We start from the raw sequence: 61366 nt of genomic DNA, 5'->3' as shown, positions 1-61366 counted from the left end.
GAGAGTGGCTCCCACCGCAGGCTTCCTGTCTCCTTCCTCTGCTCTGCTCCCTTTTTAATGGGTTCCCGCCCAGGGTCTCCTCAGTTTCTGAGAGGGGATGTGCACGGGCAGGTGTGTGTGTGTGTTAAACACCTGAATTATCAACTGATCCTGGCACCACGACAACTGGGCCGCTGAGCAACCAGGCTCCATGGCAACCAGGCCTCTGAGCAACCCGGAGCCATGGCGACTGGGCCTTTTAGCAACCTGGCACCACGGCGACCTGGCCAAGGAGGAACCGGGTCTTCGAGACCCCAGGGAAGCAAGGGGCGGGGCTGGGCAGCTCGTTATCATTACTGTTTTATGGAAAATGAGGAGCTGAAAATTCTCTGGGCGCAGATGAAGACGGCACGAGTCTCTTCTATTTGGGAGCCTTATTCGGGTCTGGCTGGGGGCTTGGCCAACATGGGGGGCAGAGGGTCCTGGCTCTGGTGGGGAGGGAAGTTTGGCTGGAGTGGGGGCAGGGCAAGAGGTCTGGCTGGGTGGGGGGGTTGGTCAGAATTGGGGGGAGGGAACTGGCTGGGGGGGCTTGGCTGTAGGGTGGGGAGGGGCCTGGCTGGAGGGTGGCTGGAGTGGGGGAATGGGGGCTTGGCAGCAGTGTGGTGGGGGCCAGGGACCCAGATGGGGGGGCTTGCCCAGAGGGAGGCGGACCAGGTGACCAGCTTGGGGGAGGTTGGCTGGAGGTGGGTGCCTAAGAGGGCAAGATCTATGGGGCGGGGAGTGGGAGAAGTTGAGTCGGGGTCACTGTTGTGAGGCAGATTCACAATTAGCCCCTCCACACCCAGACGTGGCTGGAATCGGGGGCGGTCATTTAGGGGACACCGTAGCCAGAGTCCGAGTCCGGGGAGGGCGAGTCATCAGGGCGACTGCTTTGCAAAAGGCCACGTGCCCTGGGGTAAGTCTGGAGAAACCGAGTCACAGGAGGAGAAAGCAGGCTGGGTTTCCCCCCTGGCTCTGAAGCATTTTTGCAGCAGGTCAGTGGTAGTGTTAACTCTCCACCAAGGAATCCCCGGCGTGTTCCTTACAGAAAGGGACAATTGGGCGGGAAAATTCATTTTTCTTATTTTAATGTTATGCTTTGAATGTTGTGCGATAGCAAACAGTGTTAGCGAAATCCTCTGAACCAATTTGAGTCATGAACTCGTCTCTTCGTTCAGTGTGATGATGGGGAAAGAGTTGTCGAGATTTCGCTGGTCTCAGTTTTGTATTTTATTAGTAACAAGGCTTTTTGAATCTATCTACTTAACCTGTGCGGTGGGTTAATTAATTAACTGACTAGCAAACAGATTTCACCAGAGGATGTGGAAGCATCTGTCTGGATTCCAGCTGGAGATTTCTACAAGCCAAAGGAGGGAAGATCTTGTTACCTTGCTTTGGACTCAGCCAAGTCCATAGATTTTTGGTGAGCAAAGATGGGGACTCAGGTGAACGCCACCTAAACTTTTGGGAACCCTGAGTTTCTTCTCACTGTTTCTGTGAGGACTGACTTGTCTAGATTCAATTTGTTTTCTTTATTTACATTCATGTAGAACAGTGATGATAATGTAGGTGAATTATACAGTGGCCATGTTATGTTGTAGAAATTAAGTTATTACTATGTTTCTTTCTCATTACAAGACTTTATAAAGTTGGTACTTAAGAATTAAGTTCCTTCCCTTTGTTCTTTGTCTGGATTTGAATGCGGGGAGGCCGCCCCTGTGTGATCCTTGCTGAAAACCCTCAGTGACTGAATTCTAGGTCCCCAGGTGCTTTTCCATGGGAGGCGATTTTAGGGACTAGGAGAAGGGCAGCGTAAACTCCAACCCAGTCGTAACCTATGGCCTGCAGACCCCTGGGGGTCCGCAGACTTTGTCTAAGGTTTCCACAGGGGTCTGCACTTCCATTTGGAATTTTTTAGGGGTCTGCAAATGAAAAAAAGGTTGAAACCCCACCGATCTATCCCACCCAAAGGTCACAAAATCTAGTGACAGGTTTCAGAGTAGCAGCCGTGTTAGTCTGTATCAGCAAAAAGAATGAGGAGTACTTGTGGCACCTCAAAAACTAACAAATTTATTTGAGCATAACCCACGAAAGTTTATATAAATTTGTTAGTCTCTAATGTGCCACAAGTACTCCTCGTTCTTTTAAAATCTAGGGAGTGATTTGTGCAGAGAGCAGCAGAGGGCGCCAGAGACCTTCCTCTTCCAGCACCACCAGGGGGCGCGCTGTGGGCCTCATTTTAGTGGAAATCCAGGCTTTTACGGTTCTCCAATTTTCACCAGAATCAACAGGGTCCTGCCCCTCCATGCCCAGAACGTTCCCTGGGATTTGGGAATGGATGGGAGGCAGTTTTCAAAAGTTATCATGTTGCAGACAGAGAGAGAAAGGCCATCCGGTTGGTCAGAGCTTCCCTTGGCCAGCTCCCTGGCTCTAACCACTAGACCCCCCTCCCTTCCCCTCCTAAAGCCGGGGATAGAACCCTGGAATCCTGGTTTCAGGCCCCCCCAGATAACAGGGCGGGCTGCCCCATTAAGACCAGACAGCTCTGTTCACTAACCAGACACAGCTGAGAAGGGGACAGGCACTCCCCATAAAATACCACCAGAAAGCAGGGTCTCATTGTTACAGCCTGCTGGTTTCTCTCAGGCTGTGGGGTGGGAGTTTGACTGGGCCCAGAGACTTTGCTGGTGGGCAATGCCCCTGGCCTAAGGCTGCTATTGTTCCAAATGCTTCTTCTCTGAGCCCTCATTAAAAGTGACATGCTTATTCTATTAGTTGGGGGGGAGCTGGTTTCTTCCTTGCTTGGATTGACAGCTCCTACCAAACTGTGATTCCCAAACCCCACCAGTACTTAGCGATAACTCGCTGGCTCTGCATCAGAGACCAGCAACATCCCAAAGAATCTGCATTTTTAAGTAGTTTGTAGATCTCGTTTGACCTCTGCAAACAGCAGAGAAGCAGGATGAATTTCTGAAGGACGTAAGACAGCTCATGACTCAATATTCAGGCTATTGGGATCAGTAGGAAAGATTGTGTCTTTCATTTGTTAACCTTTTCCCTTTGTGAAGCCTATAATCTCGTCGTTAGTACAATCAGCAATTCATCAGAAAATGAGTAGCAAAAAATCCACCCCACTTTCTGTTATTGGCGCAGTAGGGGTTGTCTTGCCTTTGTCAAAGTTTGGTAACACTTTACAGAAATCTCTCCATCTCCATGCATGCCTGCCTATCTATCCATCCGCTCCCATATATATCCATCTATCCATCCCCACACATATGCATACAATTTGTCTATTCTGGAATAACCCCATAGGCGGATGCTTTCTGGAATAAGAGTGCCCTATTCGAGTTTGAAAAATGGATGAGTTAAACAGAAACAAAGACTTATGCCAGACTAAGTATCCCCAGACAGAGTTATTTTACTTTAAATTCACACCCTATGTTGGTCTGGAATAATTTTCATGGAGCAAAGAGACAGCCTAATCTATTCTCAGGTACCCAGCTATTCCCAGTTCCTTCTATTTCTGGGGACCTGGGGACTAGAACCCACATCTACAGAGCTTGAGGGAGGCTGATAGTCCCACACTGCCATCAGGAGCCCCTATGATAGTATAGCTAAGGAGCATGTGCAGAGTAGGCACTGCAGGAAGTACTGCCCACAAGACCCAGATTGACAGGACCCTGCAACCCTCTGATTGGCCAAGTGCCCCTACTTAACCCCAGGAGTAAGCCCAGGAAGTTGTTTGAGCAACCACATGGCTCATGGCCTGCTGGACTTCACCTCATCTGCCGACCTTTGGTCTCTAACTCCAGCCTGACTTGACCCTAATTCTTCCCCCTGGATTCTAACCTGGTAGCCGGCCTCACCCTGACTCTTGTTTATGGGACCTGGCCTTGCAATTCCTCCTGCTCTGCCCTGGTGACTCCTGTCCATGGTGGGGAGACCTCAGCCCAGCTGTGAACACTAGGCCAGACCGACTACGCCCTGGTCACTTACACCATCCTTATATGTTCTCATGTTTCTATGCTCAGCTGTGTCTGTCACACTCTCTTTGTATCTTTATATATCTAACTTTCTCTCTCTCTTAATTTGTCCCTCTCTCCGTACGTATCTAATCTCTCACTCTCTTTTCATATCTGTCTATCACAGTGTCTCCACACCAATCTATCTGATCACTGTTGTTCTCTTCTTGTCTATCTATATCAGGCTTTCATTCTCTCTCATTTATTGCACCCTCCATATTATTAATTTATTCTTCTTGGTGTCTTCATACCTACATCTCACATTCTCTTCATATCGATCTATATCCTCATCTCTGTAGGATCAATCCATCCTTTTCACTTACTCTCTTTCAGATTTCACTATTCCGCCTAGTATAGGTGTGTTTTGTTTCTTTTAAGTAAAGGTTTTTATTCTTTTAATTGTACTTGCAAAGTAGCTGGAACAGCACGAAAGAGCAAATGGAACATGCGTGTGGAGCCGTGGATTGCATGGAAACTAGGTATGTACCACAATCACCATATGTCGCTTGGTCAATACATAGTTACTATGCTCAGAATGGAAGAGTGTGTGTTGGATTTTGATGTACGACTGGCCATTGCTTCTATGGCAATGAATTTTGTCATGTACAGGCATCCGATGACTAGCCCTTGGGAATAATGTGTATATGTTTTTGTAATATGCATTTGGAGCTGTTACAGCACATCCTGAAATCAATAGATGTCTTGGCATTTGCTTCACTAGGTCAGGTTTTCCAAACCTTCTATCACTTTTATTGCTCTCCTCTGGACTCTGTCCAATTTATCCACATCTTTCTTTAAGTGCAGTGCCCAGAACCGGACACAGGACTCCAGCTGAGACCTCATCAGTGCCAAGCAGGGCAATTACCTCCCGTGTCTTACATTGGACACTCCTGTTAATACACCCCAGAATATTAGCCTTTTTTTTGCACATACATCACATTGTTGGCTCGTATTCAATGTGTGATCCACTATAACGCCCAGATCCTTTTCTGAAATACTTCCCCCTAGCCAGGCATTCCCCGTTTTGTATTTGTGCTGGATTCTGTTTATGCCATTTCTAAATTTTGAGCCACTAGTGGTCTCATTCCCATGGCTCTCTCAGCTACCGTAAGAGCTAGAAACTTACTTTGTACTTTAAAGGGAAGTTGAAATTCTCAGCTAGCCGATAAATGGCAGACGGCCTTGAGGAAAACTCCTTATATTGTGGTCGCAAGAGTTGGCAACATTGAAATTTGTCTGGTTGGAGACAGAGGACTCAGTGTTTGGTGGACGTAGTTTTCTAAAGCTAAGTGTTTTTTAAGGACGTTGCCTAATTTTCTGATAGATCATCATTTGGCAAATGAAGATTGGGATTGTAACAAGAACTATGATCACCTTATTCCTGGCTACCCAGGCCAACCATCCCGGCACTTTGACCACATACTGAACGAGCCCCGTGTTGTCGGGATACACGTTGATTTCATTCTCCCCTCTTCCAGAGAGAAAGACCATCCTCATTCCCATGGTGCTGATCACCAGCCGGGCGTTGTTCTGCAGGCACACCGGCTCCTTGGGGAATCTCTCCAGGGTGAGTTCAAAGCATCGTCTCAGCACCTCAGTCATCTTCTCTCCGGCCTCCAGTCGGTTCTGCACCTTCAGCAGGTTCTCGACACTCAGCCGTTCCGGGTGGGAGTGCAGCCGGGATAGATACACGTCCATTCTTGGCTCTTTCACGTCATACCGGGGTTCCCCGTTGAGGTAATATATGTAGATCTCATGTTTCCCATCTCCGGATTTAAATTCCAACACCCTTCCTCTGCACTGGATCAGCATCTGGGCATTGTCCTGTATGCTTGGAGGTTCTCTCATGAATTCCTGCAGGGCGAGGTCCATGCAGGTTCTCAGATTATCAGTCATTTTCCCCTGGGCTTCTAGTCTACCCTGCACTCTTAGGAGGTCGACGACACTTAAGGGGTCTGGTTCTCCAGCTTCATAATTCACAGTCCCATGAGGAAAGAAAAATACTGCGAGCCCTATCGCTGCAGGCAGCAGTAACAGCACCAGTTTCTGATGTGTTTGGCTTAATAGCAATCTCCAGACCCTCTTGACCACATCCTTCAAACCCCTGGTGAAGGACAAGAATATCGGCCAAATCCGAGTTCGGATGCAGAGCACCAGGATGTACCATGTTCCCTGCAGGAAGTGGAAGATCAGCCTCACACAGCTCCTCAGCCCCACGTTCATTCTGGTTCCTCACCGGAGGTCCCGGTTCCTGGACCTCGCAGCCCAGCTCACGCTCGGGTGCAATTCCTTAGCTCGGGACCTGAAGACAACGCAAGGGACAACGGTCTCAGTTTGAGGGCAGTGGGGTTGGTGAATGTCGCAAAACTTGGACCCGGTGAGTGAAGCATGATTTGTAATCGTGGGTACCTGCTAGAAGGTGGGGCTCTTCCATATAGGGAATCCCCACCACATATTGGCACAGTGTGTGGGGGAAGCCCAGGGCTGGGACAACAGGGGCCCGTGGGTCAGGAGTGAGGAGCACTGGCAGAGCTGTGTGTGGGGGGAGCCCAGGGCTGGGCTAGCAGGGGCTGCAGGTCGGGAGTGAGGGGCACTAGTAGAGCTGGGGGGAGCCCAGGGCTGGGCTAGCAGGGGCTGTGGGTCGGGTTTGAGAGGCACAGGCACAGCTGTGTGTGGGACTATCCAAGATTTGAGTCCCTGCCTGACTGGCTAAGCATGAGATAATCCTTCCGCGCTTCCTCTGCACTCGACTGAAGCCATCTCGTTAGCTTGGGACACCCGCCAACTTCACCCCAGGGGTTCTCATGGCCACCATGCGTGCCTAGCTGCTGATGTTCCCGGTGCCCAAATCCCCCTCACCACAGCCCGTCTGAGCCTCCCACCTGTAATTCCAGCTCCTGGAGCCGCCTGCTGGGTGTGCGTGAGGAATGGTTCGTCTCCTCTGTCTCAGCTGGACGCAGGGTCCCAACGAAGGGGCCGTGTCCCTCCATCCCCAAGTGCTCTTCCCTCCTGGGACTGGTGTTTCCAGCTGGAACATAAGGGAACAAGGTTCTGAGAAGGGCCCTGAATTTAGACACCTCCTTCTCTGATCCCCCTGAGTTACTAAACAGGCCTTTCTCTTGGACTTTGACTCCTAAGGGCCTTCAAAGAGCTACCCCGGGGCCTGCGCCCAATGTAGGGTTGCCAGTTTTGGTTGGACGTATTCCTGGAGGTTTCATCCTGTGATATCTTTCATTAAAAATTAATCTTCAATTTCTAGAGACTCTAGGACAATGCAGAGGGTTGGCAACACTACAGGCAGCCAGACCGGGCCAAGGGCCCAACGGGCGGCCGGAACAGGCCCGGGGTCTTAATTTAACTCTTCCTACAGCTGGTACAGCCCTTCAACCAGACTGTTACCACCTGCACATCTCCTCAAACTAAGTGTAAGGTTCACAGAGAAGCAAAGACATTTGCCTGCTCCTGGTCCCTGCTCCTGGTCCCTCCCTCCAGCTGAGGCCTGTTTGTGGCGACAATGCAGGAAGAGGGGCAGAAACGCATTGAACTTTCAGAGCTGTCTTGAGAGGTGATGCTGAACGTGGCTCTGCCCCGAGGCCCCCTGAGCAGTGGGACAGGATGGCAAAATGACTCCTCTCGCCCATAGACTTTGTATTCCCGGCTCCCCTGGGGCTCAGAGTGCAAGGGGTAATTCAGGCCACAGAACAAGCTTGCCTGCTCCCGAGGGGACCCGGGGAGGAAGGGACACAGGGACCATGGCAGAGCTGAGATGGGACGGCTGGGGCAGATACAATGAGGAAAGGAAGAGGAATGTGACCTACCTGCCAGGTTTGGGGAAGCGTCTGGGGGGGAATTGTCCCAGCTTCTGTCCCCTGCCTCACAACAACCGACACTTTCACTTTCTCTCTAAATGTCAAGCTCTCAGACCCTTATTTTTAGCTCTGAATAACACAGGCACTGACTTCAGTTACCGTAATGGGAGCTGGGGGTTCCCTGAGCCAAATGGGCTGGGTGCCCGGCTCAAAGCTACCTGTGGGAGGGAGATGAGACGTGAGAGGGAGTGTGTGTTGGGTCTTCAACACACATACAGTACACACACACACACACACACACACACACAGCCAAGTACTCAAAAACCACACAGACCAACTTGCCTGCATGCAGCAGACACAGATCAACACATGCCGCTCACTCACAAAACCAACACAAATCAACATCCCCATGCACCTACACAAAATTTCCACACAGACACAACAAAAACATATACAAAATGCACACAGATGACACATCTACACAACCACATATACAACAGACACAGATCAATACATGTACGCAGATCAACTATGCAACATACACATACATACACACTGCAGAGATGTACTCAGAACTCACGTGGTTCAACACACACTCACACAAACCCACCTCTCAGCTTTCATTTAAAACACTTCATCTCTGGCCTTCGTGGTGATGAAGAAAAATTCAAATTTGTATCACTGAGGCTGTGACATCTGTCTGAATCTGCAGGCAGCCTTCAGTAACACCTCTGAAGGCTGTGAGCTACCCTGATTCACTTCAGGAGGATGTTAACTCTGAAACCTAATGGTGACTATTTATATGGTTTGATGGTTAACTATTTTGTTGTTGGTCCAAGCAGTCAAGGAGAAAGGGGGATTAGCCTATTATAAAAACTGCACAAGCTTTTGTGAGAGACTTCAGGGTGGAGCTTGGGTGGTGGGCGGAGTTTAAATTGTGGACAGAGTTCTGTTATCGTTGGGGACAATTACAGGTGATATCCAGTGGCCAGGTGGCTTTGATGAAGCAAAATACTATTTATTCAGGACAAGAGCATTGCAGAGAAAACTGATCTTAACACCAGGAACAGCTTCTTCGTGTGCCTAGCTTACCAGGGCTCCTGAGTGATCTAAAATCACTCAGGACATAGACTCATAGAAGATTAGGATTGGAAGAGACCTCAGGTCCTCCCATAAGACCTAGTTCTGGTAGTCACGGTCTCACGCCTATCAGTTCTCTGGTGAGATCTTTCTCTCCCTGTCATTTTTAGATATGTTTTCACATCTTCTGTCCGCTTAAACTTTTTGAACCAGGTCACACCAGCCTGGATTGTTTTCCCCAAAGGAATGAAACTTCAAAACCCTTCTCTGCATTGCTTTGGCATTCAGAACCCTTTGGCATTACAGGAAGCCTAGAGCCATGAAGACAGCCAGTAACAAACCCAACAAGATACACTAAACATTTTATAAAGCTGACACGACAGTCTTTGAATGCGTCCTGATTCCATAGCGTCTGTCCCAGCTCCGTAAATAGCTTTTGAATATTCGATAGCCCTGCAATGATACAGCAACTGGAAAACCATTCAACCAGAATTCCTAAGTTTGACACATTTCATTATTTCTTCATTTATCAGCTCTCCACTTGTGTAGCTGTGTCTTCACACCTGTCTATGGATGTATTGTGACGTTGCACTCCACATGCTTTATGAAAATAAGCTTATGAATATAGATATGACATAACTGGAATATGCTTTAGGCAAAAGGTCTCATGTGAGGTATCATTCGAAAAGTTGGAATCTACTGAATGTGATTTTCCCATTTTGTATGTATGTATCATTCCTGTATTAGAAGTTAGGAATCTGAAGGATAAATCTGAGGGCCATTAATGGTGCTTTAGGAACTTGATGGCTTCCTTTTACCAGAACAATTGGCTGCAAATAGTTTTGTTTACCTGCAAACCTTCCTGTGTACGTGTGGGTCAGCCCATAAAGAATGGAGACTGGGGTCTTACAGAGACATGTGACCATGTCACCTGATACTAGACTCCATCTTGAAGCTGGTATTTTTCCACAGGGAGGTGGGGAATCTAGGGTTACCATACATCCGGATTTCCCCGGACACGTCCGGCTTTTTGGTCTTTAAATAGCCATCTGGGGGGAATTTGTAAACATCTAAAAATGTCTGGGATTTTCCCCCGGACGGCTATTTAAAGACCAAAAAGCGGCTGACAGCGGGGCCGGGCCGGACTGAGCCGCTTGGATTGGGGCCTCTCCGGCAGCCAAAGCCCCTCCCTGGCTCCCCTCTCCCCTGCAGCCTCAGATCGCCGCGCCGGCAGCGCTGGGGGGGGGGGCTGCGTGCTCCGTGAGGGGGTGGGGCTGGCAGTGGCAGCCAAAACCCATCCCCTGCAGCTTCAGATCGCCTTGCCGGCAGCGCCGGGTGGAGCTGGGCGCTCAGCCAGACATGCTGCTCTAAGCTGAAGGTACATGGGGAAGTCAACTGCAACCTTGGAAAGATGGGGAAATCACTCCCTTTCCCCCTCCCCTTGGAGCAAGAGGGGAGTGCATGCATGTGTGGGAATTGTGATTCTCTGACTCACACTTCCTCCCTGGGATGTTCCTGGGATGGTGCAGCCTTTTAATGCAAAGACCCTTATTCACAGCTGTGCCTAAGGGCACAATCTATCTCTAATGAACAAGTGCTGTGCTAAATGCAAAACACCAACCTAGACTTTGCGTTACAAACGAATGAACTCTAGCATGAAGGAGCTGAAGGAGCCCTGTGATTGGCGCATATAAGAGCACAGATCATGCAGTTTTGCCACTAATCACAATTTAATTGCCAGTCTTGCTATGTTTGGTGTTTTTCTCAAAGTCCCAGCTTCTGAAGTTATGGGATTATGTGACAATCTCAGCCTTTTTTTTTTAAAGGCAAGTTTTTAGCTTTCATAGTTGTGGGGGGAGTTGGAGAAGGGGCATGGGATCCCGGGGGGCAGTCAGGGGACAGGGAGCGGAGGGGGGTTGGATGGGTCAGGGCAGGGACAGGGGGGTTAGATGGGTCGGGGGTTCTGGGGGGGGCTGTCGGCGGGCAGGGGTGTGGAGAGGGATTGGGACAGTCAAGGGACAGGGAGTGGGGGGTTAGATGGGTCGGGGGTTCTGTGGGGGGCAGTCAGGGGGCGGGAAGTGGGAGGGAGTGGCTAGGGGGCGGGGCTACCCCCCATGGAGTGTCCTCTTTTTTGAAAGTTCAAATATGGTAACCCTAGGGAATCAAACAAAGGTTTCTCGCCTTAGGGAAATTCTATATAAGGCAGGGGAAGCAAACAATGAGGGTCTTCAACTGGCTTAAGAGACGGCCTCCCCACCCCAAAGAGATACCCGAAAGCACCTGGAAACAAAAGGACTGTAACTACAGGGGTGGGTGAGAACAGGCTGGACCCAGGTCAGAAAAGGCAACTGACCTGAGAAAGACTTTACCTGACATAACAGCTAGGGTGAGGAATGATCATTTATAACCAGTTTCTTAGTGTATTAAGCTTAGCCTTGTGAGTTTGTTTTATTTTGCTTAGTAACTTACTTTGTTCTGTCTGTTATCTCTTATGACCACTTAAATCCTACCTTTTATACTTAATAAAATCACTTTTATTTATTAATAAACCGAGTGTAAGTAACTGTTATTTAGGGGCAAACAGTTTGTGCATCTCTCTCTTTCTTTGATAAAGAGGATGAACAATATGAACTTGTACTGTATACAATTTTATACGGCGTAAGGTGGATTTTTTTCTGGGGTTTAGACCCCACTGGGGCTGGTATCTGAGTGCTGCAGACAGGTATTTTGCTGAGCTGTTTTCAGTTTAGATCTGCAGCTTCGGGTGGGTGGCCCGGGCCCTGGGTCTGTGTCGCAGCAGGCTGGCGTGTCTGGCTCAACAAGACAGGGTACCGGGGGCCTAGGCTGGCAGGGAAAACGGGCTCAGGGGTCATTTCAGCACATCAGGTGACAGAACCCGTCACATGTATATATCACATTTTCTGGAAGAGCTAAATTATACTGGAATAGCCATGCCAGAGCAGCGATGGGCATTCGTTTCTCCCATATAGACCAGCCCTAAGTCAAGGGAACTGCGGTTTTGGCGTCTGGGTAGCCAGGAAGGTGTTGTAGAAGCTGTTTTGTTGCTGGCTGGGTGACTCTAATTGTTAGAATAATCCCCTAGTTTGTGGGATCCTCTCCCCATTCTTTGCCGTTTGCCCTGCTTGCGCACTCTCAGCGTGGCCCCCCGGGACCCCAGTCACAGGGTCACATTTCCAAGTTAAGGCTCAGAAGCCAGAATGTGGGTTAACAAAACCCAACATCGATTTTACTGGGGGGGAAATGGTGATTTTTAAACCGCTCGTATGTGTCTGACAAGAGACACTCTGTATAAACCCCCATGGAAAATTGTCCCAGCTGGGGTGTGTCTGAATTCCTTCGGTCCACTGCCCGCTGGAGGAGCTGGAAGAAGCAGGGGCGTTTCACTGCAGGCTATCCCCCAGTAAGTAGCACTGATGTTTCTCACTTTTTTTCTCTCTCCTGGCTTTTGGTCCGATTCCCTGCAAAGCCCCAGGGCTGGTGCAGCGGTTAAACCCACGAAGGGCCCTTCCAATGATCTCGCCTGTGCAGCACAGGGCTAGAAACTCTCCCCCGGGATCCCGGCCTGCAGCCCGCACTTTAAGATGATCCTTTAGGCAGGCTGGACCTGTAAACACACTGTTTTGTCTCTGGGAGCAGAGAGGGGGCCCCTCCTCCCCCATTTCCTGTAGCTGATGCTGCCAATTTCAAAGCAGGGCGTTCCTCCCAGGCAGGAAACATCTTTTCTGCTCTGCCAACGTAGTCCTGAGCCCAAAGTCCTCCGCCTCTAGAAGACACCCCATCCTGTAGGACGCCATTTTCACAGCCCCAGCCGGAACAACCCCTTTGCCAGGCTATCGTGGGCAATGTGATGACCGTGGGGGGTACTAGGGTTGCCACCTGGCCAGTTTTTGTGCTGCCTTGCCAGTTCAAAGATTTAACGTGCCAGGATTTTGTTTGTTTCACATTAGAGCGCTCTGCAGTTCTCGTCCCTGGAGTCCAGACTGTGGTGCCGGGCTAGCAGTAAGGTAAGAAAAGCGACAACATAACATAAGTTTCAGAGGCGGCAGCGTGTTGGTCTGTACCAGCAAAAACAACAAGGAGTCTTGTGGCACCTTAAAGACTAACACATGTATTAGAGCATAAGCTTTCGTGGGCTAAAATCCACTTCTTCGGAAGCAGAAGTGCAAGTTGGAGTTTGGCAGGTGACTGAATATATACTTGCAGAGATGGGAGTGAAGCATTACTGTGCAGAGGACCAGTGCTAACGAGGTCAATACAATCAGGGGGGATGTGGATGAGAAGTTGTGAATACGAAAAGAGGGAGAAAATCTTTTGTAATGAGCCAGCCACTCCCAGTCTCTAGTCAGGCCGAGTGTGATACAGTAAAACTTGCAAATGGATTCCGCTCAGCAGTTTCACGCAGACGTCTGGTTTTGAAGTTTTTTTTAAGTCTGGCAACTTTCAAGTTTGTCACTGAGCGTCCAGGGAGATTAAACTGCTCTCGCGATTTGTCTTATGTGTGTGTCCACGATGGGTCTCTCAAACAGGCTAGTAGTCACCCGCTATAGTGGCGCTGGGACCCGTTTTGCTGCTAGGGCAGAGAGTGTGTGTGTGTGTGTGTGTGTGTGTGTGTGTGTGTGTGTGTGTGTGCCCCTGAAGAAATGAAAGGAAAACGATCAGAGAGGGGAAGTGATGCTTGGCAGCAAGACAGCAGTGTTGTTCTGGGTTATCAATTTTTTTTTTATCTGCTTTATCCATTTTCTTCATTATCCATATCGGCATTTCTTTTCAGAGCTCCTCTGCTTCTAGCTTCATCTCCAGTGTTTCAACCAGAATGCCCCTTCTTTTAAAGATCTAGCTCCCAGTTCAATTTTATATCTAGGTACCCCCTTGTAAAATGGCCCCCCCCACAAATGAAAGGGTTCTGTCATGGATGGTCCCGCTGGTCACTCCGGGAATTAGCTCAGTCCAGTGGAGCGCCCTCTTCTGGTGGTGTCTCGTCCGTTGTCTTGCCCTTGGTTGGTGTCTGAGCCCACGTCACTCTCCAGGTCGCGGTGTCCTCTTCCAGCCCACAGCCCTCCGGCAGTGCCCCTTAGTCCATCCACCCCCCCTTCCAGGGGAGATGATCAGCAGTCTTTCTGCGCCCCAGCCATCATGTCCAACCGCACCCCCGAAGTCTAATCCCTCCTGTCAGGGATCTGGCGTAGTCTGTGATGGCTGGTCACCATGGCCGATGGCTGGGTGTACTGCAAGGGGAGAAGGGGGGGACCCAGGCCCACCCTCTACTCTGGTTCCTAGCCCAGAGACCCTCTGGCGGCAGCCTCGCTGTCCTCCTTCTCTTCCCTCATCTGTCCACTTCCCTGGGCCACTTCCTCTATTGCCCCTTGCACCCACTAGGCCCTTCCCTTCCCTTCCCCTCTCAAAGGTCTGGGACAGACTCCCTGCTCCTCTCTTAGGCAGCCTTTATATAGGGCCTAGCCTTGCCCTCATTGGCTGGCTCTAATCTTGGCCCTGATTGGCCCCCAGTAAGCCCTTTTCTCATTGGCTGCTGGTCTGGGCAGGCGCACTGGCCTTCTGTAGTCCCAAACTCTCCTGGAGTGGGGCAACTGCCCCACTACAGTCCTACACAAAGGTCTGATGTTACTGGGAGGCCATGTTTGTTCCAATCTTTACAGAAGTTTTACAAAGAAACATCATCAAGTGCTAGTAACGAGGTACACTTTAATACTTACCATACATTGTGCTAAACGAATTCTTCACTTCGCGAGGGGTTTTAGTGGAGAATCCTACTCATCGTCTCCAACAGAAATTGCAACTAACAAACAGAAAGGGGCAAATGCTGCTCTCCTCAGCACTGCTGGAAATCTGGAGTAACTGCCTGGGTTTCACCCATTATTCTGAACTTGGATTTGTGTGAATGAGAACAGAATATGGCCCCTCTTCTTTCATTTTTAGTGTTGATCTTGGGGCTCCAAGATTTTCAATAATATATTTGAAATTCTACTCAATTTAGAATGTCCATCAATCATTTGTGCATTGGGAATGTAAAAATACAGAAACCGCTGCTAGAAAAAACGCTTCAGTTGCCGGGTACCATGAAACAGTCTTTCCGTTAAGGTCTAATGAAATATGGTTCATGTGCGTCATCCAAATCGTTGCCAGACCACAAGGTTTGCAGCAAGTCCCTGCAGGGTAGTGGTGGGGGTTCGCTATTTTTCAAATCTACTTGTGTCTGTAGCGTAGCCCCTGGTATCACAGTGAGAGTTGCCCCCCACACACACACACACAAATTAAAAGGTCCTTCCCCCGCCCTCTCCCAGCAGGACTGTGTAAATCGGCCGTAGTTCCATGGGTCAATGGGGCCAGATCCCAGCTGGGGTCAATGGGCCGTAGCTCTGACAGCGGAGCGGTGCCGAGTTACAGCTGTTGGGGATCTGGCTGTATCGGTTCGAGTAGATCTTTGTCCCTCCCCATCAAGCCCCGGCTGAGATGATCTCGTTCATTTTCCAGATCACAGGAGGAGCAGGCGCCGGGCAAAACAGGAATTTCCCAGGCACGCGGCTCGTGCATTTCACCTCGCCTTAGATCATCACCAGAGAACCAGCATTAGGGGCACCGGGTGAAGCACAGCCAGCAGCTCGGCGTCATTGCGGCTGGACAATGCGAGTCCCTCGGGAACGTGTCCCATGAGCTGAGCCAACGCACCGCCAGGACCCGAGGGGTCTGGAAAGGCCGGGTGTGAGATCACAATGTCCCATAGAAACAGGAAACCCCACAACCATGTTCGAGAGCTCACCAGGAACATGGATCTGGCCAGGTTACGCTCCCGTCCACAGAAACTGAGCACCAAGACCCTGCAGGATGTGCGGGATGCGCTGGAGAAGTGGGGGGTGCTGGACGAGGAGCTGGGAGCCAGCTTTGAGCGGGCCCTGGTGGAGTTCCCCCGGGAGCCCCGGTGTGTGAAGAGCAATGCCCGGATGGTGATCAGGCATGACCACACCGAGCTGGTGTTTGTGTCGGGCCAGGGGGAATGCGAGATCACTGTGTCTGAAGGCATCAGGGAGCCCTGCTATGAGGTGAAGGAGCCCACGGTGACGGTGTATTGGGAGAGGCTACGCGCTCGCCCACAAAGGCTGAGCGTGGGGAGCCTGCAGAGAATCCGGGAGAGGCTGGAGTCCTGGGAGGTGATGACTGAGGAGCTGAGATGCTCCTTCGATCTGGTGCTGAGGGAATTCCCCAAGGAGCCGGAATGCATCCGGGACAACCCCAGGATGTGCGTTGCCTGGGACGAGACGAAGCTGCGGCTGATCTCCGAAGATGGGGACTGTGAGGTCTCTGTGACCTGCTGTGATGGGAAGCCCAGCTATGACGTGAAGGTGAAGAGCTGGGCGATGTATCAGGAGAGGATGCATCTCTCTGAACAGCCACTGAGCATTGAGAACCTGGAGGGCGTGCGGAGGGAGGTGAGGGGTCTGTCAGGGACTCCCGAGAAGGTCAAGGAGGCCTTGAACGTGGCCATTAGGGATTTCTCCGCTGAACCGGGCTGGCTGCAGGAGAACGCCCGGCTGGTCATTGAGTGCGACGGGGGTGAGATGGTTTTTGTCTCCGGGAAAGGGGAGAATAAAGTGGACGTGTGCACCATTGACAGGAAGGTCAGTTACAATGTCAGAGCCACCACATGGGTGACTTTCCTTAGGATGTTGCGGAAACTACTCCCCAAGCTCCCCGAGGCCTTGCTGAAGCTCATCCCCATCTTAGGCCAAGTCCTATCAATGCTGTTGGGAGCGTCGTGAGATGACTGGCCCAGACCCCACTCACTTCCCAGAGCCGGGGACAGAACCCAGGCACAGGCATGTGACCCCCGGCTCTGCCCCAGGCCCCACCTCCACTCCACCCCTTCCCCCAAGGCCACACCCCCACCCTAGTCCCACCTCTTCCCACCCTGCTCTGTCCCTGCCCCCCCAGCACACCACATCCTCTCTCCCCCCTCAACCTCTTGCATGCCACCAAACAGCTGTTTGCGGTGGGCAGGAGTGGGGGGGGGCGAGGGGGAGGTGCCAATAGGGGGGCTGCCAGTGGGTGCTCAGCACCCACCATTTTCCCCCCCCCATGGGTGCTCCAGCCCCAGACTACCAACAGAGTTGATGCCTATGAACCCAGGAGTCCTGGCTCCCAGCCCCCGCTCCCCCGCTCTAACCACTAGACCCCACTCCCCTCCCAGAGCCAGGGAGAGAACCCAGGAGTCCTGGCTCCCAGCCCCCCTGCTCTAACCACCAGACCCCACTCCCCTCCCAGAGCTGGGGAGAGAACCCAGGAGTCCTGGCTCCCAGCCCCCATGTGACCAGGATGGATACAGAGGGGATGTTATCCCCACCTCTATTTCACTCCCCTTGTCCCTGCCCCCTCCACCTCACTCTTTGCTGAAGCGTGGCCCGAGATCTGCCTTTCCAGAGAGCCGTCCTCAGAGCTCAGCCAGATCGTGAGGTCTGTGCTCAGTGTTCCTGATGCCAACGTGCTGCGGCATAGACAGACCTCAAATCTGCCGCGACTGTGTGTGGAGAATGTTAACAGCTCTGGCGCCGTCCCACCCCCACATCGAAAATCTGCCGCTCCGTTCCCCTCACACTGACACGGCCAAAACATTTAGCCACTGACCTGTGTGCACCTCTGTAGCGGGGCGGCCTGGCTCCCAGGCGCCCCTGTGAGGGACGAGCCAGAACAGCCGCCAGAGTGGGCGGAGCCACCGCCGCCTGTCTCCGCCCCCCGGAAGTCAAGGGGCGGGACAGGAAGTATAAAGGCCAAGCCACAGCGCTCAGTAGCTGGCCGGCAGCGGGAGAGGACAGACGCTGGTGCTTGAGCTCCCGCGGGCCTGAGCCGGCTGAGAGCCCGGTGTCCAGAGGAGGACTGGCCGAGCCCGCCGAGAGCCCGGTATCCGGAGGAGGACTGGCCGAGCCCGCCGAGAGCCCGGTATCCGGAGGAGGACGGGCCTGAGCCTGCCGAGGGCCCGGTATCCGGAGGAGCGGCCTCAGCTTCTCCCCACCGAGGGTCTGGAGGAAGCGACAAACCTACCCGGTGCTCGGGGCCCGGAGGAGCCCATGATCTGGGACACAGCAGACGAGACTCAGGAGGAACAGATACCCATGGAGGAGGAGATGGGAAGTGGCCCGGGGATAGCAGACCCCGAACCCATGTCAGTGTGTTGCAGTCAGGATCCCCACTGACTGCGCGGCAGACGGACTGCTGCGGATAGGGCCCCAGGCTGGAACACAATGGAGTGGGTGGGCCTGTGTTCCCCCCTGCCACCCCGTGCCGGGTGGCAGTCTCTCCTCCTCCTTGTCCAAGGGGCCTGGGCTATCACAAACTGACCCAGCCCCTGCTTAAGGGCCTGGGCCTCTGCCAGACTATTTGTTTGCTGCCCCGCCCTGATCTAGGGCCTGGGCTGCTCTAGACTTTACCTCACTCCCTGCATAAGGGCCTGAGCCTTAAACTGTTATTAGCTTTGTAGCGGGGCGGCCTGGTTCCCAGCCGCCCCTGGAAGGGACGAGCCCCACCCCGGAACTACTACAACCCCCCCCTGACGCCTCTTCAATTCCATGCCCCCTAGACACTCAGCCAGTAGAAGGCTGACGGTGCACCCCCAAAACACGAGACTTACGGCCTATAGAAACACACCCAAATTGAAACTGGAAACTCATATTCCTCCGGGGATAGATTCACAGATGATAGGCCAGAAGAAACCACCGTTATCTACTCCAACCTCCTGTGTAACACCAGCCCGAAGACTTCCCTGAATTAATTCCTCTTTGGACTAGAGCAAGATCTCTTAGATCAACTTCCCATCCCTGATTTTAAAACGGCCAGTGATGGAGGTGGTTAGAAAGTGGAATATATAAATGAATTTCCTTTGCATTAGCTAAGTTTATCCCTGTACCTTTAAACTGCTGTCGGTCAGCTAAGTCAGGAAGTTCTTAGGAAATCCACCCATCTGTATATTTCTTTCTCTAACCTCATAAGGCGCTAAAGAACTCACCAAAGAGCAGCGGTCTGTGAGTGTGTCGACATGGGGAAATCGACCAGCAGAGTTGTAGGGAATAATTAGATCACGCTAGCAACACCAGCATGGTTCCCCATGTGGCCACTCTGTATCACTTAGCTGTGGTATAAAGCAGAGAAACTATAATTCTCCGTTCAATTTCCCCACGGAGACAAGCTGTTTGACCCTAAATCTAAGTGCCTATATTCCTGTGGAGATCGATTCATTTCTAGCCCATAGGGCTGATTTAGCCTTTACTGTATTCAGCTGTAATGCAAGCAATTTACAGGCCTGCCTCCTGTAAGACATTAGCTTCTTAGCATAAGTATAGTTAAGTAGGGTAGGCCTGTGACCTGTCGCATAGAGAGATGGCCTAGCGGTTCCCTCTCCATTTTGGGACCTAGATAATGAGTTCGTGACACGGGGCCAGAAAGGGTTAAGCAACTAGCAGGCTAAATGGCCCAAATTCTACCTTGAAAGACATATTATAAAAGTATGTACATGATAATTAGGATTATTCCTTATAAATAGCTAACGAAACCATGTTAGATAGACTAGAGCTTTCAAATGTAGACTTGTACTGGTAGAGAATTGGAAGAAGATACTGATTGTATTGGTCTGCGTTTCCCGATATCTTGTTAGAGGTTAACAATATAACCGGACGGTTCCTGTCTGTTACTATGTTCTACTGATTCAGGGATCAAAAGGCGACATTAAAGTTTAGATGGAACTTGGGTGTAATAATACCATTGTCTCTATTTCTTTTTGAAGTCTGTAGTGAACTATGAATGGCTTAATGGAGAATTACCTCACACTGATGAATGCAATCACCTTTGTATACACAGGCAATAGGAGGTTTTACTGCAAAGCTGCAATGTGTATTACCTAGTCTTCACCCAAGGAATAGCTGCTGTCAAGAGGCTATCCATAGCCTGCCAGAGATTTATAAAAGAACTTGGCCCCATCCTGACATCTCAGATCTGCTTAAACTTGGTCAGGAGAAGCTTGAGTGGCAAGACTGAGGTGTCCAGCTCCAGTCTGGATCACCCTGCTGCTTTTCGTGGGAGAATTTGAACAAACTCTCTATATTAACTGTCTAATTGGATTATAACCCGATGAGCTGATTCTGGGAAGAACTTTTTTGCAACTCATCAGCTCACCATCTCTACTATGAACCTGCCCTAAGAACAGCTGTCATATCTGTAGGTATAACAATCTTTTAACCATAATACACTCTCTCTTTTCTTTTTTTTAATAAACTTTAGTTTGGTTAATAAGAATTGGCTGTAAACGCGTATTTGGGTGAGAGCTGAAATATTCATTGACCTGGCGGGTGATGTGTCCAATCCCTTGAGACTGGTAGACTTTCATATATGATGAACAAGATTTTCAGTAATCCTCACCATATTTGCCTTGGCTGTCTGGGTTGGGAGTCTGACAGGGAGCACTTGCCCCACATTGGAGAGGAAGGGGTTAAGCCAGCACTCTTGGCAGCGGAAGCCACGCCCTCTCGCCCCTACTGGGCATGCTCCGACTGCAGCTGCAGTATAAAAGGGGGCAGCTCAGCTCAGTCTGGGCTGACCACCAAGGAGGAAGGGCGCATCGCACCAGCTCCAGCCCGGGAGCAGCCAGAGCCCCAGACTGTGGGAACAGGAGACGCCAGGACGCAGACAGGGGCTCAGGTACCTGCAGACGCCCCAGGGAGATTGCAGAGGCCAGGAGCAGCGCCGCCCGAGGGGCCTGGAGGCTCCAAGGATGCCTAGTCTTCAACTGCAAGAGTCATGGTAGGAAGTAGCTCAGGGAGGGACTAGCCAGTGTCCCTTCAATTTTGGTGCGTTTCGGGGTGATTCCCTGCCCACTGGGTGGCAAACCCATTTGCTACTACGAGGCCATGGGATGGGACCCAGTGGAACAGGGAGGGTCCGGGACCCCTACCCCGGCCGCCCTCTTTGGGGGGCAGCCCACCCAACCCCCTCCTATGGACTCTGGCCATTGGACTGCGCTTCACTACAGCCAAGGGGAGTCCTATTGACTCCGGTCATTGGGCCGTGTGGCCCTGAGGCTGAGGGCAGCCATATTGACTAAACCACAGGGCTACCACGCCCTTGCCCCATCCAGGGTGACGGGGTGTACTTGCCCCATGACAAAGCCCCAGGCTGGATTGCTTTAAGGGAGCTGTGGTTTTGGAGTCTGGGTAACCAGGAAAGTATTGTAGAAGCTGTTTTGAGGCTGGCTGGGTGAATCTAATTATTAGAATACAACCATCAGTTTTGGGGGTTCTCTGCCCCATTCTTTGCCATTTGCCCTGACGGAGCATTCTCAACGTCCCCCACCCCACCCCCAGGCACCAACGGTCTCAGAGTTAAAATGGCATTAATAGGTTAGTTTGTAGGACTGGGGCACCCCAATATTATGTGAGTGAGGAAGTTAGATCTGGGCACGGAAGGACGAGCATTATCATGAACATTCATGATGGTGCTCCAGACCTACTTCAGGGCAAACCACAACGTAGAGCGGAGATTTTCCCATTGTGGTGTACTTAGCTTGGAAAAGCCCTTCCCATCACTTGACCTTTCAGCTCTACTGTTCTCAGCCATCAACCTTGGGCATGGAGGAACCTGGCCTGTCGGACTCTCTGGGCATGCCAGAGACAGGGCTGGGCCTTCGTCTCCTACCACCAGGGTCTCCAGGAAGGGTGTGAGAACGCAGGTCTAAGAGATTATGCAAGGAATGGTGCCACATATCCCCGAAGCTGTCCTATTCCTATCTTCGTATGGGACTTGACGCTTTTCTGGCTTTATTCCTTGGTTTAATAAAGCTCTCTAAGGCTTCACTTTGCCCTCAGTGTGCGTGTCCTTGTCATCCACCCCGAGGGTCCCTGCAAGATACTGAATTATGGGTTTTAGTTATGGGTAGTCTGCTTCTGGGACAAGAACCTTCTTATCTTCTGGTCACCTGGCCATCAATACAAATGTTGTTGACTGTCAAAAAGGAGGTGGCAACAGGTTGTATCCTGAGAGTCGATTGCACAGCGACACTAGATTGTACAGACGAGACTGGATGACTGCCGCTTTAACCCTGTTAGGAATGGCCTGCTCTTTGAGCCAATGAAAACAGGAGGATTCATAAAGGGGATTAACTGATGCCACCAAAATCCATGCCAAATATTTTCACTCCCAATTGGAAACCCTGCTTTTGTCGGTCTTTATGAATCCAATACGCGTTTTCTACGTGTGTTTAAACTGCCCCGTGCCTTCTGTTTGGTGTTGTTTGGTAGGGTTACCATACGTCCGGATTTTCCCGGACATGTCCGGCTTTTGGGGGCTCAAATCCCCGTCCGGGGGGAAATCCCCAAAAGCCGGGCATGTCCGGGAAAATCAGGAGGGCTCTTTGGCCGGGGCCGCGGGGCCGGGGGCATGGTGCCGAGCCCGGCCGGGCGCGCGGTGCCGGGCCGGGGTCGCAGTGCCGGTCCGGGGTGGGCGCGGGGCCAGGCGGGGAGCCGAGGGGTCCGGGGGGTCCGCGGGGCCGCGAGGGCCGGGGGGTCCGCGGGGTCTGCGGGGCTGCGAGCCGGGGCGTCCGCTGGGCCGGGAGCCGGGGGGTCCGCTGGGCCGCGGGGTCCGCTGGGCCGCGAGGTCCGCGAGCCGGGGGGTCCGCGGGGTCCGCTGGGCCGGCGGGTCCGCTGGGCCGCGAGCCGGGGGGGTCCGCTGGGCCGCGGGGCCAGGAGCCGGGGGGGGTCCGCTGGGCCGCGGGGTCCGCTGGGCCGGGAGGTCTGCGGGGCCGCGAGCCGGAGGGGCCGCGGGGCCACGAGCCGGAGGGGCCGTGGGGTCCGCTGGGCCGGGGGGGCCGTGGGGTCCGCTGGGCCGGGGGGTCCGCTGGGCCGCGGGGCCAGGAGCCGGGGGGTCCGCTGGGCCGCGGGGCCAGGAGCCGGAGGGGTCCGCGGGGCCGCGAGCCGGAGGGGGCCGCGGGGCCGCGAGCCGGGGGGGCCGCGGGGCCGGCAGTGCTGGGCGGGCCAGGGGTGGTGGGCCGGGGCCGGCACCCCAGGGCCCGAGCCGACCCAGGCTGGAGCCGCCGGGGGGCCAGCCTGGGCCGCGCCTCCTCCCCCCACACCGCCCCTTACCTGCTACAGGCTTCCCGCGACTCAAATGTTCGCGGGAAGCAGGGGAGGGGGCGGAGACTTTGGGAGGGGGCGGAGTTGGGGCGGGGGCGTGGGCGGGGCTGGGGGCGGGGCCGGGGTCCCTGGGGGTGTCCTCCATTTGGAGGCACAAAATATGGTAACCCTATTGTTTGGGGGCGACTTGTGGGAGGGGCACAAGGGGTCAAGTGACCCCAGCAGCCAGCCCGGGTGGGGAGAGGAAGGGGTGGGGCCAGAGCTGGACGGGAAGAGGCGGGGCCAGAGCCTCTTGTCTTCCAGCCATGCTGCCTGGTGCTGCTGCGCCCTCCCCCCCTCCCCCCACGCTCAGCTTCTGGGGACAGGAGCTGACTCTGAGCCTGCCGGGGGGGGGGAGGAGTCATGTGGGGGGGCACATGGGGAGGTCACATTCCCCACCTTTAGCTGGTGCCTCCCTTTGTGTCCCTCCCACGAGTTGCCCCCAACTACAAAAAGAAATCAAAGGAACGTTTGTAAAACATACTGACCCGATTTAGACGAACTAGAAGGTTCTGTTTGGGTTTCTTTTTGAACTGTCGCCTTTTATTTTATTTCGAGTGAATTCTGCAATGTGGTCTGACACCACCGGGGGTTCGGCTCTGGGGCCTGTAGTTTCAAGCTCAAGCAAGTGAAAGTCACATCTGCTACTTGCTGCAGACGTGGACTCTCTAGGAATTCACAAAGGCCAAGGGGACGACCACACAGACATTCACAAGCGCCACGTCTAGTTTGTGGTACAACTTTTATGAAAGTTACAGTTAACGTTATGATTACCCAAGCACACAGAAATCCTAGACAGACCTACGCACACGTTACACATATAATCATCCTCACATCCTTAGCGATATTCTTCGGGGCTGATGGCTGCCTTGCCAACTGACCATCAGTAGAGGGATGGCTCCTGCTGGAGTTTTCCCGTATTTCTGGTACACCACCGCCATCTCCTGGACATTGTCTGGAGCACCAGAGAAACCAGAGAGCACCTAAGTGTATGATGGAAAGCAGAGGGCAGTGCTGTCCATCAGGGTATAACAGACCTGAAGTCTGAGGAGAACCTCAGAAACAGCTGAGCTCAGAGTTGCAACCAGATCCCTGTGGCGCTTCGGACCAGCTTCTTCCATCCAGCCCAGGGTTACCAGGAATATGAAGCCGTCAGACTTCCTTTCAGAGGTTGCATTTCTCCTTGTTTTAGATCAACTATTTGAAAGCTGCCTTGCCAGAGCTTAGCTTTCTCCACAGTGAGATCCCACGGGATTTCCACAGCTTCATAGAGTTTCCGGCTGGTAGATCATCTACTCTGACCTCCTGCATAATATGGGCCCCTAAATTTTACCCAGCTACCCCTATATTGAGCTCAAGAACTTGTGGTTGACAAATGTGTATCCTCCAGAAAGGCAACCGATCTGGATTGGAAGACATCACTTCCCTTGATGTTAAATATTTGTGCCTTGTTTCTCCTTGGCATTTGTCTAGCTTTAACCTTCCAGCCATTGGTTTTTAATTGGCCTTTTTCACTATATTAAAGAAGCTTTTCGTACTGGGTATTTTCTCCCCGTGAAGGTTACTAGTACGTTAATCAATTCGCCTCTTGATTTTCCTTTTGTGCTCAATTAAACGCCTGAATTCCTCTGGTCTTTCATGATAAGGCATTTTCTCCACCCCTTCTGTAAGCTGGCAGTGGGTTATAGAGATAAGATAGAGGTAGCTATCAGGCTGTTATGTAATGTCTTACAGGCCTAAGGCCTGAATCACAATTAACTTAGCATAACCGAGGCCTCGTTTAGCAGGAGCTGCTTGAGCTAAGGGAGTAACCATACACACCAGGTGTGCCTGGAAACTGAGGCTAGATCTACACTACGGGAGGGGGGGGTCAACCTAAGATATGCCACTTCAGCTATTCACATAGCTGAAGTGGCATATTTTAGGTCAACTTACCTGGCTGTGAGGACGGCGGCGAGTCGACCGCTGCGGCGCCGCCGTCGACTCCGCTTCCGCCTCTTGCCGCCGTGGATTTCCGAAGTCGACGGCAGAGCCATCGGGGATCGATTTTATCGCGTCTTCACTAGACGGGATAAGTTGATCCCCAATAGAGCGATTGCTACCCGCCGATCCGGCGGGTAGGGAAGACGTGCCCTGAGTGATACGTGATGGGAGAAGGCGAAGAAAGGAACGAATCCCTTCGGGATTTCAGGGAAAGTTGCCAGGCTGTTGAGCGTAACGGAAACCTACATATGCTAACCACAGCTGCACCCTGGCAACTAATTAACCCAAATGCTAATGAGCAGGAGGTAGATGGTCAATTAGCATATGGAAATTAGGCAAAAACCAGCACTGACTATGTATAAGGTAGGGCGGGCGGGAGCCCGTCTAAAAGTTACTAGCCAGATCCAGTGTGGATCGCTTTGAGAAGATCTCAGACGGAGTAAAAGCTGTTAAGGGATTCAAACAGCCCTATGACCAAGTGGCTGTGTTTGGCCAGCTTGTTGGAAAGACAATGGTGTTGGAACAGGAATATCTCCGTGTAGATTCTGTGAGTGAACAGTCTGTGTCTCAGGTTCAGAGGACAGATTTGGTTACTGGTGTTTCAGAGCAGAACCGTTTTATGGCTGAACGCTTGAGGATGCAGGGGAAAGCGAACAGACTCTCACCCTCAGACTCTTTGGATTTGTGTGGTGTCTCTGTAAGACAGAGTCCAGCCTTAAAATTGGTAGCAACTGAAAATCTAAGAGCTAGTGTCTGTGTTGATGCAAATTACCTGGCTGACTGGGGGAGGAAAGACTTGCTAATAGCTGTTAGCACAGAGAGCACAGCCCATCAGCCAGTGAATTCTGTTAAGCAAGAGAAATCAGGGTTTGATCCTTCAGGACAAGGAGGAAAGAGAGAACTTAATTTAGCAAAGGAAAGTCACAGGTTAACCCTAAAAATGCCAAAACCCCAATGGTATTGGGCCAAAGGTGTGGCATGACCAACATGATTGTAAATGGACGCTTGCAATGAATTTGTTATTGCTGATGGTAATTTTTGTAACGAATGTGTCGCTATTACCAAAAACTGTAAAAATGTACAATGGGCCTAATCTTTTGGAAAATCCCTTAGACATGCTACGGGTGATACATAAGAACACACTTTATGTTAAAAGGCCTTGTTATACTGATGTCGCACAGTTAATGCCTGTAACAGTCTTGGAACTTTTCACAGGAGAAAAGACGTTCCAGACCTAATGTGCTGTATGGGAAAGGGAAACTGAGGCACACTACCATATTGCTTTCACAGCTAAATGCCAGGATTCCTGTACTATGAACAACATTCTAACCAAGTTTTACCTTGAGTTTACTAAAGAGATTAAATCATGTTATTGAACATGACTTGGATAAACCATTTGTGTTATACACTGATACGGCTTCTAACCCAGTACTAGCTGTAGTAAAACAGAACCAAGGATGGGGAGCTCTTGGGATGGACTCAGCGATGTTTGTGTCATCCCTTCCTGCACCAATTTTGCATTGGGGGTGTGACGGTGGTGCCCATGGGAGACAGCTGAGGTCACTCAGGGTGAACTGCAAACAGAACGGGGCAGACAAACCCCAAAAACTGGTGGATCTTCCAATACACCTCTACCCCGCTATAACGCGACCTGATATAACACGGGTTCACATATAGCACGGTAGCAGCAGGGCTCTGTCTGCTGCGGGGAGCCCCGGGCCCTTTAAATCACCACCGGAGCCCTGCCGCCCCTACCCCGATATAACGGGGTTTCAGCTATAACGCGGTAGGGCTCTTTGGCTCCCCACGACCACATTATATCAGGGTAGTTCCCTTAAAGTGCCCAGCCTCAGGCCTCCGTCCAGACACACACGTCAGATACGATGATGATTACTGAAAATCTGATCTCATCATATAAAATAAAAGGTTCTTCCAACCCCAAAGGATCAGCCACATACCCAGGTCCAATTACACTTAGATCTTACCCAAAATACACACTATAGTCAATTCTTATTAACTAAACTAAAATTTATGAAAAAAGAAAAGGGAGAGAGTGTTGGTTAAAAGATCAATATACAGACAGACTTGAATTCAATTCTTGAGGTTCAGACACAGCAGAGATGAGCTTGTAGTGGCCAAAAGTCCTTTGGAAATAGTCCAGAGGTTATAGTCCAATGTCCATATTCAGGGTGGCTCCAGTCAGTGACTGGGGATCACAATCCTTGTGGCTCAGGGTTTCTCCCTCTTGAAACCCAAAGCAGATCTGAGATGAAGCAGGATCGTGTCCCAGGGTTTTTATACATTTCCAGCAGCCGCTTGGCCTGAGAAAACACTAGGCTTAACATGGGCCTTCGCGTTTCTGTGGATCCCATCTTGGGCTCAGGTTTCCTCAGTGCCCAGCACGGGCGCCCCACGTTAAAACTGGACACAAGTTCCTTGTATCAACTTCCCCTTTTAATCACCCCTACGCCTTCCTGCTGCACAACGCCCTGCTTAGCGCTCTCCCCTGGGTCAGATTAACTCTCCTGTGGGCCTGGGGCGATTAGAGTTTGTGGGGCCCCTGTATTCACGTCTTTTTCCTAATTTAAAACAAAATGATTACAATCATGGCATCGAGGCTATTAACGCTGTACTCAACTTGCCTTTTAATTAACATCAAGCCGTTCTGTGGTTACAGTTCAGTCTTAAAACATGTTGAATACAGTTACATTAATTCAAAATAGCCTATGTCTTATCTTAGAACAGCTGTTAGATTAGTTTCTTTCTGGGAGGGAGTTTGGGTGCAGGAGGGGGCTGGGGCAGGGAGTTGGGTGTAGGAGGGGTGCAGGGTCTGGGAGGGAGTTTGGGTGCAAGAGGGGATTGGGTGCAGGAGGGGGTGCAGGGTCTGGGAGGGAGTTTGGGTGTAGGAGGGGGATTCTGACCTGGGGCAGGGGGTTGGGGCGCAGGGGGTATGAGGTGTGAGCTCTGGGAAGGAGTTTGGGTGCAGGACGGAGCTCCAGGCTAGGGCAGGGGGTTGGGGTGCAGGAGGGGGTGCGGGCTCTGGGAGGGAATTTGGGTGCAGGATGGAGCTCCAGGCTAGGGCAGGGGGTTGGGGTGCAGGAGGGGGTGCGGGCTCTGGGAGGGAATTTGGGTGCAGGACAGGGATTCTGACCTGGGGCAGGGGGTTGGGGTGCAGGGGGTATGAGGTGTGAGCTCTGGGAAGGAGTTTGGGTGCAGGACGGAGCTCCAGGCTGGGGCAGGGGGTTGGGGCGCAGGAGGGGGTGCGGGCTCTGGGAGGGAATTTGGGTGCAGGACAGGGATTCTGACCTGGGGCAGGGGGTTGGAGTGCAGGAGGAGGTGCGGGCTCTGGGAGGGAATTTGGGTGCAGGATGGAGCTCCAGGCTAGGGCAGGGGGTTGGGGTGCAGGAGGGGGTGCGGGCTCTGGGAGGGAATTTGGGTGCAGGACAGGGATTCTGACCTGGGGCAGGGGGTTGGGGTGCAGGAGAGGATGCAAGGTGCAGGCTCTGGCTGCTGGCACATCTCTGTACGGGAGGGGGACAGCGTGTCTCCAGGCACTGCCCGCGCCCGCAAGCGCCTCCCCTGCAGCTCCCATTGACTGGTTCCAGCAGCCGGCCGCTTCCGGGAGCGGCGTGGGGCCACGGCATGCAGGCAGCCTGCCTGAGCCCTGCTGCGCCGGGCACCCCCTTAGCCCAGGGTCCTGGCTGCAGCCCCTAAAGCTCCTGCGTTAATCCGGCCCTGTCTCTCCCTCTGAGCCAGGCCCTTACGACTCTGAGCAAAGTGGATTAAAGCCCGTTCCGTAGAGCTGGGCTGTGAAAGCTAACCAGCACGCCGCCGGATTGATAATTTTGACACACACACACACCGTGCTGGTAGGGACTTCAGAGAGACAACCCCGGGGTATAAACTGAGCAAGGTAGTTATCTCCTTAAGCTGCTAGGAGTATAGGGTTTATGGTACACAGACTAGCAGGTTTAATTCCAGCCAGCAGGGGGCAGCGGGAAAACATGCATGCACACCTGCCATGTCCCACCCACATAGCCAGCCAGTAGGGGGCAGGAGGAAAACACAATGCAGTCAGTGAAGTCAGGGCTGGATTCTGATCTCAGTAACCCCAGTGTGAATCCAGAGTGACTCCACTCCACCAACTGCAATTCAGCACTCTTTACACTGGAGTGAAAGAAGAAATCCACCCCCCCTTCTCCAGACAGACCCCACCCCTTCCCCACCCCTCAGGGCCTTTCCCTCCGCCCCATCCCTTGGTTATAACAATTTAAGATGACCAATCAGATCTGGACTCTGGTTACCAAGTGCCCCTTTAAGAAGCAAGGGGGAGGAGCTATTTAAAGGCAATGGCTAGCTCGATTTTTTTTTTTTTTTTTTTTTTGTCCTCCCACAGCAATTATTTTCTCTCCCTCCCAGCTTCTGGAACAGGGATTAGAGGCCCCGGGCGAGCCAGGCCCCCAGCATGGCCAGCCCTGCTGCCAGGGAGAGCTGGGCCCCTGCGGCCAGGGAGAGCTGGGCCCCGGCGCCCGCGGCCGAGTTGCAGAATTCGCCCTCGCAGCACTCGTAGGAGGTGCTGTAGGTGATGCCCGCGAAGGACGAGGTGTCGTTGGTGTGGCATTTCCCCTTGTCAACGCAGTTCTTCTTCATGATCAGCTTGTGGCCGGCTAGCGGGAGAGAGCGAGAGGGAATGAGAGAAGGAGAAAGGAAAAAAGAGAACAAAGAAAGGAGAGAGAGAAAAAGAGAGAGAATAAGGGAAGGGAACGGGGACCGAGCGGGAGGGAGCCCCAGGGAGAGGGAAGGCAGCAGGAAGGGGGAAGGAGCCCGGAGACGCAGGCAGGGGGCTGTTACCTGCGCGGCCCCGGATGATAGCGCAGAGCTGGTCGTCCTTGCAGGTGACGGTGGTGGTGTGGCAGGGGATGCCAAATACGGTGAAGTCACATTTCAGGCATTGCAGGGCCGCTCCTGGGAACAGAGAGCAGGGGTGAGACTAACCAGACCCCACCGACCCTCCCTCAGCCGGGCAATGGAGGGCTGCACCCCCAGGGGGTCCGAACGGGCAGCTAGGTCTGCCCCCAGCCCCATGACAGCGCCCCCTGGAGGGAGCCCCAGGGAATGAGGTGGGGAGCTGGGACTCAGGCAGGGAGGTCTGGGGGGGCAGGAGGAGTTGGGGGGCCTGGGGTTCAGGTGGGGGAATGAGGGCCCATGAGTCAGGTTAGGGGTGGGTCAGGGGTTAAGGGGCTGGGGGTGAGGCTGGGGGGCTGAGAGAAGGGGGGTCGGGGTGAGAGTGTGGGGAAATGGGGTGGGGTTTAGGGGCTGGGGGTGAGGCTGGGGGCTGAAGGGAGGGGCTCAGGCCAGGGGCTGTGCATGGAGCGATGGGGATGGGTCGAGGGCCGAGGGTGTGGGAAGACAGGGGGCGGGGGGGGCTCGGGGCACAAAGTGCGACTCTCCTCTGGGACGGGAACCAACGGAGAAAACTGTTGCGCAGCTCAAAATATTTCTCCTGGGCTGTGAGCGAAGTGGTCGGGCAGCTTCAGTGTCCGCCCCCCCCCCAAGCCACCCCAACCTGCCTTTCCTGACAAGGGCCATCTGGCTGCCGGCAGATAAGCCATGGCAGCGAAAGCCTGGGGCTAATTATCAGAGGGGTCTGTAAACAGGCCACATATTTAAGGCAGCAAAAATAACCCCTCTATTCCCACCCCGCTACTCCCCTTCCCCCCACAGTCCCCATTAAAGCTCCGTCTGCCACCCCTCAATGCCCCTGTTACCCCGCTTCCTTCATCCCATGCTAAAAAAAACCCCTAGAAAATCCTGAGGAAGTTCCACTGTAAAAAACGTAAGTGTAAAAAAACCTCACTTTGTTCGGCAGGATTTCAGGCGGCAGGGGCGTAGCAGTACCCTGCACGCCTTCACTGAACGGTAACTCCGCAAAGCTCAAGTGTGGGAAAAGCTGGAAAGGGCAGAGTTAAGGGGGCATTTCCCACATAACTCTGATCCCCCCAGAGAGATGTCAATAGGAAGGGAGAACAACTGAGTACCTTAACCAGCTCACACAAGAATGGTTCTCGCCACAACTTGTACTCACATGACCCACCGGGATCCCTGACTGTGGTCTGTGAGTGCCATTGATACAAGGGAGGGCAGAGTTAAGGGTATATTGGGAAGGATCACCTTAATTCTGGCTGCTCTTTGTCCAGTGGTCTGAGTTTTGGGAATTAAACTCTTCCAGTTGGGAAGGAGGATAGAGCTTTTACATCCTCCTTAGCGAAGTGACCTGGTGTTGAAGTGAGTTACACTCGAAAGGGGGCTCTCCTGAGGAAGGAGGGAGTGGAGAAATACAACGCGAGAGCTACCGACCCACGCTGGAAAGTGGAGGTGGGGCAAAGATCCCTGGGTTTCGTGGCTTACCGATCCCGGCGCAGGTCAGAATGGCCAGACACAGGAGGAGAGTTTTGTCCATGGTCGTCTCCTGGCGAGGCAGATAACAGAGCAGATTATCGAGGCAGGCGGGACCGTCCCAGGGCTCGGGGGCTGGTGGCTGAGTCTGCGTCTGGCTGCATGCGATCTCTTTGATAAAGAGAGCTGGGGTGGGAGGGGCAGGTGGGACGGCCGGGGCCTGGAGCCGTAGAACGACACATGGATGCAGGGGCCCTGATTGTCACAACTTGTAAACACATGGACATGTGTAGCTGCCACAGAGCCTGGGATTGAGTGGAGATGTATTTGTACAGATGAAACGCGCACACTCACATGCACACACACACACACAAGTATACACCCCCTGACAGACAACACAGGGTGTAAAGACACCTGTAGGTAACTCCCCCCCCCATAGCTAACACACACACAAACCAAACACACACATTCACATATTGTCTCTCACACCCACTCACGCTCGCTCGCTCTCTCTCTCACACACACACACACACACACACACACACACACCCTGACAGACAGACACAGGGTGTAAAGACACCCATAGGTAAAACACACACCCCCATAGCTCACACACACACACAAACCAAACACACACACACACACTGCTTCTCTCACACCCACTCACACTCTCACTCACACTCACATTCACTCACACTCACATTCTTTCTCACACACATACACCCCCCCCACCGACAGACAGACACAGGGTGTAAAGACACCCGTAGGTAAAACACACATACCCCATAGCTCACACACACACACACCAAACACACACACACACACTGCTTCTCTCACACCCACTCACACTCTCACACATACTCACATTCACTCACACTCACATTCTTTCTCACACACATACACCCCCCCCACCGACAGACAGACACAGGGTGTAAAGACACCCGTAGGTAAAACACACATACCCCATAGCTCACACACACACACACCAAACACACACACACACACTGCTTCTCTCACACCCACTCACACTCTATCTCTCTCACACACACACACACACACACATCCTGACAGACAGACACAGGGTGCAAAGACACCTGTAGGTGCCCACCCCCCCGCTGTAGCTAACACAGAGACACACACACAGAGCAGATCTTTGTCCCTCCCTGTCGCACCCCAGCTGAGATGATCTCGTTCATCTGCCAGATCCCAAGAGGAGCAGGCGCTGGGCAAAGCAGGAATTTCCCACGCACCATGGCTCAGGCGGGACACACCCCCTTGGCTCCTCGCCAGAGAGCCAGGGTTGGGGGCATTGGGTGTAACACGGCCGGTACCTAGGCGTCCTGAGGCCCTCCCCATGCGGGCTGGTGTCACTAACGCGAGCGCTGGCCATTCCCGCGTGGGCTCCGTCTCCTCTGCTGGGCTGGCGTTTGTGGGTTATGTCTTGCTAATACAGTGTGGAACGGGGCTAATCCGTGAACGGGGCGGGGCTGGTTTCTCGTGTGTCCTCGGGGTCCTCCCTGGGATGGTAAAATCTCCACTGCGCCCGATGTGGAGGTGAAGCCCCCTCCGATTACTGCACGGTAAATACACCCCAGTTCTTCCCATGAGCTCTCGCCTACACCCCACATCAGTTTCCTTTCACAAACACCTGGAAGTTTTACCGCTGTAACTTTCAGTGAGGTGTTTGTGTGTGGGGGGGGTTAACCTCTTTCCTTTGATCGCACACGCAGGGAGTTGAGGTGAGGGGCTGTGATCCTAATTCCCGCCCCGCTGATTCCCCACTCCCAACGCAGGGAAGGCAGCTGGCCTGCTGCCGATAATTCCCACTTGGGCCGGGTGGCCAGTCTGCATTTCCGAGGGAGGCGTTTTGCTGCACTCGGCGTTGGGGCAGGGCTCACGATCCCACCGGGCGCCTTTAGCTCTGCATTCGCGATGGTTTCCATCAGTGAATAGTCAGACCAGTAAAACCCCTAGGGGTTACAGTGGACCTAGGGGTTACAGTGGACGAGAAGCTGGATATGAGTCAACAGTGTGCCCTTGTTGCCAAGAAGGCTAATGGCATTTGGGACTGTATAAGTAGGGGCATTGCCAGCAGATCGAGGGACGTGATCATTCCCCTTTATTCGACATTGGTGAGGCTTCATCTGGAGTATTGTGTCCAGTTTTGGGCCCCACACTACAAGAAGGATGTGGAAAAATTGGAAAGAGGCCAGCGTGGGGCAACAAAAATGATTAGGGGGCTGGAACACATGACTTATGAGGAGAGGCTGAGGGAACTGGGATTGTTTAGTCTGCAGAAGAGAAGAATGAGGGGGGATTTGATAGCTGCTTTCAACTACCTGAAGGGGGGTTCCAAAGAGGATGGATCTAGACTGTTCTCAGTAGTAGCAGATGACAGAACAAGGAGCAATGGTCTCAAGTTGCAGTGGGGGAGGTCCAGGTTGGATATTAGGAAACACTATTTCACTAGGAGGGAGGTGAAGCACTGGAATGGGTTAGCTAGGGAGGTGGTGGAGTCTCCTTCCTTGGAGGTTTTTAAGGCCCGGCTTGACAACGCCCTGGGTGGGATGATTTAGTTGGGGTTGGTCCTGCTCTGAGCAGGGGGTTGGACTAGATACCTCCTGAGGTCCCTTCCAACCCTGATATTCTATGATTCTGTGAACCCCGAATGCGGACCAGTCAGACCAGTGTAAAGGGGCCGCATGCACTTCGATACTGGTACAGCTGCATCCAGCGCGGTGATTTGATCGTATGAGGTTTATTAAAGCGATGCAACTTTCCAGAGAACATCATGGGCTAGTTACTTCTCTGTAGGCAGGTGGCGGTGTAGCCGTGTCGCTCCCAGGATCTCAGAGACACAAGGGGGGTGAGCAAATATCTTTTATGGGACCCACCTTGTCTCTAGCTTCTTCTCTGGGAGCCTCTGACGGGATGTACTTGCCCCGCTCTGGAGAGGAAGGGGTTAAGCCTCCACTCCTGCCAGCAGAAGACACGCCCCCTCGCCCCTGCTGGGCATGCGCCAACTGCTGCTACAGTATAAAAGGGAGCGGCCCAGCTTCATTCTAGGCTGACCCCTGGCGAGGAAGGACGCACATCGCCGGCTCCAGCCCGGGATCAGCCAGAACCCCCGAGCGCGGGAGCCAGAAGCACCGAGACCCAGGCAGACGCCTGGATACCTGCGGACGCCCGAGGAAGGTCAGTGCCGCTGGGACCAGTGCTGGCTGAGGAACCCGGAGACCCCAAAGGCATCCAGATGGCAGCATTGGGGAATACGGTGGGAAGTAGCCCAGGGGAACTGGGCAGGGGACCGGGTACAGAACCGGATCTTGGGCTGGCGTGTTTCGCTCGGCACCTCGCTGACTCAGTGCCACGTGCACTCACCATTGCCAGGGCCCTGGCTGGGACCTGGTGGAGAGGGAGGGCCCGGACCCTCCTACCCCTGCCGCCCTCTGCAGGTGGCAGCTCACCTCCCCGACTCTGACCATTAGGCCGCATAGCCCTGCTAAGGAGGGCAACTTTCCTGACTCTGGACACTCGGCCACTCAACTCTGCTAAGGACGTCAGCCATACAGACTGGGGTCACAGCGCAATTATATTGACTCTGGCCATGGGCCGTACTGCCCTGAGGCTAAGGGCAGGCAGGCGGACTTAACTGTGGATCTGTGACGCCTTTGCCACACCCCAAAGAGGGATGGGGTGTACTTGCCCCACGACATAGAAAACCATCCAGTCGGGCTGAGGTGGGTCCAAGCCAACCGGGAAACATCGAAAACAATCGCTTAAAACTAGACCCAGCTGGAGAAATCCCCCAGCGGGCGCGAATTCAGAAAAAGTGCGACTTCTATTCCATTGGCAGTTCGTTAATGTGTCCCGAGCGGCCTGGATCCACTGAAGCCATGGAGAACAGCCGGTGACAAGTAGATGTTCTTAGAAATGCAGATTCTTGACATGACTCTGGTCTATAAAGGCTTAGAGACAGATTTTTAAAGGTATTAAACACAACAGATGCCAAGAGGCACCTAGGGGGATGTTTCAAAAGCGTCCAGGTGCCCGATCCCCATTGAAATCAGAGTTAGGGGATCAGGAACTTGGTGCCCAGTTGCATTTTTAAGCACCCAAATAGCTTTCAATCCCCGGATATTTCCAGCCTGACTGCCTTAGGCTTAACGCAAGTCTCGCTGAATCCCTTGCACACCTGCATGTTGTGTTTCTTAAATGCCTAGAGCAGTGGTTCTCAACAGGGGTACAAGTCCACCGGGGGTATGAAGAGCTCTTCCAGGCAGTCCATCAACTCCTCTCACTATTTGCCTAGTTTGACAAAAGGCTACAGAAAAATTTCTGGCTCTGTCGCTCTCTCTCGGTCCCCGTCCAAACTCAGAATCACCACAAACTAAAATTTCCTACAGACGATGACTTGTTTATACAGGCGAGTCTCATCTTCCGCTGGGGTTACGTTCCGCTGTCAGCGCCTAAAGCGAAAATTGCGTATAGTCAAATTTAGATTGCGTGTAATGGCGGGCGGAATCGCCCGCACTACAGGTACAGTATTTAAATTGTTATTTTTCTCTCTTTTTTTTTTTTTTGCCGACCGCGCAACGCTGAATTCGCGCATGTTAAATGCGCGTAAGATGAGGCTCGCCTGTACTGCTAGAACCTGGAAATGGGCGACAGGGAAAAATTCCCTGTTCTGTTCACTCCCTCTGGGGCACCTGGCATTGGCCACTGTGGGAAGACAGGATACTGGACTAGACGGACCTTTGCTCTGACCCCGTCTGGCCGCTCTTATGTTCTTATGTCCTATACACTGAAATGTAAGCACAGGATTTCTATTCCAATTGATTTATTTTCTAATTATAGCATCAAACTGAGAAAGTCAGCCACTGTTCAGTCACAGCGAGCTGGGACACTTCTGTATTTTGACGTCAGCGAGTCGTTTTTAAGGGAGGTGAAATTTGGGGGCACGCAAGACAAATCCGAGCCCTGAAATGGGGGGCAGTCAGAGGCGCCGGCCCCAGGGGTGCTCCGGGGCCCTGGCCTAATTGCAGAAATCGCCCTCACAGCAGGTGTAGGAGGTGGTGTAGGTGACGCCGGCCCAGGTGGCCGTGTCCTGGGTGCTGCATTTCACCTCGTCCACACAGTTCTTCCGCACAATCGTCTTGTGGCCAGCTGGGGGGAGAGAGAGAGAGGGAATGAGAGAAGGAAAAAGGAAACAAGAGAATGAAGGAAGGAGGGAGGAACCAAGGGAAAGAGAGTGAGAGAGAGAGAGAACAAAAAAGAGAACAGAGGAACGAGAGAGAACATGAAGGAATAAGAAAAGGAACGAGAGAGCAACAGAGCCAGAGAACAAGGGAACGAGACAGGGACCGAGAGAGAGCGATAGAGCAGGAGAATGAGGGAAGGGGGCAGAGACCAAGAGAGAGCGATGGAGCCAGAGAATGAGAGAGAGCGACGGAGCTGGAGAACGGGGGAACGGGACAGGGACCGAGAGAGAGCGATAGAGCAGGAGAAGGGGGGAAGGGGACGGGGACAGAGAGAGAGCGACGGAGCCGGAGAAGGAGGGAAGGGGATGGGGACCAAGAGAGAGCGACAGAGCCGGAAAAGGAGGGAAGGGGACGGGCACCGAGAGAGAGTGACGGAGCTGGAGAACGGGGGAACGGGACAGGGACTGAGGGAGAGTGACAGAGCCAGAGAAGGGGGGAAGGGGACGGGCACAGAGAGTGACGGAGCCGGAGAACAGGGGAAGGGGATGGGGACCGAGAGAGGGAGGGAGCCCCAGGGAGAGGGAAGGCGGCAGGAAGGGGGAAGGAGCCCAAAGCCGCGGGCAGGGGGCTGTTACCTGCGTGGCCCCGGATGGTGGCACAGAGCTGCCTGGCCTGGCAGGTGACCGGGGTGAGCTGACAGGGGGCGTCGAACGCGGTGAAGTCGCATTTCAGGCACTGCAGGGCCGCGCCTGGGAACAGAGAGCAGGGGGGTGAGAGTGGGCCCCTCCCCACAGATCCCCCCCCAGCTGGGCACTAGGGGCTGCTCCCCGGGGGGGTCCCTGCCTGCAGTTAGGCCTGTCCCCAGCCCCACGACCGCGCCCCTTGGAGGGAGCCCCGGGGAATGAGGCGGGGAGCTGGGACTCGCCGGGAGGCTGCTAGTCCAGCCATGGGTTCCTCCCCACCCCCGGCCAGCTTAGCCTCTGCCGGTGCCCCTCACTCCCGACCCGCAGCCCCTGCTAGCCCAGCCCTGGGCTCCCCCCCACACCCGGACACGTCCTAATAATCTTGGGCCTGGGGGGCAAAGTGCGACTCTCCTCTGGGACGAGAACCAACGGAGAAAACTGTTGCGCAGCTAAAAATATTTCTTCTGGGCTGTGAGCGAAGTGGCAGCTGGTCGGGCAGCTTCAGTATCGTCCCCCCCTCCCCGCCCCCATCCTCTCCCCCACCCCGACCTCCCCCCGCAACCCGCGCATGCTGATAAGCTACGGTAGCCAGAGCCTGGGGCTAATCATTCAAAGGGGCCTGTAAACAGGACACGTTTAAGGCAGCAAAAATAACCCCATTTTTCCCACCCCACTACTCCACCTCCCCCGGTTCCCCTTAAAGCTCCGTCTGCCACCCCCCAACGCCCCCGTTACGCCGCTTCCTTCCTCCCATGCTAAAAAAAAGAGATTAATAAGACTGGGACTTTTGAACTTGGAAAAGAGCAGACTAAGGGGGGATATGACTGAGGTCTATAAAATCATGACTGGCTTGGAGAAAGTGAATAAGGAAGTGTTATTTACTCCTTGTCATAACACAAGAACTTGGGGCCACCCAATAAAATTAATAGGCAGCAGGTTTAAAACAAACACAAGAAAGTATTTCTTCACACAACACACTGTTAACCTGTGGAACTCCTTGCCAGAGGATGTTGTGAAGGCCAAGACTATAACGGGGTTCAAAAGGGAGCTAGATAGATTCATGGAGGATAGGTCCATCAATGGCTATTAGCCAGGCTGGGTAGGGATGGTGTCCCTAGCCTCGGTTTGCCAGAGGCTGGGAATGGGCGATGCGGGATGGATCAGTTGATGATTCCCTGTTCTGTTCATTCCCTCTGGGGCACCTGGCATTGGCCACTGTCAGTAGACAGGATACTGGGCTGGATGGACCTTTGGTCTGACCCAGTCTGGCCGCTTTTATGTTCTTCTCTTGGGAAGAATCACCTTAATTCTGGCTGCTTTTTGTCCAATGGCCTGAGTTTTGGGAATTAAACTCTTCCAGTCGGGAAGGAGAGCAGAGCCTTTCGGGACAAAGCGGGGAATTTTCTTGGGGTTTTGCATGACTGCTGTGTGCATGCCTCAGTTTCCCTGTGGGCTGTGTGTGTAACCAGGGGGTTGGAGAGGGGGGGTTGCTGTTGCAGAGGAAGACCAGGTGTGACCTGGGCTAGCAGTCAGGACCCCAGACAAGGGCCTGGAGATTGGGTAACCCAGCGTGACCGAAAGGCCCAGCCCAGCTCGGGAGGACAAAGGGCTGAGGAGAGAGGACCCTGGCGACCTGCCCAGCCCGTGGGGAGCAAAGGACAGAAGGGGGGGGCTGTTTACCGGGACCGAGGACAAAGGACGGGGGAGGGGACATCGGATGATCGGGTGGAAGGAGGGGGCTGCTGGACGGGGGACAAGGAGCAGCCGGAGCCCCATGGGACGGGGATGGGCCCAGCTGGCGGGGACAGAGACTGGCCTGGCCCGAGCCCCCTGAGAACCGCCTGGGCTGGGTTGGGCCCTACAATAAACGCTCCTGGTTTGACGCTGGTGGAGAGCCCCTTGCAGGCTGGGGATCGGGGGGGCGTCGCTCCCTCTAGAGGGATTCCCGGGGGGCTGGAGCGAGGTGACTCCCTGCGGGGCCCACGGCAGAGCCAGGTGGTGGAGGCTCAGAGGTGCGGTCCCGGGGGGTGGCGGGGCCAGAGGGCCTGACCCTGGTGCGATCTTCCCAGGGGGCTCTTGCACCAAAGGGGGGGGGCCTCCCATGGGGCCATATGGAGGCCTGGGGGTCCGGGACCCCTTGAAATCCTGCTTAGTGCTGTGGCCTGGTGTGGCAGCGAGTTCCACGGCGGGGGGGTCTCTCTGGCGAGGAGGGACTGGAGAATACAGAGCGAGCCCCCCAAGGGGAGGCGGGGCAAAGACCCCCCAGGTTTCCCCGCTTACCCAGCCCGGCGCAGGTCAGAGCGGCCAGGCACAGGAGGAGAATTTTGCCCATGGTCGGCTCCGGGCGAGGCGGCTGCCGGGGCGGGTTGTGGAGACTCGGGGGTTGCGGCTGAGTCTGCGTCTGGCTGCGTCGATCTGACACACACAGCCGGGCAGGGCCGCGGAGCAACACGTGAACCCGGGGGCCTGACTGGCACAAGCTGTAAACACACCCACGTGTGCAGCTGACACAGAGCCCGGGATTAGCTGGAGACCTATTTGTACAGATGGAGCAAACACACACACACATACACATACACACACTCACACACACACACACATACACTCACACTCCCAATCCCTCAAACAAACACATACACACAATTACACATACACACACATTCACACTCACTAACACACAAACATACACACCTACACACTCTCACTCACAGACACATACACACAAACCTACACACATCTACATACACACACACTCACTAACACACACTCACTAACACCTACACACACCTATACACACAAACACACACAAGCTCACTCATTCACACATACACACTCTCACACTCCCATACTCACACACCCACACACATACATACACACACTCTCTCAAATATGCACAAAACACACATACACACAGAGTACATGCTAACACACACCGACCTGTGTAGCTGACACCAACAGTAACACACTCACCCACCCCCGACAGACAGACACAGGGTGTAAAGACACACGTAGGTAAAACACACACCCTTGTAGCTAATACACACACAAACACACATACACACACACCAAACAAACACAGAGTAAATGCCAATACACACACACAAGGTGTAAATGTTAACACACACTTAAGACACAGTCACACAGAAGAGACACACACACAAATACCGACACACAGACTAATCCACTGGGCACAAGTTGACAAGCCTCCCACTCACAAGGTGTAAACAGAATCACACAAACACACCTGCGCTGCCAACAGAGACACCGGGATGGTAACACACAATCACTCACAAAAACACAGACAAACCCTACAAACAAAAGAGGGTCCTGTGGCACCTTTGAGACTAACAGAAGTATTGGGAGCATAAGCTTTCGTGGGTAGGAACCTCACTTCTTCAGATGCAAGTAATGGAAATCTCCAGAGGCAGGTATATATCAGTGTGGAGTTAACGAGGTTAGTTCAATCAGGGAGGGTGAGGTGCTCTGCTAGCAGTTGAGGTGTGAACACCAAGGGAGGAGAAACTGCTTCTGTAGTTGGATAGCCATTCACAGTCTTTGTTTAATCCTGATCTGATGGTGTCAAATTTGCAAATGAACTGGAGCTCAGCAGTTTCTCTTTGGAGTCTGGTCCTGAAGTTTTTTTGCTGTAAGATGGCTACCTTTAAATCTGCTATTGTGTGGCCAGGGAGGTTGAAGTGTTCTCCTACAGGTTTTTGTATATTTCCATTCCTGATATCTGACTTGTGTCCATTTATCCTCTTGCGTAGTGACTGTCCAGTTTGGCCAATGTACATAGCAGAGGGGCATTGCTGGCATATGATGGCATATATCACATTGGTGGACGTGCAGGTGAATGAGCCTACAGTCACCTACAGTCCTCAGCTTAAACCTCTCCAACGCATCATCAGTGATCTACAACCCATCCTGGACAATGATCCCTCACTTTCACAGACCTTGGGAGGCAGGCCAGTCCTCGCCCACAGACAACCTGCCAACCTTAAGCATATTCTCACCAGCAACCACACACCGCACCATAACAACTCTAACTCAGGAACCAATCCATGCAACAAACCTCGATGCCAACTCTGCCCACATATCTACACCAGCAACACCATCACTGGACCTAACCAGATCAGCTACAACATCACCGGCTCATTCACCTGCACGTCACACCCAACTCCTAGCAGAGCACCTCACCCTCCCTGATTGAACTAACCTCGTTATCTCCATACTGATATAGACCTGCCTCTGGAGATTTCCATTACTTGCATCTGAAGAAGTGAGGTTCTTACCCATGAAAGCTTATGCTCCCAATACTTCTGTTAGTCTCAAAGGTGCCACAGACCCTCTGTTGCTTTTTACAGATTCAGACTAACACGGCTACCCCTCTGATACCTACAAACAAATAGGCTCCCCCCAGCTCTGCCGGTGCCCCTCACTCCCAACCCGCAGCCCCTGCCCCCCCCCCAGTTCTGCCAGTGCCCCTCACTCCCGACCCGCAGCCCCTGCCAGCCCAGCCCTGGGCCACCCCCCCCCAGCTCTGCCGGTGCCCCTCACTCCCGACTCACAGCCCCTGCTAGCCCAGCCCTGCCCCCCCTGCTCTGCCGGTGCCCCTCACTCCCGACCCGCAGCCCCTGCTAACCCATCCCTGTCCCCCCAGCTCTGCCGGTGCCCCTCACTCCCGACCCGCAGCCCCTGCCAGCCCAGCCCTGCCCCCCCCAGCTCTGCCGGTGCCCCTCACTCCCGACCCGCAGCCCCTGCTAGCCCAGCCCTGCCCCCCCCAGCTCTGCCGGTGCCCCTCACTCCCGACCCGCAGCCCCCTGCTAGTCCAGCCCTGCCCCCCCAGCTCTGCCGGTGCCCCTCACTCCCGACCCGCAGCCCCCTGCTAGCCCAGCCCTGTCCCCCCCAGCTCTGCCGGTGCCCCTCAGTCCCGACCCGCAGCCCCTGCCAGCCCAGCCCTGCCCCCCCCAGCTCTGCCGGTGCCCCTCACTCCCGACCCGCAGCCCCTGCCAGCCCAGCCCTGCCCCCCCCAGCTCTGCCGGTGCCCCTCACTCCCGACCCGCAGCCCCCTGCTAGCCCAGCCCTGGGCTCCCCCCACTCTGCCGGTGCCCCTCACTCCCGACCCGCAGCCCCTGCTAGCCCAGCCCTGCCCCCCCCCAGCTCTGCCGGTGCCCCTCACTCCCGACCCGCAGCCCCTGCCAGCCCAGCCCTGCCGGTGCCCCGTGCTCTGCCGACCCGCAGCACAGTGGTTTGGGCTTCGCAGTTGGACACCGACGGTCCCAATGGGTAGGAAGTGGCCGAAGGGAGCGTTGCGGATTTACACCCGCAGAGGATTGGCCCTGGTAGGTCCCAGCCCCACGGAGAGCCCAGAGCCCAGAGCTGGGATACGAATTGCTCTGATCGTTGCTGGTTTCTGACCCCTTAGCCCAGGAGCAGTGGGGGGGGGGAGGGCGAGTGCCTGACCCCTGGCGGGAGGGAAACACGACCCTCTGCCCCCTGCCGTGTTCTCCCAGAGCCGGCGGTTTTGCAGTGGAAAGTCCAGCAATAGGTAACGAGCGCTGCCCAGCCGGTGACCGGACGGGACCTTCCCCCGCCGGGCGCATGGGAAAGTGCCAGGCTGGAAACCTCCACCCAGAACAGCGTCTGCTCAGGAACCAGCTCGGGCTGCGAACGAGGATAAATGCGGGGAGGTTGGACCCTTCGAGATCTCGTCATGGACGCAGTTTGGGGACCCCCAACGGCAGCTGAAGACCGGCCACCGCCCGGCTGCCTCAGTCCCGCTCGCGAGCCGCACCGCGCACCGGGCAGTACTGCGGGTCAGGGCGTTTTCCCCAGCGTGGCGGGCGCGGGGCAGCGCTCGAGGGCAGGGAACGTCGAGCTGTACACGAGAGCACTGGGGGGTCCCGTCTGGGGGTCCCGTCTGGGGGGCCGGCCATGTCACCGCTGACTTCTCCCCTCGCCCGGAGAGACGTTACCGGGAGCTTTGGGGGGAGCGAACCCCAGGGAAGCGCTGCGACGCTGGGCCAAGCCCCTGGCTGGGGGAAGGGGAGTCGCCGGTGCTGTGCCGAGTCAGCCCCCCAGGAATTCAGCGCCGGGCGGAGCCAGTGTCAGACAGAACCTGGGGTGTCCTGCCAGCCACCCAACCACAGCTCCAGCCAGCCAGCCCCAGATCCCCCCTCTCTCCATCCACCTTCCCAGCCCCAGCCCTGTCCACCCAGCCACCTCCATCTCCACCCAGCCACCCCCACCTCCCTTCCTCCATCCACCTACCCAACCACAGCTCCAGCCAGCCAGCCCCAGATCCCCCCTCTCTCCATCCATCCACCTACCCAACCCCAGCTCCGTCCTCTCAGCCACCCCCATCTCCACCCAGCCACCCCCACCTCCCTTCCTCCATCCACCTACCCAACCCCAGCTCCGTCCTCTCAGCCACCCCCATCTCCACCCAGCCAGCCCCAGATCCCCCCTCTCTCCATCCATCCACCTACCCGGCCCCAGCTCCGTCCTCTCAGCCACCCCCATCTCCACCCAGCCACCCCCAGCTCCCTTCCTCCATCCACCTACCCAACCCCAGCTCCTTCCACTCAGCCACCCCCATCTCCACCCAGCCAGCCCCAGATCCCCCCTCTCTCCATCCATCCACCTACCCGGCCCCAGCTCCTTCCACTCAGCCACCCCCATCTCCACCCAGCCAGCCCCAGATCCCCCCTCTCTCCCTCCATCCACCTACCCAGCCCCAGCTCCTTCCACTCAGCCACCCCCATCTCCACCCAGCCAGCCCCAGATCCCCCCTCTCTCCATCCATCCACCTACCCGGCCCCAGCTCCTTCCACTCAGCCACCCCCATCTCCACCCAGCCAGCCCCAGATCCCCCCTCTCTCCCTCCATCCACCTACCCAGCCCCAGCTCCTTCCACTCAGCCACCCCCATCTCCCCCCAGCCAGCCCCAGATCCCCCCTCTCTCCCTCCATCCACCTACCCAGCCCCCAGCTCCGTCCTCTCAACCACCCCCATCTCCACCCATCCACCCATAGCTCCATCCATCCCTTCAATCACCCCCAGCTCCCTCCATCCACCTCCCACTCCCTCCCTCCCTCCCTCCACCTACCCAGCCCCAGCCCTGTCCACCCATCCACCCCCATCTCCACCCAGCCACCCCCAGCTCCCTTCCTCCATCCACCTACCCAGCCCCAGCTCCTTCCACTCAGCCACCCCCATCTCCACCCAGCCAGCCCCAGATCCCCCCTCTCTCCCTCCATCCACCTACCCAGCCCCAGCTCCTTCCACTCAGCCACCCCCATCTCCACCCAGCCAGCCCCAGATCCCCCCTCTCTCCCTCCATCCACCTACCCAGCCCCCAGCTCCGTCCTCTCAACCACCCCCATCTCCACCCAGCCAGCCCCAGATCCCCCCTCTCTCCATCCATCCACCTACCCGGCCCCAGCTCCGTCCTCTCAGCCACCCCCATCTCCACCCATCCACCCATAGCTCCATCCATCCCTTCAATCACCCCCAGCTCCCTCCATCCACCTCCCACTCCCTCCCTCCCTCCCTCCACCTACCCAGCCCCAGCTCCGTCCACTCAGCCACCTCCATCTCCACCCAGCCACCCCCAGCTCCCTTCCTCCATCCACCTACCCAACCCCAGCTCCTTCCACTCAGCCACCCCCATCTCCACCCAGCCAGCCCCAGATCCCCCCTCTCTCCATCCACCTACCCAGCCCCAGCCCTGTCCACCCAGCCACCCCCATCTCCACCCAGCCACCCCCAGTTCCCTCCCTCCATCCACCTACCCAGCCCCAGACCTGTCCACCCAGCCACCCCCATCTCCACCCAGCCACCCCCAGTTCCCTCCCTCCCTCCACCTACCCAGCCCCAGCTCCGTCCACTCAGCCACCTCCATCTCCTCTCCACCCCAGCCAGTGCCCCACTCCCCAGCTCAGCCCATAGGAGGGAGCTCCCTCCTGTCCACTGGCTTTGTGGGGCCCCAACCCCGATCGCCCCATTGCCCCCCATAGCCCCATCCCAACTCCCCACAGCCCGTCCCCCCCAATGCCCCATCCCCCGCCCCATGGCTGCTGCCCCCAAGGAAGAACTGCTGGGTTGGAACCCTCTTCTTGTGGGGTTATGACATCAGCACTAGAACGACCAATCAGAATCTTCCTCCTCATTCTCTCACACCCCATCCATCAGTGGTGTAGATGGGAGAAACCCACTTCTCTGGGTAAGTGGTGCCCCTCACTCCCGACCCGCAGCCCCCTGCCCCCCCAGCCCTGCCGGTGCCCCTCACTCCCGACCCGCAGCCCCCTGCCCCCCCAGCCCTGCCGGTGCCCCTCACTCCCGACCCGCAGCCCCCTCCTCCCACCCCAGCCCTGCCGGTGCCCCTCACTCCCGACCCGCAGCCCCCTGCCCCCCCCAGCACTGCCGGTGCCCCTCACTCCCGACCCGCAGCCCCCTGCCCCCCCCAGCCCTGACGGTGCCCCTCACTCCCGACCCGCAGCCCCCTCCTCCCGCCCCAGCTCTGCCGGTGCCCCTCACTCCCGACCCGCAGCCCCTCCTCCCGCCCCAGCCCTGCCGGTGCCCCTCACTCCCGACCCGCAGCCCCCTGCCCCCCCCAGCCCTGCCGGTGCCCCTCACTCCCGACCCGCAGCCCCCTCCTCCCCCCCCAGCCCTGCCGGTGCCCCTCACTCCCGACCCGCAGCCCCCTCCTCCCGCCCCAGCCCTGCCGGTGCCCCTCACTCCCGACCCACAGCCCCCTGCCCCCCCCAGCCCTGCCGGTGCCCCTCACTCCCGACCCGCAGCCCCTCCTCCCGCCCCAGCCCTGCCGGTGCCCCTCACTCCCGACCCGCAGCCCCCTGCCCCCCCCAGCCCTGCCGGTGCCCCTCACTCCCGACCCGCAGCCCCCTCCTCCCGCCCCAGCCCTGCCGGTGCCCCTCACTCCCGACCCGCAGCCCCCTCCTCCCCCCCCAGCCCTGCCGGTGCCCCTCACTCCCGACCCGCAGCCCCCTCCTCCCGCCCCAGCTCTGCCGGTGCCCCTCACTCCCGACCCGCAGCCCCCTGGGCTCCCCCCAGCCCCACTGGCGCCCCTCACTCCCGACCCGCAGCCCCCTGCCCCCCCCAGCCCTGCCGGTGCCCCTCACTCCCGACCCGCAGCCCCCTGCCCCCCCCAGCCCTGCCGGTGCCCCTCACTCCCGACCCGCAGCCCCCTCCTCCCGCCAGCCCTGCCGGTGCCGCTCACTCCCGACCCGCAGCCCCCTGCCCCCCCCAGCCCTGCCGGTGCCCCTCACTCCCGACCCGCAGCCCCTGCCAGCCCAGCCCTGCCGGTGCCCCTCACTCCCGACCCGCAGCCCCCTGCCCCCCCCAGCCCTGCCGGTGCCCCTCACTCCCGACCCGCAGCCCCCTGCCCCCCCCAGCTCTGCCGGTGCCCCTCACTCCCGACCCGCAGCCCCCTCCTCCCGCCCCAGCCCTGCCGGTGCCCCTCACTCCCGACCCGCAGCCCCCTGCCCCCCCCAGCCCTGCCGGTGCCCCTCACTCCCGACCCGCAGCCCCCTGCCCCCCCCAGCCCTGCCGGTGCCCCTCACTCCCGACCCGCAGCCCCCTCCTCCCGCCCCAGCTCTGCCGGTGCCCCTCACTCCCGACCCGCAGCCCCCTGCCCCCCCCAGCCCTGCCGGTGCCCCTCACTCCCGACCCGCAGCCCCCTGCCCCCCCCAGCCCTGCCGGTGCCCCTCACTCCCGACCCGCAGCCCCCTGCCCCCCCCAGCCCTGCCGGTGCCCCTCACTCCCGACCCGCAGCCCCCTCCTCCCGCCCCAGCTCTGCCGGTGCCCCTCACTCCCGACCCGCAGCCCCCTGCCTCCCCCAGCCCTGCCGGTGCCCCTCACTCCCGACCCGCAGCCCCCTCCTCCCGCCCCAGCCCTGCCGGTGCCCCTCACTCCCGACCCGCAGCCCCCTCCTCCCGCCCCAGCCCTGCCGGTGCACCTCACTCCCGACCCGCAGCCCCCTGCCCCCCCCAGCCCTGCCGGTGCCCCTCACTCCCGACCCGCAGCCCCCTGCCCCCCCCAGCCCTGCCGGTGCCCCTCACTCCCGACCCGCAGCCCCCTCCTCCCGCCCCAGCTCTGCCTGTGCCCCTCACTCCCGACCCGCAGCCCCCTGCCCCCCCCAGCCCTGCCGGTGCCCCTCACTCCCGACCCGCAGCCCCCTCCTCCCGCCCCAGCCCTGCCGGTGCCCCTCACTCCCGACCCGCAGCCCCCTGCCCCCCCCAGCTCTGCCGGTGCCCCTCACTCCCGACCCGCAGCCCCCTGCCCCCCCCAGCTCTGCCTGTGCCCCTCACTCCCGACCCGCAGCCCCCTGCCCCCCCCAGCCCTGCCGGTGCCCCTCACTCCCGACCCGCAGCCCCCTCCTCCCGCCCCAGCCCTGCCGGTGCCCCTCACTCCCGACCCGCAGCCCCCTGCCCCCCCGAGCCCTGCCGGTGCCCCTCACTCCCGACCCGCAGCCCCCTGCCCCCCCCAGCCCTGCCGGTGCCCCTCACTCCCGACCCGCAGCCCCCTGCTATCCCAGCCCTGCCCCCTCCCACCCCAGCTCTGCCGGTGCCCCTCACTCCCGACCCGCAGCCCCCTGCCCCCCCCAGCCCTGCCGGTGCCCCTCACTCTCGACCCGCAGCCCCCTGCCCCCCCTGCCCCCCCCAGCCCTGCCGGTGCCCCTCACTCCCGACCCGCAGCCCCCTCCTCCCGCCCCAACCCTGCCGGTGCCCCTCACTCCCGACCCGCAGCCCCCTGCCCCCCCCAGCCCTGCCGGTGCCCCTCACTCCCGACCCGCAGCCCCCTCCTCCCGCCCCAGCCCTGCCGGTGCCCCTCACTCCCGACCCGCAGCCCCCTCCTCCCGCCCCAGCTCTGCCGATGCCCCTCACTCCCGACCCGCAGCCCCCTCCTCCCGCCCCAGACCTGCCGGTGCCCCTCACTCCCGACCCGCAGCCCCCTCCTCCCGCCCCAGCCCTGCCGGTGCCCCTCACTCCCGACCCGCAGCCCCCTCCTCCCGCCCCAGCTCTGCCGGTGCCCCTCACTCCCGACCCGCAGCCCCCTGCCAGCCCAGCCCTGCTCCCCCCAGCTCTGCCGGTGCCCCTCACTCCCGACCCTCAGCCCCCTGCTCCCCCCAGCCCTGCCGGTGCCCCTCACTCCCGACCCGCAGCCCCCTCCTCCCGCCCCAGCCCTGCCGGTGCCCCTCACTCCCGACCCGCAGCCCCCTGCCCCCCCCAGCCCTGCCGGTGCCCCTCACTCCCGACCCGCAGCCCCCTGCCCCCCCCAGCCCTGCCGGTGCCCCTCACTCCCGACCCGCAGCCCCCTCCTCCCGCCCCAGCTCTGCCGGTGCCCCTCACTCCCGACCCGCAGCCCCCTGCCCCCCCCAGCCCTGCCGGTGCCCCTCACTCCCGACCCGCAGCCCCCTCCTCCCGCCCCAGCCCTGCCGGTGCCCCTCACTCCCGACCCGCAGCCCCCTCCTCCCGCCCCAGCCCTGCCGGTGCCCCTCACTCCCGACCCGCAGCCCCCTGCCCCCCCCAGCTCTGCTGGTGCCCCTCACTCCCGACCCGCAGCCCCCTCCTCCCGCCCCAGCCCTGCCGGTGCCCCTCACTCCCGACCCGCAGCCCCCTGCCCCACCCCCAGCTCTGCCGGTGCCCCTCACTCCCGACCCGCAGCCCCCTGCCCCCCCCAGCCCTGCCGGTGCCCCTCACTCCCGACCCGCAGCCCCCTCCTCCCGCCCCAGCTCTGCCGGTGCCCCTCACTCCCGACCCGCAGCCCCCTCCTCCCGCCCCAGCCCTGCCGGTGCCCCTCACTCCCGACCCGCAGCCCCCTGCCCCCCCCCAGCTCTGCCGGTGCCCCTCACTCCCGACCCGCAGCCCCCTGCCCCTCCCAGCTCTGCCGGTGCCCCTCACTCCCGACCCGCAGCCCCCTGCCCCCCCCAGCCCTGCCGGTGCCCCTCACTCCCGACCCGCAGCCCCCTCCTCCCGCCCCAGCTCTGCCGGTGCCCCTCACTCCCGCCCCGCAGCCCCCTCCTCCCACCCCAGCTCTGCCGGTGCCCCTCACTCCCGACCCGCAGCCCCCTCCTCCCGCCCCAGCCCTGCCGGTGCCCCTCACTCCCGACCCGCAGCCCCCTGCTCCCCTCCCAGCTCTGCCGGTGCCCCTCACTCCCGACCCGCAGCCCCCTCCTCCCGCCCCAGCTCTGCCGATGCCCCTCACTCCCGACCCGCAGCCCCCTGCCCCCCCCCAGCCCTGCCGGTGCCCCTCACTCCCGACCCGCAGCCCCCTGCCCCCCCCAGCTCTGCCGGTGCCCCTCACTCCCGACCCGCAGCCCCCTCCTCCCACCCCAGCTCTGCCGGTGCCCCTCACTCCCGCCCCGCAGCCCCCTCCTCCCACCCCAGCTCTGCCGGTGCCCCTCACTCCCGACCCGCAGCCCCCTCCTCCCACCCCAGCTCTGACGGTGCCCCTCACTCCCGACCCGCAGCCCCCTCCTCCCACCCCAGCTCTGACGGTGCCCCTCACTCCCGACCCGCAGCCCCCTCCTCCCACCCCAGCTCTGACGGTGCCCCTCACTCCCGACCCGCAGCCCCCTCCTCCCGACCCAGCTCTGCCGGTGCCCCTCACTCCCGACCCGCAGCCCCCTCCTCCCGCCCCAGCTCTGCCGGTGCCCCTCACTCCCGACCCGCAGCCCCCTCCTCCCGACCCAGCTCTGCCGGTGCCCCTCACTCCCGACCCGCAGCCCCCTCCTCCCGACCCAGCCCTGCCGGTGCCCCTCACTCCCGACCCGCAGCCCCCTGCCCCCCCCCAGCTCTGCCGGTGCCCCTCACTCCCGACCCGCAGCCCCCTCCTCCCGCCCCAGCTCTGCCGGTGCCCCTCACTCCCAACCCGCAGCCCCCTCCTCCCGACCCAGCCCTGCCGGTGCCCCTCACTCCCGACCCGCAGCCCCCTCCTCCCGCCCCAGCTCTGCCGGTGCCCCTCACTCCCGACCCGCAGCCCCCTCCTCCCGCCCCAGCTCTGCCGGTGCCCCTCACTCCCGACCCTCAGCCCCCTGCTCCCCCCCCAGCTCTGCCGGTGCCCCTCACTCCCGACCTGCAGCCCCCTCCTCCCGCCCCAGCTCTGCCGGTGCCCCTTACTCCTGACCCGCAGCCCCCTCCTCCCGCCCCAGCTCTGCCAGTGCCCCTCACTCCCGACCCGCAGCCCCCTGCTCCCCCCCCCAGCTCTGCCGGTGCCCCTCACTCCCGACCCGCAGCCCCCTGCCAGCCCAGCCCTGCCCCCCCAGCTCTGCCGGTGCCCCTCACTCCCGACCTGCAGCCCCTGCTAGCCCAGCCCTGGGCTCTCCCACCCCTCCCCCCAGCTCACAGAACTGGGGATAGAACCCAGGAGTCCTGGCTCCCACCCCAGGCTCCATTTGCTTTTCAAAGCACCAGACACATCATCAGCTCATTAATTTGTTTACTTAGGTCAGGCTCCTCCTAAGGTCGCAGCGCTGGTTTGTTACTGTATGGTCTCGGGACTGTGGACATTCCAGTTTGTTATTGTAGGGTCTTCTGAGCACAGGGTCAGCGCTGGCCAGCTTGTTATGGTAGAGTCCTTCTTGAGTACAGGCCTGGCCTGGTTTGTTATTGTAGGTTCTTTCATAAGCCCTAGGGCTCTGTGGTCTGCTTTGTTATTCTAGGGCCTCTCGGGGAGCTTCACAGGTTGGTTTGTTATTGTAGGGTCTTTCTTGAGTGCTGGGCTTGCACAGAGGCCAGCTTATTTTTGTAGGATCTCTTGAGGGTGTTGGAGACTGAGTGGGCCAATGTGTTATGGCGGGGTCTCTCAGAGATTGGTTTGTTATTGTAGGGTCGTTCAGGGGCTTCACAGGTCAGTTTGTTGTTGTAGGGTCTCTCAGGGCCGTTTTTTTATTGTAGGGTCTCTCAGGGGCTCATTTATTTTTGTAGGGTCTCTCAGGGCTGGTTTGTTATTGTAGGGTCTCTCGGGGGCCGGTTTGTTATTGTAGGGTCTCTCGGGGCCTGGTTTGCTATTGTAAGGTCTCTGGGGAGGCAGGGTGCTGGGGGAGTCGTGGGGAGCAGGGGCGGGGGGGTCTCTGGCTCAGTGCAGGGCCCAGAGCGCCAGCACCCCCAGCAGGCCAGTGTGGGAGGCACGGAGGGCGCGGGGGGCGCAGCTCCAGGGCCAGCGGGCGGGCAGGGCGGGGGGCACGTTGCAGAGGTCGGTGTCGTTGCAGCAGGTGCGGTTGTAGGAGAAGCCGAAGAAGGGGTCGAGGAGGCCGGCAGCGTCGCAGGGGGTTCCGGGGGGGTTGCAGCCCAGGGTGGACAGCGAGAAGAGGGGGCCTGGGGGGGAGACGAGCCTGTGTCAGGGGGGCAGACTCAGAATGACACCAGCCCCCCCTATCTCCCAAGCCCCACACCTCCAACCCCCTGCCTCCTAAAACCTCCAGCCCCCCACCTCTACCCCCTGGTCCCAGCTCCCCCTGCCCCACACCTCCAGGCCTTTGTCCCCCCAGTCTCACATCACCAGCCCTCTGACCCCCCCGGCAATGAGCCTCACACCTCCAGACCCCCCAACCCCAGCCTTCCTGCCCCCAGCCCCGGCTACCTCGACACCTCCAGCCCCCAGGCCCCTACCCCACAGGGCGAGGCGGAAAGCAGGGGGGGAGAGCAGGGGAAGGAGGGGATGGAGCAGAGAGGAAGGAGGGGGGCAGAGTGGGGCAGGGGCCCTGCATCGCCCGGGGGGCCTGGCTCCCTCCCTCCCCCTGCCCCGAGGCCCAGCCCAGCACCTCCCAGGGGGACTCACCGAAGGTGGCGACGTGGCTCCAGCAAACGCCCCCGGGGGGGGCCTTGCATGTCCCCTGGCCCCACACGCAGCCCTCATAGGGATTTCCCACCTCGCACACACGGCACTCCAGCGCCCCCCCTGCCCGGAGAGACGGACACCCCGTCAGACCCACTGACACCCACCCCGCCCCCCAGAACCCCCCGACTCCCACCCTGGGGCCGGGTGGGAGCCGGCGCCCCCTAGAGGGGACAGGCCCCTGTGTCCCATTCCCCGCCCCCCAGAGCCAGCCCGTCCCGCCCCGGGGCCGGAGGGGACCTGTGCCCCGCGCAGGGGTCCCCGGCCCGCACCGGTGGCACAGCAGAGCAGGAAGGTGCCCGCGAGGAGCAGGGTCCGGCCCATGGCGCGGGCGGGCGAGCGGGCGGGTGAGGACACCGGACGCCGGCAGCCCCCTGAGCAATGGGGGGGTTGGGGGTCGGTCGCTGGGTCCCGGGCGAAGCAGGAGCCTGAAGTGACCTCAGTCCAGCGCCGGCCGCTGCGTGTCTGGGGCCGGGTTCATCCGAACACGCCCGAGTTTACTCTGCGCTTATCGGCCTGACGCAGCAGGGGAGTGGGTAAAAGGTAGGAACAGGGAATGGGCCTGTCCCCTCTAGGGGGCGCCGGCTCCCACCCGGCCCCAGGGCAGGGACTGGCTGGCTCAGGGGGGCAGGGAATGGGGCAGGGGCCTGTCCCCTCTAGGGGGCACCGGCTCCCATCCGGCCCCGGGACAGGGACTGGCTGCCTCAGGGGGGCAGGGAATGGGGCAAGGGGTCTGTCCCGTCTAGGGGGCGTTGGCTCCCACCCGGCCCCAGGGCAGGGACTGGCTGGCTCAGGGGGTCAGGGAATGGGGCAGGGGTCTGTCCCCTCTAGGGGGCGCTGGCTCCCACCTGACCCCAGGGCAGGGACTGGCTGGCTCAGGGGGTCAGGGAATGGGGCAGGGGCCTGTCCCCTCTAGGGGGCACCGGCTCCCACCCGGCCCCGGGACAGGGACTGGCTGGCTCAGGGGGTCAGGGAATGGGGCAGGGGTCTGTCCCCTCTAGGGGGCGCTGGCTCCCACCTGACCCCAGGGCAGGGACTGGCTGGCTCAGGGGGTCAGGGAATGGGGCAGGGGCCTGTCCCCTCTAGGGGGCACCGGCTCCCACCCGGCCCCGGGACAGGGACTGGCTGGCTCAGGGGGTGAGGGAATGAGGCCGGCCACATCTCATTGGTAGTCAGACCCACAGCTCCCAGGCGGGGGCAGGTCCAAACGAAATGGGGCAACTCCCCACCGGGGGGCGCTGCCTTTTGCCACCAGGGCCGGCTCAGAGCCGGCGTCCCTGAGCTGGCATCATGGGGCTGGTCCATGCTCCAGCCCGGCCCCTGTCTCCTGGGAGCGCCCCCCCTCTCCGGGGTCCCCCCTTTCCCCTGGCCCAGGCTTCTCAGTGCCCCCCAAGTTGCCTTCATCCCCCGTTCCCTTGTGAACCCCCAGATCCCCGGCCGGGTTTCCAGCTGATTGGCCGATCCTGGGGCGTCTCTTGTCTGATTTGACCCGGGTTTGGCCCCCACCCCGGACAGTCAAGGAGGCACACGCGCCGCCGGCCTCTGGCCCTGATCCCGGAGCAGCCGGATCCCTTTCGCTCCCACGGGGTAGCAATGCCACGGAGAGAGGGAAACCGAGGCACGCATCGGCTCCATACAAAGAGGACAGAACATTCCAACGTCTGGGTCCGGTTTCCTGCCCCCCTGAGCCAGCCGGTCCCTGCCCTGGGGCCCCCTAGAGGGACAGGCACCAGCCCCATTCCCTGTCCCCCTGAGCCAGCCCCTCCCTGCCCCTTGCCTCCAGGCCCCTGGCTGTGTGATTTCCCTCCCCCCGCCCTTGCAGGCCGAGGCCTCCTCCTACCAGCACCGGGAAATTTTACAAGCCGCCCAGCCCACCTGAGCCTTCATAAGTGTCTTGGGACTGGAGAGCATTGATGTGACTCAGCGACCCGTGGGCCGGTAGCCCGGACGCCTGGGTTCTCTCCCCGGCTCTGGGAGGGGAGTGGGGCCTAGGGTTTAGAGCAGGGGGGGCTGGGAGCTGGGACTCCTGGGTTCTCTCCCCGGCGCTGGGAGGGCAGTGGGGTCTGGTGGTTAGAGCAGGCGGGGCTGGGAGCCCGGACGCCTGGGTTCTCTCCCCGGCTCTGGGGGAGGGGACTGGGGGCTGGTGGTTAGAGCAGTGGGGGCTGGGAGCCAGGACTCCTGGGTTTTCTCCCCAGGTTTTCTGAGTCACTTTGCAGTTCTCGAGGGTCATTGCAACCCTCTTCTGACAACACAAATCACTGCCCGACCCTGGGGGAGGCGGAGGGGGGGCCGGAGCCAGAGGGGAGGGGAGTGGGGTCTGCTGGGTTAGAGCAGGGGGGGCTGGGAGCCGGGACTCCTGGCTTCTCTTCCCGGCTCTGGGGGAGGGGAGTGGGGTCTGGTGGTTAGAGCAGGGGGGGCTGGGAGCCAGGACTCCTGGGTTCTCTCCCCGGCGCTGGGAGGGCAGTGGGGTCTGGTGGGTTAGAGCAGGTGGGGCTGGGAGCCCGGACGCCTGGGTTCTCTCCCCGGCTCTGGAAGGGGGGTGGGGGTCTGGTGGTTAGAGCAGGGGGGGGCTGGGAGCCCGGACGCCTGGGTTCTCTTCCCAGGTTTTCTGAGTCACTTTGCAGTTCTCGAGGGTCATTGCAACCCTCTTCTGACAACACAAATCACTGCCCGACCCTGGGGGAGGCGGAGGGGGGGCCGGAGCCAGAGCCTGAATTCAGCCCCGTGAGCTGTGACAGATCCACAGGTCAGGAGGTTTTACAGACTCGGCCAATTCCAGCACCGGACAAAACAAACCAACTCCTTACGCAGCATTTTACACTGCTCAAACAGAGCCCAGGGCTGGGCTGGCAGGGGCTGCGGGTCGGGAGTGAGGGGCACCGGCAGAGCTGGGGGGGCCCAGGGCTGGGCTGGCAGGGGCTGCGGGTCGGGAGTGAGGGGCACCGGCAGAGCTGGAGGGGGGGCAGGGGCTGCGGGTCGGGAGTGAGGGGCACCGGCAGAGCTGGGGGGGCAGGGCTGGGCTGGCAGGGGCTGCGGGTCGGGAGTGAGGGACACCAGCAGGGCCGGGGGAGGATATCAGGGGGCTGCGGGTCGGGAGTGAGGGGCACCGGCAGGGCCGGGGTTGAGTTTCCCACGCAGGCCGGGCCGGGAATGCGAAGCCGCTTGAGTCACCTCCTTTTCTCTGGGTCTGATTTTTCAATTCCCAGCATCTGGGCGTCGCCCTCTCCCGGGTCCTGCCCCCTGATTGGCTGCTGCCAGCCCCGCCGAGGGATAAATACCCAGATGGGCCCCACCTGCCTTAGTTTCCCCAGAGAAGCACTTGAGCAGTGGCTGTTTCTATCTACCTGGTTCATTCCTCTCCTTCCTTGGTCACTTTCAGCCTTCCCTGAGCTGCCCCGAAACCAGCCGGGATGAGCAAAGTTCTGCTCCTGGGCTTGTCCCTGCTGCTCTGCTGTGCCCTGGGTGAGTCGCGGGGGCTCTGGGGGGCAGTGGCTGCTGGGGGGTGGAGAATCGGGCTGGGGCCAGGGCTGGAGTCTGAGCTCTGAGACCCAGGTGCGGGTGCCAGACTCTGGCTGAAGATCCTCGGGGGTGCTTCGCTTGCCTTGAAACCCCTGGAGACACTGGGGAGGGTGTGTGGGTCCCCTCCCCTGAGTACGGGAGGAGGGAACGTCTCCGGGTCTGTCAAGGGCATTTTTGCCCCAGTAAATGAGGATTGGCCTGAGTGAAGTTGTGGCAAATGGGGGTGGGGGCAGAACTCCTGGGTTCTTTCCCTGGCTGTGGGAGGGGAGGGGTGTGGGGTGTAGTGGCTAGAACAGGGTGGGGCTCAGATAGGACTCCTGGGTTCTCTCCTAGGCTGGGGAGGTGGGTGTGGGGGGTTAGAGTAGGGGAGGCTGGGAGCCAGGACTCCTGGGTTCTCTCCCTAGTTCTGGGAGGGGGAGTGGGGGCTGGTGGGCTAGAGCGGGGGGGGGGGGCTGGGAGCCAGGACTCCTGGGTTCTCTCCCTGGCTCTGGGAGGGGGTAAGGGCTGGTGGGTTAGAGCAGGGGGGACTGGGGTCCATTCCCGGCTCGCTGGGTGTCTTTAGGCAAACGGGTCCCTGGCCCGTCTCCCTGCCCACACAACTTGTGATTTGCTCGGGCACTTCCAGCTCCTTGGGGCGAGGCTGCCCCCAACCCGGCTTCTGCCTGCAAGTCCCAGCTCACCCAGGGGTAGGGGGGACTCGAAACTGTCATTAATAAACTGCAGTTTCAAGAGGGGACCTTGAAGTTGCTTTTCTTGTTGCTTTTTTCATCCTGAGGGCAGACTGGGGGCCCCTCTTGGAGAGGGGAAATTACGAGGGGAAATTTTTTTTAAGCTCCCTTCCCAGATGGAGAACCTTGAAACTGCTTTTCCCCCTCCAAGTTTAAAGGGGGAAGAGAGAGTCATTTCACCGCTGTGTGTATTTGCGTGTTGTGTTTGAAATGCTTTCCCTTTGAAGAGGGTGATGGTGGGGAGACTCCTTTTAATTAACTTTTAATAACCAGAGACTCTGACATTGGTGTCAGTCCCTTGTGTAACGTAGAAAGCGCTCTGGTCCCACAAGGGTGGGGTGACCGCCTTGCTCATCCACCCTGGGGCGCACACCGGGGAGATCAGCAGTGGCTCTGTTCTGTGGGTGTGGGGCGGGGGGGTGCTGTGGAGCTGTATGACTGGTTTCAGGGCCGTGGGGGCGGCGAGTGGACGCTTGGAATGACTCAAAATCCTCTCGACTCGCTCAAGTGTCCCTGTGGGTGGCGATTGCGCCCTCTCTTGTGGCTGGCGCACTGGAAACACCCCGCTAGAACGCTGAACTCGGATAACCTCGGCGTTCTCTGCCCACTTAACAGACTCTTAACATTCTTGTCTGTTCCCTGGCATGCACAGCACTGCATTGAAAGCTCAAATTCCTGGGGAGAGAACCCAGGAGTCCTGGCTCCCAACTGCCTCTGCTCTAACCCACTAGCCCCCCTCCCCTCCCAGATCTGAGGAGAGAACCCAGGAGTCCTGGCTCCCAGCCCCCCGCTCTAACCACTAGCCCCCGCTCCCCTCCCAGGGATAGAACCCAGGAGTCCTGACCTTCTCCCCAGCTGTGTGCTGTCACTGCTAGGTGTGTGCCCCAGTCCCTGGTGGCTCCCAGCCTGGCTAACCCCATTCTGCCTGCGACAAAGATCCCTTGAGGATCCGGTCCTGCCCCGGCTATGGAGCAGGTAATATCTGCGCCCCAGGATTGCAGGGTGCTTTCCACGCTCCACCCCAGAGGCAGCTGCATTTCTCTGCTGGAACTGAGGGGAGCCAGCTGTGCTCCACCCCAGAAGCCGCCGCATCTCTGCAGGAGGCACTCTCGGTGGTTAGGTAGCTTCCTACGTGTCCCAGTCGCCAGGGTTGGGTAAGTCGCTCGAGTGAGTCTCTGAGATTGGTTCTCCGCCCGCCCCGCCCCCCAGTCTCTCACACACACCCTGTGGGGGGGGGGGTGCCGCCCACGTGCAGGGTTTTGATGCCAGAGTTCTTCCCACTCCCTTGCACTTTGCCAAACCAGCAAGGAAAACAGCAACTGCATGCTGCACCCAGACACCTCGCTCCAGCGGCTTCGCTCTCTGGGGCGGTGAATATGGCTCAAAGTGAGGGGGGAAGAACCCAGGCGTCCTGGCTCCCAGCCCCCTCCCTTGTTCTAACCACCAGCCCCCACTCCCTTCCCAGAGCCGGAGGCTAGAACCCAGGCGTCCTGGCTCCCAGCCCCCTGCTTGGAGCGACTCTCCACTGACTGACCTCCTGTCTTTCCATGCAGCTCACGGCCTCGTTTGCAGGGTCTGCGAGTTCCAGGTGGGCAAGCTCTGCTTCCGCTCCCGCAGCCCCTGCAAGGCACAGGGGCAGCAAGTCTGTGAGACCACCAAGGCCTACATTGGTAAGTCCAAGGGAGCCCCCAGCTTGGAGCCGGGGCTCCTCTGAATCTAGGGGGAGGAGCGGCACCCCACCTCTAGGGGGAGCTCTGGGGGGGGGACTTTATTCTGCAGCAACTGGATGCTGTTGGAGACGAAGAACCGAGCTGGATGAATCCCTTGACGCAGTAGGTACCTAAGCACGGCCGCACCTTAGGCGGGAGGCGCCCACACGCCCAGGTCTGATCCCGGTGGACGACCATCCCTCCAAAGGAAAAGGCAGGTTTTCTTTGCACGAGCCTTGGTTGCCTCTCAAGGAGGTCTCTCCAAGGGTGGCTGGGTCTCCAAGGGACCTTGCATGGGGGTGAGGGCTCCAGAGACTCAACTCCTGCAAGACGAGAGGAACACAAGATGATGGAGGTCTCCTAATTTCTCCGTCAAGAACTAGAGTCCTGAGGTTGGAGAGCTCTCTTGGGAGGAGAAAGGGGGGATCTCTCTCTCGAAATGGGGGTGCCCTCCAGATGGGGGATGGAGAACAGGGGGAATGTCCCAAGGAGGCACCCTTTGCTCTTGAAGTTACCGAACAAATCCAGGGTTTTCCTAGAAGCCAGCGTTTGGCTCTGGAGGGAACGGATGAAGGACAGCTCCAACTGTCCAGAGAGGTCCCGTGGGGTTTGCTCCCATCTCTGAGCAGGGCAGGGGGATAGGAGAAGGGGGTTAGAGGATGGTACTAAAGGTGTCCACCTCAGATACCCTCCTGCCCATCTCACATGGTTTCCTGCTGCTGGGATCTGCTGGTGGAGATGTTTGGATTCTGTCAGTGGTGGATAAAGCTACTATAACTTACAGGCAAAACACCTCCTGACTGCTGTCCCTGCCCCTCCTGTGACTTCTCCCCTAGAGAATAACAACCTACTACTGCTAGCTAGTGCTATGTCTATTCTCTAGCTCAAGGGGTGGAGGGCAGACTCAGAGGTCCAGGGTTCAAATCCTGCTGATCATCCAACTTATGGGGGGTGGGATCACTTTCCAAGAGCCTCCCACCACCACTTCCCCTGCCCAGAGCTGGGGATAGAACAGGAATCCCTCCTCAAGCCAGGAATTGAACCTTGGCATCCTGAACCCCTGCTCACGGCTGCCCTGGTCTCTCCCTGCAGGCAAGGTCCCGCTGTTCTCCAAGTATGGCTGCAGCCGGACCCGCGAGACCTGCAACATGACAGAGCAGAAGGACGCCGTCTTCGAGGTCAGCTACAATCGGACCTGCTGCGAGACAGACCTGTGCAATGCTGCTGGCCCCGCCCGGGCAGCCGGGCTTCCCCTGCTCTCTGGGCTGGGAGCCCTGCTGGGGTGGTGGTTGCTGAAATAACCCCCGGCTCTCCCCTTCCCGGCCCTAGCCTCCACGCCCTCTCTGCTACACGCTCTTCCCTCCTGGGTCCTCCTTGCCACACGCTTAATTAGCAGGCTCCACTCCACCCCCTCAAGTCACCTTTTCCTCTGGTCTTCTTCCACCAAGCCTATTGCCTTCTCCCTGGTCTTCTCTATCCCACATGTAGCTGCCTCCTTTCCTTTCCCATGTCCTCTGTAGGTCTGCTGCAGCCTAGGAAGGGGACCAGGGAAAGCCAGCTACTACAGGCAGGATAGGGGGGGTACCTCAGCCCCCCTGAATCTGCCACCTGCCTTCTAAAGGGTTTTGATGCGCACACACTCCAAGAATCTAATCTCATCTTCTGGCCTGTGTCTCAAAGGGATGAAGTGATGACCGACCCTGAGCTAAAGCAGAGACACTGTCTATTTTAGACACAACATTGGAGGGGGGGGGGGTCTTCTCCCTAGAAGCTTCTGCAAACCCTAGCTCAGGACAGGTCTGAATACCCCATGGGCAGGAGACCATCCTCGGCTTTTCCACAGAGGCTGGCGGGACAAAACCCTGTGGTCTTATGGTTGAGTTGGAGGCAGCTGTACCCCCCCAAATCTCTCTTGCTCACCCACAGTTCTCCTGAAGGCATGTCCCCCAAGCTGAGAAGCATAGGCAGCTCCTTACCCCCACTGGAGAACAAAGGTCCCGGATCTTTGTCCCAGACATTAGACAGTGGGTTGGTTTGGGGTCTTCTGTGGTATCTCAAGACCTGTGGGAAGCTGATGGATAATTGAGTCCTTTAGGCCTCAGCAGAGGGTGAAACTGTGGATCCGAGCAGTTCCACACCACTTGTTCCCATGGGGAACAGATGCTCTAAATCTCCAGCGGAGACCAGGTGGCCTTTGCATAATCACTTGTGAGCAGGGCATGCTGGGGAGATGACAAAGCTGGAGAAGGATAAAGGCTGGCTACAGAGGCATAAACCCACCGGGTCCTTTCTGGTGTGTCAATTATAACTCTGCATATCTCCATGACCGAACCAGCTGTTCAGAAAGTGTCGCTTCCCTCGAGAGGTCTGGGTGTTTTTTTAATACTTTGTATGTACAGTGAATGGATTAATTAAAAAAAAGTGGCTTCCTGGTCTCGAAGTTGTCATCTCGCTGGCGGTGGTCACTCACCTGGAGACATCACAGCTCTTAGAAGAGCCCTGAGAATGGTTCAAGACCTGGACACCTCCTTAGGGTAATACAAATAATTAACAGGGCCTCTATCAGTGAGCAGTGCTAGGCGCTGTACAAACACACACAAACAAAATGGACTCTTTCCTCAAGAAGCTCAAATACAGGCAGGGGAGCAGAGGGAGACCATGTTGGTCAGTGTTAGACCATGGTATCAGCACTGTCCAGTGGTGGTTGGGTTTTTTGTAGACCCCCTGGCAAAGGAGTGAGGAGAAGGATAAGTGAGTTAGTTTTGTGGGTCTTTAGAGGTAGCTCTGTGACGAACTGGGCCTGTTCTCACTGTGGTCTGTGAATGCTGACAGGGGAGTGTGACTAGGATGGTCTGCATTGCAGGATGGGATCTGCCCGAGGGCGCATACCTGAGTGTGTAACATGAGAACCCAGGAAGGGGTTGAAGGGGAGGCGACTCCTTAGCCCGGGAAACTGAACAAAGGCTGTGGGAGGGGTCGCTGAAGGCAGAGTGGTGGAAGCAGGCAGGGAGAGAGGGCTGGGGGGCAGAGATGGCTCTGACCTCCCAAGGGGGGCTGGGCTGGGATGCCCGGGGACCCCAAGATGGACCTAACTGAGGGGGTCCCTGTTGTCTGTGCCTGCAAGACCTGTCTTGGACTGTATTCCTGTCACCCAAATAAACCTTCTGCTTTACTGGCTGGCT

The 61366-nt window shown here is 57.7% G+C and overlaps 6 protein-coding genes across 7 annotated transcripts; 2 read left to right on the top strand and 4 right to left on the bottom strand.

The window, feature by feature from the left end:
* Positions 1-3418: 3418 nt before the first annotated feature.
* Positions 3419-7940, bottom strand: LOC128848025 (uncharacterized). The gene is made up of 3 exons (XM_054047733.1): positions 7859-7940; positions 6923-7068; positions 3419-6342 (listed from the first exon to the last, which is right to left on the bottom strand). Exon 3 carries the CDS (start codon positions 6261-6263, stop codon positions 5337-5339), a length of 927 nt encoding a protein of 308 aa, XP_053903708.1. The 5' UTR covers positions 6264-6342; positions 6923-7068; positions 7859-7940; the 3' UTR covers positions 3419-5336.
* Positions 7941-12719: 4779 nt separating this feature from the next.
* Positions 12720-20250, top strand: LOC128847734 (uncharacterized). Of its 2 annotated transcripts, XM_054047407.1 has the most exons (3): positions 12720-12954; positions 15440-16581; positions 19808-20250. In XM_054047407.1, the coding sequence occupies exons 2-3, from the start codon at positions 15679-15681 to the stop codon at positions 19982-19984; spliced, it is 1080 nt and encodes a 359-aa protein (XP_053903382.1). In that variant the 5' UTR covers positions 12720-12954; positions 15440-15678; the 3' UTR covers positions 19985-20250. The 2 variants fall into 2 exon arrangements, with proteins under 2 accessions (XP_053903382.1, XP_053903383.1); XM_054047408.1 differs by lacking the exon at positions 19808-20250 and having other exon boundaries at positions 15440-17187.
* Positions 20251-29326: 9076 nt separating this feature from the next.
* On the bottom strand, positions 29327-31637 carry LOC128847713 (sperm acrosome membrane-associated protein 4-like). The gene is made up of 3 exons (XM_054047362.1): positions 31501-31637; positions 29944-30057; positions 29327-29759 (listed from the first exon to the last, which is right to left on the bottom strand). The coding sequence occupies exons 1-3, from the start codon at positions 31550-31552 to the stop codon at positions 29527-29529; spliced, it is 399 nt and encodes a 132-aa protein (XP_053903337.1). The 5' UTR covers positions 31553-31637; the 3' UTR covers positions 29327-29526.
* Positions 31638-36311: 4674 nt separating this feature from the next.
* Positions 36312-39802, bottom strand: LOC128848437 (protein Bouncer-like). The gene is made up of 3 exons (XM_054048437.1): positions 39653-39802; positions 37325-37438; positions 36312-36654 (listed from the first exon to the last, which is right to left on the bottom strand). The coding sequence occupies exons 1-3, from the start codon at positions 39702-39704 to the stop codon at positions 36524-36526; spliced, it is 297 nt and encodes a 98-aa protein (XP_053904412.1). The 5' UTR covers positions 39705-39802; the 3' UTR covers positions 36312-36523.
* An 11011-nt stretch (positions 39803-50813) lies between these two features.
* On the bottom strand, positions 50814-52691 carry LOC128848105 (lymphocyte antigen 6 complex locus protein G6c-like). Its single transcript, XM_054047887.1, has 3 exons — positions 52501-52691; positions 52172-52291; positions 50814-51708 (listed from the first exon to the last, which is right to left on the bottom strand). Exons 1-3 carry the CDS (start codon positions 52550-52552, stop codon positions 51470-51472), a joined length of 411 nt encoding a protein of 136 aa, XP_053903862.1. The 5' UTR covers positions 52553-52691; the 3' UTR covers positions 50814-51469.
* A 2827-nt stretch (positions 52692-55518) lies between these two features.
* On the top strand, positions 55519-60619 carry LOC128848200 (lymphocyte antigen 6 complex locus protein G6c-like). Its single transcript, XM_054048016.1, has 3 exons — positions 55519-55690; positions 58029-58145; positions 59277-60619. The coding sequence occupies exons 1-3, from the start codon at positions 55639-55641 to the stop codon at positions 59483-59485; spliced, it is 378 nt and encodes a 125-aa protein (XP_053903991.1). The 5' UTR covers positions 55519-55638; the 3' UTR covers positions 59486-60619.
* Positions 60620-61366: the final 747 nt, after the last annotated feature.

Source organism: Malaclemys terrapin, chromosome 13, assembly GCF_027887155.1.
Source record: "Malaclemys terrapin pileata isolate rMalTer1 chromosome 13, rMalTer1.hap1, whole genome shotgun sequence".
Taxonomy (NCBI): domain Eukaryota; kingdom Metazoa; phylum Chordata; order Testudines; family Emydidae; genus Malaclemys; species Malaclemys terrapin.
Note: the sequence above shows the minus strand (reverse complement) of the source record. Positions and strands in the feature narration are given on the sequence as shown.

Bases quoted from the DNA above. Each gene is read 5' to 3' on its own strand.
- LOC128848105 (XM_054047887.1), bottom strand. From the start codon at position 52,552: ATGGGCCGGACCCTGCTCCTCGCGGGCACCTTCCTGCTCTGCTGTGCC. The intron at 52,292-52,500 runs GTGCGGGCCGGG...CTCTCCGGGCAG, and splicing joins CCTGCTCTGCTGTGCCACCG to GGGGGGCGCTGGAGTGCCGT. The intron at 51,709-52,171 runs GTGAGTCCCCCT...TCTCCCCCCCAG, and splicing joins GAGCCACGTCGCCACCTTCG to GCCCCCTCTTCTCGCTGTCC.
- LOC128848200 (XM_054048016.1), top strand. From the start codon at position 55,639: ATGAGCAAAGTTCTGCTCCTGGGCTTGTCCCTGCTGCTCTGCTGTGCC. The intron at 55,691-58,028 runs GTGAGTCGCGGG...CTTTCCATGCAG, and splicing joins GCTGCTCTGCTGTGCCCTGG to CTCACGGCCTCGTTTGCAGG. The intron at 58,146-59,276 runs GTAAGTCCAAGG...CTCTCCCTGCAG, and splicing joins GACCACCAAGGCCTACATTG to GCAAGGTCCCGCTGTTCTCC.
- LOC128848025 (XM_054047733.1), bottom strand. From the start codon at position 6,263: ATGAACGTGGGGCTGAGGAGCTGTGTGAGGCTGATCTTCCACTTCCTG.
- LOC128848437 (XM_054048437.1), bottom strand. From the start codon at position 39,704: ATGGGCAAAATTCTCCTCCTGTGCCTGGCCGCTCTGACCTGCGCCGGG. The intron at 37,439-39,652 runs GTAAGCGGGGAA...CTCTGTTCCCAG, and splicing joins TCTGACCTGCGCCGGGCTGG to GCGCGGCCCTGCAGTGCCTG. The intron at 36,655-37,324 runs GTAACAGCCCCC...CTCTCCCCCCAG, and splicing joins CACCATCCGGGGCCACGCAG to CTGGCCACAAGACGATTGTG.
- LOC128847713 (XM_054047362.1), bottom strand. From the start codon at position 31,552: ATGGACAAAACTCTCCTCCTGTGTCTGGCCATTCTGACCTGCGCCGGG. The intron at 30,058-31,500 runs GTAAGCCACGAA...CTCTGTTCCCAG, and splicing joins TCTGACCTGCGCCGGGATCG to GAGCGGCCCTGCAATGCCTG. The intron at 29,760-29,943 runs GTAACAGCCCCC...CTCTCCCGCTAG, and splicing joins TATCATCCGGGGCCGCGCAG to CCGGCCACAAGCTGATCATG.
- LOC128847734 (XM_054047407.1), top strand. From the start codon at position 15,679: ATGTCCCATAGAAACAGGAAACCCCACAACCATGTTCGAGAGCTCACC. The intron at 16,582-19,807 runs GTCAGTTACAAT...TTGTATACACAG, and splicing joins TGTGCACCATTGACAGGAAG to GCAATAGGAGGTTTTACTGC.